Source organism: Thermobia domestica, chromosome 6 (assembly GCF_964235325.1).
Source record: "Thermobia domestica chromosome 6, izTheDome1.hap1.1, whole genome shotgun sequence".
NCBI classification, from domain to species: Eukaryota; Metazoa; Arthropoda; class Insecta; order Zygentoma; family Lepismatidae; genus Thermobia; species Thermobia domestica.
In genome coordinates this window covers 138,687,810-138,759,898 of record NC_137459.1, presented here as the reverse complement: position 1 = coordinate 138,759,898, position 72,089 = coordinate 138,687,810, and the positions used below count along the sequence as shown (strand labels likewise).

At 36.4% G+C, this 72,089-nt stretch overlaps 3 protein-coding genes across 3 annotated transcripts; all 3 read left to right on the top strand.

Annotated features, from left to right (window-relative positions):
• Positions 1 to 20,460: 20,460 nt before the first annotated feature.
• Positions 20,461 to 22,347, top strand: LOC145687317 (uncharacterized). Its single transcript, XM_081760778.1, has one exon. It carries the CDS (start codon positions 20,461 to 20,463, stop codon positions 22,345 to 22,347), a length of 1,887 nt encoding a protein of 628 aa, XP_081616904.1.
• Positions 22,348 to 22,621: 274 nt separating this feature from the next.
• LOC145687315 (uncharacterized) lies at positions 22,622 to 23,893 on the top strand. Its single transcript, XM_081760777.1, has one exon. It carries the CDS (start codon positions 22,622 to 22,624, stop codon positions 23,891 to 23,893), a length of 1,272 nt encoding a protein of 423 aa, XP_081616903.1.
• Positions 23,894 to 24,709: 816 nt separating this feature from the next.
• Positions 24,710 to 25,666, top strand: LOC145687314 (uncharacterized). The gene has a single exon (XM_081760776.1). It carries the CDS (start codon positions 24,710 to 24,712, stop codon positions 25,664 to 25,666), a length of 957 nt encoding a protein of 318 aa, XP_081616902.1.
• Positions 25,667 to 72,089: the final 46,423 nt, after the last annotated feature.

Below are 72,089 nucleotides of genomic sequence, written 5' to 3'. Positions count from 1 at the left end.
CATTATTTTCTTGTCATCCGTCTTGCTTTTACGAGACATTTGGTGGACGTTTATTGGTTTGTAACCGAGACGCAATAGTTCTTCCTTCAGATCGTCTATGTCGGTGTCTATAGGTAGTTTTCGGATAACTACCTTAATAGGCCTTTCATTTTTCGCCACGCCTGTAGCATACTCAGTTTTTGTTTGTTCGCAATAAGCCTTGATAGAATTGTAGTCATCTTTGTTTTTCGCTTGAATCCGAATGCGCTCCTTATTGGGCTGAGCTAGAGGGGGCTCCTTCAATGCTCGTGACAAGGTCTTGATAAAGGTATATGTGTTTGTAATTCCATATATGAAAATTGGAGGGGGCTTGAAACTGGAGGACTTGTTATTCGGCGCAGTGTTGCTACTGGCACTCTTATTGTCTGTTTGTTCGGATGATAAAACAGCGAACTTATTACTAGTGGGAAGAGGTGGATATTCTTGAGTGCTATTAAATAGTTTTTCAGCGTTGTTGAGATTTTCCAAGGAAGACCTACGCCGCTTAAGTGTTCCCACTACTGTGAAATCCATGTCTTCTGTGTTATTCGACGTTGATGGCTGCGAATTACTTGTCTGTTTAACTGTAGGAATTTTCAATTGAGACTTCGCTGGAGCGGTCGTTTGCTTGTTTTTACCTAAAGGCACAAGGAAGTCTTCTGGTTTATATGTTGATCTTATTATTTTGCCCCTGGTATTGGGAATCTTAGATGATCGGGCCTTTTTCTCAGATTTCACTGGTGTCTTCTGAGAGACCATCTTTATACTTAAAGTAGGAGATGGCGCCAGCTTACCACAAAAGGGGTAACAGTGTACCTTTGAAATGGTTTGTTCTTAGAGCAATGCTCTAAGTTTGTAGGTTGTTAATCTGCTTCCTCCGAAGAGGAAGCGCAAAACAATAATCGGTAACCAGCAGAAATGCCTAAGTCGTCAACTAATTTCGCTTGTCTCTTCCTCCGAAGAGGAGAGTATCAAAATAAATCGTTAAGCCGGGAGGAATAGCTAGGTCGTCAACAGAAAAGATCAGTTTGGTGCGTTAACCTCCGTGGAGGTATTAAATATAATTCGACGGTTGTTTCCTCAGCCTCAAAGAGGCAAGTACTTCAACCGTATATACGAAGATCGCGACTAAAATAAACCAATGGGGATGGAGCGCGTAAGTGACTAGTTTATTTTTCTCCGCCAGCAACGGATACCCTATTTTTTTACCTGGTTAGAGATTCCAGGTGGCCAGTTCAACTGCAGCTTAGCTTAGCTTAGCTTGAAAGTGTGGTTTTGTGTCGAGTATCGGACAAAAGTCCCTGACTCGATGACAGCTATAGAAAAGAAAATGATTAGACCTGTGGGGGTGAGTTAGAATATGAGATACGACGACGTCATGTGACCTTCAGCAGCAACTGTCGCAGTGAGGGGGAACTGTGGGTAAATAGTTATGCTACAACCGTGGCGTCCTGTAAGTTCGTCGGTGTGTATGCGCTGTGCCAATGGCTGCTATAGCGGGGTTGACGTGGCGGGGGAGGTTGGCCCAAAAACGAGTATGGTGTTGATGTAACACGTCCCGGATTGCATATATGTTTAAGTCCTCTAAAAGTTGACGATTGCGCGTATATCGGTCATGGCCTGTTATGATACGAGCTGCCCTGGTTTGCACACTCTCGACCGTGCGCAAGTGACTGAGTGCCGCATGTTGCCATGCTGGACATGCGTAGGTGATTGTGGACAAAATTACCATTTTAAAGACGTGGAGTCTTGTTTCATGACTTAAGGCACTGCAACGCAGAATAGTATACAGGGCAGACAATTTTCGAAGGGCTCGGTGTTTAATGTCCCTGATATGAAGACCAAAAGTAAGGCCTCGATCTAATATAACTCCCAAGTATTTAGCATGCAGACGGTGCGGAACTTCAATGTTGTCATAGTATAAACGATGGATGGCTCTGCTGCGTCTTTTGCTATAGCAGACTGCAACACTCTTATCCGCGTTGATTTTTAGGCGCCAGATGGTAGCCCAACGTTGAAAGACATTGAGTTGGCGCTGCATGTAGTGGTAGGAAAGACGAAGATTGCTGCTGTTCGTAAAGAAAGCAGTGTCATCGGCGTATGTTGCAGGAAAACAGTGTGGCACAATGGGTAAGTCTGCGGTGTATAAGGTGTAAAGCAGAGGCGAAAGAACCGCGCCTTGAGGCACACCAGCTTGAATTGGTTTGGGAGCAGACTTGGTCTGTCCCACAGAGACATGGAAAAAGCGATGAAAGAGATATGAAGTGAGGAGTTTGAGATAAGGTAAAGAGAAACCTTGTAAGCGAAGTTTATAAATGAGGCCTGGTAACCACACTTTATCAAACGCCTTCGAGATATCAAGGTATACACCCACAACATATTGTCGTCGATTAAAAGAGGTAGTCACGTGGTCGACTACCCTCACTAATTGGCTTGTTGTGCTGTGGTTAGCACGAAAACCAAATTGATGGTGGGGGAGTATATCGAGAGTGGTGACGTGCTCGTGAAGTCGGGCGAGAAGCACTCGTTCGAAGAGTTTGCTCACATGAGATAATAGGCTAATTGGTCTATAGTTTTCTGGGAGACTCGGATTTTTACCTGGTTTAGGGAGAAGAATGACTTTCGCTTCTTTCCAAGCACGGGGAAAATAGCAAACCTGAAGGATGCCTGTAAATAAAGCAGCAAGATAGAGGAGTAGCTTCCGTGTCCCATGTTTCAGTAGTTCTGGGCGGATCTGATCAACTCCAGGCGCTTTTTTGTTGGGCAAGTGACAAATTTGACGCTCAACTTCCCTTGGTGTTACGACCTCAGGCAGGGGAAGTATTGGTTGAAAATGGAGCATGCGCATAGTGGCCCGAACGTCCTGCTGAATGTGGGGAACGACAGGAGTCGCATTAGGTGTAAACTGGCGCTCTAGAGATGCAGCAAATAGGTCTGCTTGCCCTTGGTCGTCATGTATGACCCCATGCGGACCTTGCAGTATTTGAGTTTGACGAGAAGTCTCTCGGCGCTGGAAAAGGCGGGAATACTGCCAGATTTTAGTGTCATTAAGTGTGACCCCACGAAAAAGTGTCTCCCAGTACTGCTCGGTTTGTCGTCTAGTGATGGTCTTGATTTTGCGGCTTAAGGTGTTCCAAAGTGTTTTGTAGAGTGGATGTCTGGTGCGCTGCCAAGTACTTCGAGCCCAGCGTTTGAGATGGATATAAAGACGAAGTAATGGAGAGTCACATTGTGGATCGGACTGCAAGTCAGGAATTATTGATGTGCTGAGGGAGTCAGCCGTACGTAGAGCAAGTGTGAGATGGGCGACCGCCTGATCAATTTCCGCAGGAGAATTTGGACGAGCGGCTATGTCGAGCAAAGAGTTTAATTCCTGCTTATAGACATCCCAGTTCGTAGTTCGGGAGATATGAGCGGGTGCAGGACGGGAGATATGACGATGCGAAATTTTGAAAAGGACCGGATCATGATCTGAGTCCAGTGCTGAGATCACGTAAGGACGTGTAGCTAAGATGGTATCTTTGCTTAGAACTATGTCCAACACATCCGGTTCTCCGCCTGCTTTAGGATGGTGAGTTGGATCAGGTGGCCCATAGGCAATGAATGGAGATGTGTGCAGATACCGGTGTAATATTCGTCCGTTTTCGTTGGAACGTCTGGAGTGCCATTCCCCATGTTTTGCATTGAAGTCCCCTGCCAATATGATTTTGGGGCCCAAAGTCGAGATGGCGTCGAAATCATTGGGATCTAAGTCATGTGCTGGAGAACGGTAGCCCGTGACCAAGATGAGAGGAATCCCGGGGAGGAAGACTTCTATAGCAAGAGCTTCTAGTGTGTGTAACTGGGGTAAAAGGAGTTGTCTAGCCTTGAAACTTCGTTTCAGGGCAATCAGTAATCCTCCTTTCCGTCCTTGAACTCGATCGAGACGAAATAATTGGTAGTTGGGCAGTCTCCAGTGTGTAACCTGGGCAGTGAAGTGAGTTTCCTGTATGAGTATGATATCGACCTGATGTTCTGCTAGAAAACGAATTAGGAGACGCTTCTGGTCGGTAAGACCATCTGCATTCCAGGTGACAACAGTTATGGTGTGATGAATGAGTGGTTGGTTAGAAGCAGCCATCAGCAATCATGTCAGCGAATGTCTCTATGACGACAGCAGCCTTAGACGCAGGATCCGTGGCTTCCCGAAGTCTAGTAAATCCCTTCTTGAGATGAGAGATAATGCGGCCAAAGTTGAAGGTTTTGATGTAAGTGAGGAGTGAGTGGAGATTAAAGTCATTAACGGATGGTGTAGACGCACTATCTGGTGTGCTGGACGTAGAGGGAGCATCCTGATTTGGTGGTGGAGGACGGTCGCTGCGAGGTGCCTTATCATCCAGTGAAGTTGATGCAGTAGGACCGGAGCTGCGGCTAGAAGGAGTTGATTTCTTGAGAGCATCTGAGTAGGAGCGAAAGACGGGACAACCGCGATAATTGGCTGGATGGTCCCCTCCGCAGTTTGCACAGGTTGCTGGCGTGGATGCATCTGGTTTGGCACAGGCTTTTGTAAAATGACTTTGCCCACACTTGACACATTTAGGTTGAGCTTTGCAAGTGTCCTGTGAATGACCAAGGCGTTGGCACCGGTAACACTGCAGAACGCTCGGCGGTCGATACGGCTCAAATGTAACTTTATAATGAAGCAAAGCTGATACGTTATAGATCTCTTGTATATTTGGAGTTTTCTCGAGGGAGATGAGAAAAAGGGGCATGAGAACCCTATCTCCACCAGTGGGGCCCCGACGAGACATTTGATGAATCGTGAGTGGCTTAAAGCCTAAGGTGAATAGTTCAGACTGAAGGTCGGCGACGTCTGTATCAATGGGCAATTTGCGAACGACAACCTTTAGGGGTCGGTCACTTTTGGCGATGCCAGTAGCGTATTCAGTTTTCGTCTGTTCGCAGTAGTTTTTTATGGTTGTGAAGTCGTCCCTAGAAGATACCTGAATCACGATGCGTTCTTTGTTATGCCGAACCTGACGCGATTCTCTGAGGGTCTTGGAAAGGCTTTTGGTGAAGTTGTATGTGTTTTTGATGCCGTAAATGTAAATAGGTGGTGGTTTAATCTCTTTGGTGCTTTTGGGCCGTGGCTCTATCACAGGAGACTCGTCAGCTGTGAGAGTAGAGAGAGGCTCAAATCGGTTGCTCATCGGTAAAACAGGGAAGTCTGATGAATATTGTTGGCTCAATGTGGACTCCAAGGACGAGCGACGTCGCTTGGGTGTAGTAACCAGGGTAAAGTCCATGGCATTGTCGTCCTGCGGTGGAGCAAGGGATGGAACGTCAGTCGTTGACCGGTTAGTCGAGGATGATCGTGACTTGGCAGTAGCGCCGGAGGTGGTGGGCCGCCCCAGCGGGATAAGGAAGTCCTCAGGCCGGTATTGAGATCGGCTGACTATTTTCGTTGGGATTTTGGTCTTCTTTTTCGAGATGACTGGCTTGGACGTAGCCATCATAGGAGCTCGGATGATGAATGAAGCTGATGTCAAAAGTATAAGCTACCCTCCGAAGAGGAGAGTAACTTAATTAATCGTTTAGCCAAGAGGAATAGCTAGGTCGTCAACAGAAATAATCAATTTGATGTGTTAACCTCCGTGGAGGTATTAAATATAATTCGACGGTTGTTTCCTCAGCCTCAAAGAGGCAAGTAATCCAACCGTATATACGAAGATCGCGACTAAAATAAACCAATGGGGATAAATACCTAAGTGACTTGGTTATTTTTCTCCGCCAGCAACGGATACCCTATTTTTTTACCTGGTTAGAGATTCCAGGTGGCCAGTTCTCTCAACTGCAAAGACATCACCTTCGAAGTATATAACAAGTAACTAATAATTGTCAGTGAGAATTTTAGTTTTGGAGTTATTATTTGCAACGAGCAAAGCTTTAGGTAGTATCTTTGACATGTTTGCCAAGTAACAAATAACGCAACATATTCTGCTGTAATAGGTCAAGAAAATAATTTTGTAAAGCTATGAACTGTCTGACAGTAGTTACATCAGTACAATGCTGCCACCTGTTGATCTTGTGTCCTAGTTCAGTGGACATTATGGAGTTTTTACGATCATTCAGCTGTTATTCGTCGAAAAGTCTCTATAACACCGCCTGGAGAAAAAACGACCCCTACCAAAAATGGAGGTTACTTTCTGTTGATGAGAATGAGAGTAAAAGAATGAAAGTAAAACTATACGCTTGCACGGTATTATGGACGTCTCATACACACGTGTAGTAGCCGTGCAAATACCCATGTGCACACAACGGCTTAAGCACCGGTAATTTAAATGTGCTTCATCCACGCAAATGCACATGTGTACATGCACGGCTCAAGCATGGGTTATGTACATGCGCTGCATCCACGCAAAAGCACATGTGTACATAACGGCTACAGCACGGGTTATATAAATGTGTGCTTCATCCATGCAAATGCATATGTGCACATACCGGCTAAGGTACGGGTTCTGTACGTGCGCTGCATCCATGCGAATGCATATGTGTACATAACGGCTTAAGCACGGGTTATATAAATGTGTTCTTCATCCATGCAAATGCACATGCGCACATAACGGCTAAGGTACGGGTTCTGTACGTGCGCTGCATCCACGCAAATGCACATGTGTACCTAACGGCTTAGCACGGGTTACGTGCGTGCGCTGCATCCACACAAATGCACATGTGTATATAACGGCTACAGCACGGGTTATGTAAATGTGTACTTTATCCATGCAAATGCACATGTGCACATGCACGACTTAGTCACTGGTTATGTACGTGTGCATTACCCACGTAAATGCACATGTGCACATACACGGGTTATGTATGTGTTCATTATCCACACAAATGCACATGTGCAAATGTACGGCTTATGCATGGATAGTGCACATGTGTCGTACACGTACGTGTTGTCTGGGTATTGTTATTATTAGTTCTTGCGTCCTTCCAGGAAGACATGTTTAAAATTTCCGTCCTCAAACAGTGGCATATGCCTTTCAGAGACACAGTTTTGATTGTTTTCTATATTTGAAGCAATAAATAAATAAATAAATAAATAAAATAAAATAAACATAAATAACTATGGTCACCTTAAATACACAACCTGTTTTTATTTTTCTTAACAATTATTTAGAACTTAACTGAATAAGTTTGAACATTTTACTTCCTCTCTCGTTCTCTTTCTTTTATCATAACAGTTGGAAGAACATCCGAAGTGTGATTTCTTAAACACTAGAAAACACCAGTGGTGGTTATTATGTACAAATATTAAAGTTTGATTTCTCTAACAAAAACGTGAGACCTATTACTATCGTTATTTCAATTTTCTGTTGAAAAATACTATTGACAAATATATTATCTTTCACATCTTCAAAACATATGTCAGTCTATAATGTATATCATAGAATAGTGTTACATAAGATGTTATTAAACGCATATTACTTATTGCAGCTCCTAACATGATCCAAAACTATTTCATAAACACATAAAAATGCCAACAATCTTGACAATCATGGCATAAACACAGAACTTTATATATATATATATATATATATATATATATATATATATATATATATATATATATATATATATATATATATATATATATATATATATATATATATGAATCGCTTTGTTTTGAAAGGGCATCAGTCAAGGTTTTACCGCAATTTAGTTTTGTGCAAATTCAAAATCATCGACTATATGTCCATATATTGGTGTTACAGAGGCATAAATCTGATGGATGGAAATGGTCAAAAGCAAGCCGGGAGAAAGCGAAGTTGTGTTGGAGGGGCATCAGTCATTGACTGACACCGTTTCAGCACAAAAGTTGGTATCGCCTTCAGAAGCGTAAATTAATTGATGAATACATTTTTATTGCTTTCTTTGCCAGTATCATGTATTATTAGCGTAAGTATGATACTGTGCTGATGGAACTTGAATCGAACGAGATATTGTGTCTGAAAAAAAAAGGCCATTTCCAGTTGGTAATACGGAAAAATGAAGACACAAAATTTGGAAACTGATGAAAAACCGGAAGTTGTTAGTAGCTTGGAATTGTGATTCACATTAGATTCACTGAAGTATATCTAACGAAAAGGTTCTTTTCATGTGTGTAGCGACGGAAGATAATCTCGAAGAGAGTAGGAGGAGAGTAACAAATGCATGAAAACGTAAAAGGAATTCGTGACTTAAAATTAGTGAGAAAATAGCCAGAAGAACGAAGAGGGAGAAGTGTGTTTAATGCCATTCCACGTGCCATGGAGCTGATGATTCGCAGCCATTTTGAATAATGTCCGGTGAAGGAGTCACACTGTTCAGGAAAAAATATATGCTACTTAAATACAGATAAACCTGACAGGTTTACAGTTAAGGAAGCTTGTGACATCTACAACTATAAGCAGTGGTGGATGGATTACTGCAAGAAGATACCTACTTCCATTGAAAGTGAACAAACCCATGGACTGAACGAGTGTCATTTTCTATATCAACTCTGTTTCACTTCGTTTTAGAGAAGTAAAGAGAAGGTTGTTACAGGCTACACAACAATCAATGGTCTCATTCGTCATATCTATATTTCAAATGACACTTCCTGCGACATCACGTGCTTCAACCTGCACACGAGAAGGTTTATCATACAGGGAAAGTTCCCTTTAAATAACGCAAAATGAAAGACATGTTCCTGCGGAGAAGACGTAGCTTTATTGTGAACTTCTGCGCTAGTGACTGACATCAGAAACTGACAATGATAACTATGTATGCTGAATTTAGATAATACATTTTGTTCAACAAATCACTTTATGTGACTTCTGAACTGTGTTTTATTAGGGATGGGCACAAAACCAGATTTCCACTTTTTCAATATACAGGGTATTTTAAATAACACCGACAACGCTTCGGAGGTGATTCCTGACACCAAGACAAGACGAAAAGTATAGACCAACCTGGGTGCACAAATGCCTCATTTCGGAGTTATAGGCTGCCGAAAACATGAAAAAAAAATAAAGTCTAAAGGTCCATAGCTCCAAAACTATGGGACCTACAGTAGTCGGACCAAGACTTCACTTAGGAATATGTGCCCTAAAACTGTTTTGCCCATGGCCTAGTCTTTGCAGATATGAACATTTTCTTTAATAAATAGTATACCTATTTTGTAGCAAGTAATATGTGTAGTATAGTAATAAAACAAGTTTGTCAAGTTTTAACATAATTTGCGTCTTTAGTGTTGAAAGGGCAGCATTTTGCAAAATTTACATCATCACAGCATAGCATACACCATGTATGCAAAGTTAATAATCATATTAAAATGCTTAATAAATTATAACAAATCACCAGCCCAAACCATTGGAGGCTACGAAATCTCTACTTTCATTGGACAGTTTTTTGCTGTTTTCCTAAATTTTATATTCGCTGACTGATGCCCTTTCAAAAAAAATCATATATATATATATATATATATATATATATATAGTCCTTTAATGGTGAACAACCAGTGCTAGGCTACTTTGGATACATTGCCAGACAACTTTACAGGATATTTCGCTGGTAATTTGCAGACGCAACTATTAATTGCTGCACCTTTGATCAGTTTGATGGAGCTAACAAAAATAGAACATGCCACATTATTATCGCATATTACTGGTCTTTTCTTTTTAAACCGAAGTATTCGAAAAATGTCAATATTAAGAGATGAATGGATTACATGTATTGAAATGCCAACCAAACACTTTATTTCAAAATATACAGTAGGTAAATGCATGCTAGTGGAATAAATCAGATGATAGGGGAATATCGTTGTTTTGATAACATTTAGAGTTAAACAAATACATGTGTTTAAATAAAAAAAAATAGTTTTACCTTGCATATTGAACCTGCGAGGATTTTTTTTTTTTTTTTTTTTTTTGCAAGTGCCCTTTTGATTCCTCTCTTAAAACATGTTCTTAAACTAATACATTTGAGAAAAAAATAATGGTTAGTGTTCAGTCCACCAAAAATTGAAAGGTCAAGTGAATTAATGCTACGTTCAATACAACCGCCTTTCACTTATGTATTTAAAATTTCCACGAGAGCCTACAGACATGTGTTTTAATGAGATCTTAGTAGGGTCCGATCATTTTTATCTGAATATGTGGTCATATGAGAGCAGCAACCAGACACAGGACAAAGTAAATATAAGAGCTCATCTCTTGTAAAAACATGAAGAAACGCATTTCTGTTGTTCTTGGAGAGGAACCTCCGAAACTGATTCAATTTGCTCTCTCTCTCTCTCTCTCTATCTCTATCTCTCTGTCTCTCCGTATATATATATATATAGTATGCCCACCACCCGCAAAGTGAGAGAGATGAAAAACACCGGGATGTTTTTTTTCCTTTTTGTTTCTTCTTTCCTCAATTTATATTTAGTATTGATGAGAAGCAAAGCTTTTGCGAAACAAAAGGGAGAAAAGTTATGAAATCGTCTCTATTTTGTGACGAATGCAATTGAATGTCACGTGTATTTCCATCCATTTCGACGTTCGAAGTTGAGCCGCCCGTCACTGTTATGCTCGGAAGTGGATTACACAGGCAGGATGTGTCAGGAATATTAATCGCTTTTACGCTGTGTGGTGTTAAAATAAATAAACCAACCTGTGCGCACTGCAATAACAAAAAAAAAAAATACTAATATCCATGATGTTTTCATTATTGTCCCAAGTGTAGAGGCGTTGATAAAGCTTTCCTCTCGTCCCTGTTATCTCTCACTCCCTGGAATACCTTTAAAAAAAGCAATGTCATGTGCAATTCTAATTGCAGTCCAAATCGAGAAAACGGATTAATTTAGAAACCAGTACTGTTTAGATCCAACATACTCGTTGCATTGACCAAGTATCGAGAAAATGTCAAATCGAAAACAGGGTTATTATTATTATTATTATTATTATTATTATTATTATTATTAGGTAGTAGTAGTAGGAGGAGGAGGAGGAGGAGGAGGAGGAAGAAGAGGGGAGAAATAATAATAATAATAATAATAATAATAATAATAATAATAATAATAATAACAAAAGTAGTAGTAGTAGCAGCAGTATTTCGTTCTTTATTCGTTTTATATGCATGCAAGATTTGACCAAATATATCCTTTTCGTAGTCTGGGCTCGCTCGGGGTCGCCAGGGTTCAGACTGACAAGAGAAGTTCGGGAGAAAGCTTTCGCCTGCAGAGAAACTAAGCATGCCACTTGAAAGATCAATTCATGCTGGTTACAAAAAGCTAATAAAATGTTGTATGGTTGGGAACTTTCTGAAAGATTCAACGTTAAATGCATGGTGAGGAAAGAGGGAAGCCAGAAGTATATAACCGAAGTATTCTGTCCGATGGCAAAACTTGGTGGTTTGAACTTGCTATTACTTGATCACTCAGGTCCATTCACAAAAAGTTGCCCATTGCAAGTTGGATGACGGATGGCAAAGGGGTAATAGTTGAGAATATACCAAAGAACTGCACACAGTTCGTGAAATCATTTGATGTGTTTAGATTCCGAACAACCGAAGTTAGGAGGCTTGTACAGCTACCAGCAAAACTATATCTCCCTATGGGCATTAATTTCATGTCTTGGAGTCCAGTCCTTTGCAGTTCGTAAAACACCTGTACAGATGCAACTCAACTTGCACGTAACTTTTCTCGCCACTGACAGCAGTAGGTAGCCCTGATCCAGGTGTTCATGCGGATAAAATTGTAAAGTAGGTGGCTAACGAAACAGTTCTGCATTACAAGATGAATCTCTATGGTACGGATCGTGTTTTCCAATGAACATCATATATTATTCTCAATATTGTTGTGTATGTAATGTATCATTTCTTTAGAGGAATAAAAATACTGACCACGCATAAATCTGAAAACGCTTGGAAGTAGGTGAACATATCAAACCTAGAACCCAACTCGCTTCGATCCCAGCTCGCGCCAAGTGAACTTTGTGGTGGACAAACACTGTGTACGTGGGTTTTCTCGGGATTCTCCTGTTTCCTCCTACTTTATACAATCCACCATTTATTCATTATTTCACCATCACTGTCTCATTTAGCCTAACCGGCATAACCGCGGGACGTAAAACTCAAAGATTTCATTTCAAAAACATGTTATATAGACCTTGGTCAATGAGGTACATATCACAAAACTTTCTTCAAGCTAAGGCTACCTCATCGTTTTTAACGATGGTCCCGATTTGCATTACTATTCTTCCTCACTCTAACTTCTAATTTCCAAATAATAAAATACTTCAGCCATTATTTTCTCATACTCTGAATTGTATTAACACATGCAGAAATAGTAAGTTATATTTGAATCTTCCGTAACTGCTAGCGTATTTTCTAATCTTTGAATGAGGAATTTGTGACAAATTACTGATAATTAAGAGTGGAATCCCATTGGGATTCGAATCACTCTGAAGAGCAAGATAGGAATTTTAACTTTCCTCAATATTTCTGAGTTTGTTTCCCTGTCGTGTTTGAAATAAGTCGAAAGCCACTAGCGAACAATACCACGTTTTGCGCTAATTTATAAAAGAAATGAAAAAAAAAATGAAACTCGTATGGCAGAGACATGGATTCGAATCCCATCGTGGCAGTTATTTTCTCTTTATTGGAAGGTATTGTTTAAGTAATTTGTATCGTAATTCTGTAATTTATTCCTATTACTATTATTGGAAAGTCGAGACTTTGCTACATATTTTATATGTTTATGAAGTCTTTGATTATTCAAGTTCAATTGCTTTTGTTGATACGGAACACACCTGAAATGGGGAATAGCTTAAGACTTTAATATTTCTAGCAGCAGTAGTAGTAAAATAATTAGTAGAAACATAGGCAATTGCAAGAAAACAATAACCTTCGTTTTTGATCTGACATATTTTTTACCCGTACTAATTATATGTCTTACGTATTCATCAATTGCTCGCTAAACAATTCCAGATAGTGCGAATCAAGATTGATACGACTTACGTCATCTTGGTCGTGTCTCGTAGGTCACTTTTATATTGTGAGTGCACTGAAGAATGTCTTCTCAACACTAACACCGAGAGAAATTGAATATTTTTCATGTTATCTTAATTGAAACTATCACTATTACAAATTATAAAAAAAAAATAATTATCCATCGGAAATCGAACCAATCACCACCAGCATGTGAAACCAACACGTATCCCACTACTCTAAGACATCGCTCTTAATTAACGGGGGGAAATCTTGGTGTGAAGCGTCTACAGCAAATTGCACACTCCTACCATTTCAGTGTTGTAAAACTCTTGTTTCGGACATAATAAAATAAAATGTACTATATAGAAAGAATAGTCAAGAGCACTCAAATCTAAATTGTCAAAGTAAATTGTTGAAAATGAGTGAAAGAAGTGGTTGTGAAGTATTAGTGAATGTTGTTGCAGCATTTAGAAATGAGGAACATCGCTTTATTGAACATCGAGGTTAATGTTATGTGACACTAGAGTTTAAATATATATCTTAGGCTATTTCTTTATAATTATATTCTTTCACGAGCCATTGCAGATTCTCGAGTTCAACATTTTATCCACTCTACTCATATAGGAGTAACACAAATCTCTAACAGTTGGCCTGGGAAGACGGGATGAGTGCCCCGCGCACTCAATCTTACTTTTTTATATATGGTTTCTAGTTGTTACGTTATTTTGTATGGAAGTTTTGTTTTTTTTGTGAGAGATAGAAAGAAGTCTTATAATGTAAACCACCAGAAACACAAACTATCCCATACCGAAAGCGTCGGTGTACTAATGATGGGCAATTAGAGACCTCTCGGCAAAAAATTTGATGCTCCGCAGCGACGATTCAATTAACGTTAGGAATCCCTTACCTAAAGCGAGACCATATTCATTACATTTTTGTTTTACGCACACACATACACACACTCATATATATATATATATATATATATATATATATATATATATATATATATATATATATATATATATATATATATATATATATTAGACCAACCTGGGTGCAAAAATGCTTCCTTTCGGAGCTATAGAGTGCCGAAAACGCTGTAAACATACTCAAATGAACTTTAAAGTTTCATAGCTCCGAAACTATGAGACCTACCGTAGCCGGGTCAAGACATCACATAGGAACAAATATGAGGGCTATCCAAAAATACATGTTTCAGAATCCTAAGGTATTCTCGCAACATTTTTTTAAAGAGTGAGTTTGGCTACGGGCATGTAATTTGAAGCACTCACCAACTACATCTATAAAAATTGTTGCGGAAGTACTGCAGGATTCTGAAACATGGATGTTTGGATAGGGCACATACGAGTTTCCAGGTGAAGTCCTGGCCCGAGTACGATAGGTCCCACGGTTTTGGAGCTGTGGACCTTTAAGTTTTTTTTTTTTTATTTTCTCAGCAGCTTATAACTCTCAAAATAAGCATTTGTGCACCCAGGTTGGTCAATAGTTTTTGTCTTATCTTGGTATCAGGAATCGACTCCTTAACGTTGTCGGTATTGTTTTTAAATACTCTTCATGTGTATATGTATATAGGCACGGATCCAGGGTATGGTCAAGACTAGTTGACCTGGACGGTTAGAGGAATCGTTAACCGTAGCTTCGGTTCGTAATATAAACTGGTTTCAAACGGTTTACCGAAACCAAACCTATCCGAGAATTAGTTCTATTTTCCATTTATCATTAACGTGATATTTCAAAATAAGTTATTAACAGACAGACATGGGGAATAGTAATTTCGTTCAAAAAATGAAATAGCATATCCACAATTACTTAACCCTTATCCGGGCAAGACATTTTTGTAACGTAAACGGGCAACCGGGACCTGTGAGGCCCAGTATATATTTTAAGTGCAGAATACTCAAAATCAATGCCTATTGTCACTTACTGTTTAGACTAGTCTAGAATGTAGTCTAGAATGTACCGGTATATATTTTGGTCAAGTAGCGAAACTTCGTGTCACGCTTTTGTAAGCCAAGCAGAATAGCAAATCCGGTCCAGACATTTTTGTAACGTAAACGGGCAACCGGGGTCTGTCCGGCCCAGTATATATTTTAAGTGCAGAACACTTAAAATTCAATGTCTGTTGCCGCATACTGTTCCGACTAAAGGTTACAATAGTCACGTGTTCAATATATAATTATGTGACAATTTGATCTAATATTTGACAGGAATTTCACTAAAGTTATACGGGGCCTCCTAGGCCTCGGCTGCCCGGTTACGTCAGGAAAAGATTTTCAAATTAAAAAAAAAAAAAAAAAACATTAGCTTTACCAACTCGATATGTTCATGATTTTAACTTCGACGAAAGATAGAAGAATTCAGTATTTTATGTCTTCGAAATATGTATGGTTATTGAGAAATTTTAGAAAAAATGAAGCTACTGGGCCTGGGAGGCCCCGGTTGCCCGGATAAGGGTTAATCAAAGTAGAAATCGTTACATATAGTTCGGGTTTTGTTTCAAAATATATAAGGATATTCTCAAAGAAATTCCAATCCGGTGTATGTTTCGAACCGAACAGAACCAATTATGGTTTGATTTCTGAAATATACTGATACATTTGGTTTGAAACTTAAACCGTACGCAAAGCGATTAAGCGCTAAACCAATATTTTGGAACATTTCTAGTGGATATTCCGTAGTTAGAATTTTTATTGTCTGTTGTTTGAACCCATCGAGCCACTTGAGCAGTTGGTTATAAAGTTGCGGGTTTTATCTTATGCCAAACGGTTATCGTCGAATATACACGGTTAAATATGTACTCCCATTAATTAAATTAAAATGACCTCAACGATTTATTCCTACACATGCGCAGTTTTCTTCATCCCCTCCGTGGTGAATTCGGAAGAGGAGGTGTCTACGAATCATAAGGTTGGTGATTCGCACTCACCCTGATGTACTCATTTTAGTGTTTTTAATCTTATTTTAATGTAAGAAAATCACTCATATAGGCGATTTAGCATTTTTTGGGGGAGGGAATAATTTTGTGTTTCATTGGCGTTCCGCCGCGTTTCATCGCTTTGGTGTAGCACTGGCGGCATAATTCACAAAACAGAAGTGACACCACGATCATTAGTATATTGTTTATAGTCTTACATGCAACAATTTGAACTAGCTAATAGTTTGAGTTGAAGCTGCAGTGACGTGGTAGATAGTTTAAGCTCTATTTTGTTTTCTTTAGTTATAGACCCTCTTCTCCATCGTTTGGCGCTAGTGTCTCCCCCAGGCCCTACCCTCTTTACTTGTCAAAACATCTATTGTTTCGCTGATGATCTGACTATCACAGGGGTCGACGCAGTTGCTCTTCAGGGTGTCTTTCCGGTTCTCAAACGATTCTCGCGTTGCTCTGGCCTTCAGTTTAATGAAAAGAAAACTCAAGTGTTACAATTTCACGGCTTTCAGTTACCCTCTCCTACCCCAGGTACGCAGCCTATACCGCATGTGACATCCTTAACAATTTTAGGCATTCCATTCACGTCCCTTCCCACTCCCCATTATGAAAAAGTTTGGCAACCTCTCCTTACGCAAATTCGAGGGTTGTTCTTCACCCTCCGCTTTCGTCGACTTCATTTATGGCATCGCATTCAATTTATCAATATCTACGTGGCAACTAAATTGTGGTATAGGGCTCGGGTATTTCCCCTCCCTGAGATTTACGAAAAAAGATTTGAATCTCTGTTCCTTTGGCACATATGGCGGGGTTACTATTTTCGCATCCCTAGAACTGCCATTTATCTCTCACGTTCCTGCGGTGGTCTCGGTTTAGTTCATATTCGTCTCAAATGTCAAACTCTCTTCATGGCAGATTCCTACGTGGGTCTTTCATCCGTCGATTCTATTACAAACCATTGGTTTAGTTGTTTTTGGCCGGAGTACGCTCACCCTGTCAATCCCCCTTTTATTCAATTTGCCGATCAGTGTCCGAAATATGTTTTGATCTTTATTCGATATTGGATTTATGCCGGGGTGCCTTTGGTCCCTCAGCAGCACAATGCTCGCTCATTATATTCTGTTCTCTCCACATTGTCCTCTCAGCCGACTCAGTTACGAGTAGTACAACAGGTTCCACATATAGAGTGGCAGCAAGTCTGGGCTAACATTTGGAACCCAATCTTACCTTCCTATATGCAAGTGTTATGGTTTCAAGTAGTCCATCAACTTATCCCAACACGTGCGCGGCTTTATGCTATACAAAGAGCACCTGATGCTTTGTGTACTATATGTCGTTCTGAGGACACTTTGGCTCATCGGTTTACAACATATGAGGGAGCGCCAGTGATATGGAACGCCTTGCAGATGATGGTGGGTCGTATCACTCGTCGTCCGAGTGCACAGTTTCACATTGATCATCTGCTCCTGCCGGACTTTCATTTTTTCCCCCACTAAGCATCGTACAGTGCTTTTCCTGCTAGCCAGCACTTTACTATATTTCCAGCGGCATATCACGTTACTGGATGCACGCACTTACTTTGATTTTCTTCAACGTACACGCCGGAAATGTTATTCTCCGCAGCAGGAAAGGATTTCTTTTAGTAGGTTTTTAGAAGTGCTTTTGTCATGAACTAAAGTTCCTCTCTCGTGTTTTTTATCATTATTATTATTATTATTATTATTATTATTATTATTATTATTATTATTATTATTATTATTATTATTATTATTATTATTCTTTAATTTTGCATTTCTTTATTTCTAGTTCTCTGCATTTATAGTTGTAGACCCAGAATTGGTGATTTTTATATTTATGTCTAGTGCTTTTATTGTTTAGACTCAGCTAGTTGAGTCCATTTTGTATTTTTCAAGAAGGTAATCATAAAACTAGTAGGTAAGTGGTTAGCGCATTGTACTTTTATTCGGCGGGCCTGGGTTCAAATCTCGGCCAGGATCAGAGTTTTTTTTTAATGTTTCAATTTCAATTTCAATACATACTTAGTGTGACAAGCAAGAGCTTCTCTAAAAAAAATGTAGGAATGAGGAGAATTGAAGAAGTTCTCTTAATGGAGGCAATGATTTACGAACTTATTTCAATCAGTTGTTCTAGATTTGATATTTTCACGTACTTTCAAACATTTTCTGATTCATGTGTGGTCAGTATTTTTATTTCTTTAAACATACAGTATATAAAGAAATAATGCATTACATACACAGCAATATTGAGAATAATATATGGTGTTCATTGGAAAACACGATCCGTACCATACAAATTCATCTTGTAATGGAGAACTGTTTGATTAGTCACCTGCTTCACAATTTTGTCCGCATGAACACCTGGATCAGGGCTACATACTGCTGTCAGTGCCGAAAAAAGTTACGTGCAAGTTGAGTTGCATCTGTCCAGGCATTCTGATAACTGCAAATTACCTGGACCCCAAGTAATGGAATTAGAGCACTTATGGGGGAGATACTTTTGCTGGTGGCTGTACATAATGTGGAACTTCTTCATCCGGAGGTTACGATTCGCCAACGAAACAATTAAATAAATTTCGTGACCATGATAAGGAATCAGTTCTGATCACCACGATACACTAGATTGGTTCAGTTTGAGTTCCAGAAGGCAGGTTATCGAACAAATTATATACTTTTAGAATCACCCATCGACTTTGCTTCTCGCTTTGGCTATGCGAACTGTTCCCTTGCAATTCTATGCAACGCAATTGCACATATAAAATGTTCATGGTGAATGGAAGTCATTTGCCTGTGTGATTTCTTCATAGAATAGAAGAACAACAGTGATCAATTTCCATATCTAACATATCATTATTGTGAACAGTGTAATATTTAATTTTAACTAACAAACCCATTAGTCATTGCAAAACCGTTTTCCTTTCTGCTACCTCCGATAGATTCCAATTAGTATGTCAATATTCGTTGCTAGTAACGTACTTAACGCATATATATAAACTTCCAATTCGAATCTTTCGAAAAATTGTCAAGCGTACAGGAATTTTATTAGATTGTAGTAATCAGCTTGAATTGGTCCTTCAAGTGGCATGGTTAGTTTATCTGCAGTCGAGAGCTTTCTCCCAAACTGCTCTTGTCAGTATTCTTACTTGGGATTACGCTTACTGATGTGAATGATATTTACGCTAGCTTAGACTGACTATTCTCAATAGTCGTCACCTTATTTATCACGACGAGGCTCATCCTAGGTCATTGTCGCTCTCATTAACTTCTCTGACTTGCACTCCGTAAGGGGTCGGCCTATTATCCTTAATGGAACTTGCACTCGTAATTCTCATTGGAGATTATACTAGCTGTTTGAAATCCACTAATATAGTATATACTCGCAAATACTCACACCCATTTGTTGGGTTGTGCGAGACCTTAAGTAAGGTCAACAGGAAACGACATGAATGTTTCACATCAAAATATAATATAGTAATAGAATATCAGAATATTGTGCAATGCTCTCATAACATTACAGAGAAAAAGTAAACATTTGTATACCCTTCAAAACATAATTTATTAAACTTTCATTGAGTGAGTGAGTGAGTAATAATTTTCGATACTATCCATCCTAATACATATTTAATTATTTATTTGTTTTATAATTTTTCCCTGTAGTTTGTTTACTGATATACTGAACATGATGTAATTCGTTTTGCTCTCACTTTAATAATACAATGTAAATTCGAGTGTAGACTAAACATCAACAACATTAAAATAGCAAAATGGAAACTTACAATAACAACAAACAGTAATAGAAGCAAAAACAAACCACGGTAGTTGTAGCTGCATAATTTTTCATATAATTTGAAAGTGCTATATGGGAAAGAACATTTATACAGTGTTGGAAGAGATCAACCGTTTCATTGATAACTTCAGAGTTCTAATAATATTTAAATTTAAATAGTTTAAATAATATTTTTTTTAATGTGTGAAGCTACAGAAGAGTGTCTAAATGCTTACTGTTCAGAACTAACGTTCTTCTCAATAAAAACTAACGCCAGTAAGTAAATGAAGAGGCAGCAACATAAAAACTAATACTTTTTCTTCCCAGCAGGGGTGATAGTGTGTGTGTAAAAACGTGACACCAAGAAAGCAACGGTAGCTACGTGTATTGTGTTAATATCGCATTAATCTACATATAATAATGTTCATCTAGCAACTTTGTTTGTATTTTTTGAATTCATATAATCTTGTGTGTTATGAAATACAAATATATTGAACAGTCTCAAAGCAACGTCGAAGAATTATTAAGAAACTAGCGCCTACACAAGGATTACAACGACCAAATGGTCCATCCACGCCGGATCAGGATTCTACAGTGCAGTTAACAAGGTAGGTAGTGAGTGCATATTTCAATATAATATTATCCTTGTATCACTTATACAAAATAAGCCTGTAAAAGCAAAGCCTCATTTAGAACGTAAGTGTTAAAAGTGTATTTAATTTGAGTGAAGCATGACGGACAGAATGAAAGAATTAGTCTTCAAGAGAGGTCAAATTAAGGCCAAACTCACTCGTTTTAAACCTTTTGTAGATAGCTTTACAGAAGATCAGAATATTACGCAGTTAGTGTTACGTTACGTGAAAATAAAACAGTGCTATGATGAATTTGATGCAATACAATCCGAAATAGAAATGTTACAGGGTTCATCAGAAATTGATCAGGAAACGCAAGAAAGAGAGCAATTCGAGAGTACTTATTTTGATTTAGCAGCTAAGACGGAAGTGTTCATAAATCAACACACCTCCAGTGCAAAGAAAAATGAAAACAATGAAGCAAGCAATTCTAATCCATCAGTTAGGTTGCCGGTGATAAACCTTCCGACCTTTTCTGGAAGCTACGTTGAGTGGTTGTCGTTCTATGACACGTTTCAGGCATTAATACATAACAATAGCACATTGCAGCCAGTCCAAAGGTTTCATTATTTGCGTTCATCTCTACGTGGGGAGGCTCTTGAAGTAATACAAGCCTTGGAAATTTCTTCTGAAAACTATGACGTAGCATGGACTTTACTCAAAGAACGTTTTGAAAACAAAAAGTATATTGTTAACAAACACGTCAAAGCTTTATTTGAAATGCCAATGGTGGAACGTGAGTCGGCTGTTTCGCTTAAATCTCTTTTAGACAGCACGGTAAAGCATTTGAGGGCTTTAAAATCATTAGGTAAACCGACAGAAAGCTGGGATGCATTACTTATTTATTTGATTGCGACCAAACTAGACAATACAACACATAAGGAGTGGGAGAAAACACAATCAACGAATGAATTACCGAGCATGTCACAGCTGACACAATTTTTACAACAGCGTTGCCAAGTTTTAGACGCAGTTGATAATAAGCGTAGACCTAAAGATACACCCTCAGTTCCAAGTAACAAATATCAACAAACAAATAAGGCAGGCAAAAAGAGTTCTTACTCAACGACAGCACACGTAACGTATTCCGACAACAATGTATGTCCCAGCTGTAAAGGCTCACACAAATTATTTCAATGCCAGTCATTGTTGAGAAAATATATAGGAGATAGAATTAAAGAAGTTAAACGTCTTTCTTTGTGTATAAATTGTCTCAAACGAGCGCATAAGGCAAATGAGTGCTTATCAGGTAATTGTAAAATATGCAATAAAAAGCATAACACATTACTGCACTACTCGCGTTGTCCATCGCCCACTAGAGCGAATGAACCACAAGATGAAAGGGAAATAGGTCAAGGTCAAAACACGCTCGCTGCAACATCACTCGAGGAGGAATGTGAAGGTAATAATATTCGTTCTACAAACAGCGTACCGCAGAATCTTAGGAGACCACCAAGCATTATGCTATCCACAGCTGTAGTATATGTTAAAGATAAACAGGGTAATTTTCAAATGTGTCGAACACTTCTCGATTGTGCTTCTCAGTCCAACTTCCTAACAAATAGAATGGTGCAATTATTGGGACTAACAAAGAGTAATAGCGTTGTACACATAAATGGTATAGGTAATGCTAATACAATGTCATGCCATAGCGTTCAGGCTACAATTAAGTCAAGACATAACAATTATTCAGTCACATTAGACTTCATCATATTGCCGCAAATATCACAAGACTTGCCTATGGTTCGTGTAGACACGTCATCGTGGGAAATACCTTCCAACATTGAATTAGCAGATCCTAGCTTCAACATACCACAGCGTATTGACATGTTATTGGGGGCGGAAGTATTCTTTGATCTACTTTGTGAAGGGCAAATAAAACTCAAGGCAGGGTATCCAACCTTGCACAAAACATTGTTTGGCTGGATTGTAGCTGGAAAAATAGACAATCAACCACACATTTCGACAAATGTGTGTCACCTCTGACAACAGAAAAAAATACACGAGCAATTACAAAAATTCTGGATGATAGAAGAATGTTCAATGAAACATCCATTAAGTCAAGAGCAGGCAGAATGTGAAAGACACTTCAAAGAAACACACCGGAGAGACGAGACTGGGAGATTCATCGTCAGACTTCCCTTTAAAGAAAATGTGGGGAATCTTGGTAACTCCAAGGAGATTGCAACGAGAAGACTTTATTCAATGGAAAAAAGGCTTATGAAGGATCCTGAGAAAAAAAAGGGCATATATAGCGTTCATGAAAGAGTACGAAGATTTGAGCCATATGGAAGAAATAACTAGAGCAGAGAGCGATACAATGATGCCAGACTACTATCTTCCCCATCATTGCGTTATGAAGGAGACCAGTCCTACTACCAAACTCAGGGTTGTATTTCATGCATCGTGCAAAACAACTTCTGGACTTTCATTAAATGACACGATGAGGGTCGGGCCTACAATCCAAGAAGAATTATTTTCCATAACAGCAAGATTCAGGCAACATCAATACGTCATGACAGCTGATATAGAGAAGATGTATCGCAACATTAGGGTACATGATTCAGATGCACACTACCAGAAAATACTGTGGAGAGAAAACCCTCAAGAAGCAATAAAGATATATCGACTCAAAACTGTAGCATATGGTACTGCAGCAGCTCCTTTCCTAGCCACTAGATGTCTTCAGCAACTAGCCATAGAAGAGAAGAAGAATTTCCCTAAGGCAGCAGAAGTTGTAATGAGGGATTTCTATATTGATGATCTTCAAACAGGGACAAACACGAAGAAGGAACTACATGCATTACAAGGTCAACTCACAACTCTTTTGCAAAGAGGTGTTTTTTGTTTGAGAAAATGGTGTAACAACGACACTTCACTGCTTTCAAAAATACCCAGTGAACTTCAAGAATCAAATTTCACCATTCAACCAAATGATGATTGCATCACAAGAAGTTTAGGATTGTTGTGGAATCCCATTAAAGACACATTTTCTTTCTCTGTCAAACCAAGAAACAACCCTCAACAAATCACGAAGAGGACTATTCTTGCTACAGTAGCGAGCATATTTCATCCCTTAGGATTAATAGGACCAGTTATTCTTAAGGCAAAAATATTTCTGCAACGTTTGTGGGAATTAAAATTGAATTGGGATGAAAAGGTTCCAGCCCCATTGCATTCAGAGTGGGAAACATTTGAGCAGCAACTTCAGGAGTTGGAATCACTACATGTTCAGCGAAAGGTTATTCAAGAGACACAATCGCAGGTAGAAATTCACGGATTTTGCGACGGATCTCAGAGTGGATATGGAGCTTGTATATATGTAACATATAGCACAAAAAATGGGAAATTCACAGCAAACTTACTATGTTCAAAATCTCGAGTAGCACCTTTGAAGAAGACAACTATTCCTCGCCTAGAACTTTGTGCAGCTTTGTTACTTGCACAGCTAACTCAGAAAGTAATACAAGTATTACACTGCAAGATCGATAAGGTTGTTTTATGGTCAGATTCCACCATTGTATTAGCATAGATAAGAGGACCTTGTTCTCAATGGAAGGCGTATGTTGCAAATCGTGTAGCGGAAATTCAACAATTGACTTTTAACTATGAATGGAGACACATCAGAACAGAGGAGAATCCAGCAGATCATATATCGAGAGGATTAACACCGTCAGAAATTCTTGATAATGAATTATGGTGGCATGGGCCTTCCTGGTTACCTGAGAAATTAGACTTACAGACGAGGGAAGATGTTTGTGACCTAAGCGATGCCCGAGCGACGAAAAATACAGCAGTAATGGTTTCTACAACACCGTGTCAACTCTTAGACAGATATTCATCGCTAAGAAGATTGCAACGTGTAACTGCTTATTGCCTACGATTTGCGCACAACATGAGAAAATCTAATTGTGACAGACAGCATGGACATCTTATAGTAAGTGAATTACATGAAGCACTCGAATGTCTTATTAAACTATCACAGCAACAAGCATTTCACAAGGAATTAAATGTATGGAGATCAGGAAAGGAAGTCGACAACCAAGGTCAACTGAGAAATTTGAACCCATAATTGGATGAGAGGCAAATCATCAGAGTCGGAGGAAGATTAAATGCAGCAGATCTTACTGAAGGACAGAAACATCCTATTGTACTTCCAGCTAACTGCAACTTGACAAAGTTAATTGCCCAAGAAGAACATAAGAAGCTATTGCATGCCGGGCCTCAATTATTGTTATCATCCTTGCGACAACCATATTGGCCAATACGTGGACGAAACTTGGTTCGTCAAGTTGTGCATCAGTGTGTCACATGTTTCAGAAACAATCCTAAAGATGGTAAACAGATGATGGGAAATCTACCAGCTGACAGAGTTCAACCAACAAGACCATTTCTTCACAGCGGCGTTGACTACTGTGGGCCCATTTACCTTAAATCGAGTAACCGAAGGGGAGCCAAACTCCATAAGGCATATATAGCACTTTTCGTGTGTTTTGCGACTAAGGCGGTTCACATTGAACTTGTTAGTGATCTAACTACAGAGGCGTTTATTGGAGCATTAAAGCGATTCATGGCTCGTCGAGGAAAATGTGCTAAACTGTATTCTGACAATGCAAGTAATTTCGTTGGTGCAAAAAGGGAACTACAAGAATTGAAGACTTTATTTGAATCAGAACACCATAAAGAAAAATTACATAATTTTCTAGCAGCTGATAACATCACGCGGGTTTTTATTCCAGCAAGATCACCAAACTTTGGAGGCTTATGGGAATCATCAATTAAATCTCTCAAATATCATTTAAAGAGAGTCGTGGGAAATGCTTCACTCACCTACGAACAGATGAACACTATTTTGACACTGATTGCGGCTTGCTTAAACTCTAGACCCCTAACACCATTATCAAATGATCCAAACGACCTACGTCCTTTAACACCTGGTCATTTCCTAATAGGCGATGCACTCACTACCATGTCAGAACCTAACTTGAAAAATATTCCTGTCAACAGACTTTCGAGATGGCAATACATACAACAACTTCATCACCAGTTCTGGTCCAGATGGTCAAAGGAGTATCTATCAAGTCTTCTAGAACGATCCAAGTGGAGAAGAAAATTCCCCAACCTTCTGGAAGGTGATTTGGTGTTCATCAAAGAAGCTAATATTCAACCTCTAAAATGGAAAACTGGACGTATTGTGCAATTGTTTCCTGGGAAGGACGGAATAGTACGAGTGGCGACAGTGAAAACTACCAGAGGTACAACAAGATCTATTCGTCAATTGTGCCCGCTTCCTAAGGAGGATTAATGTGTTGGTGTTATTCATAGTGTGTACATTGTGTGATTCATAGTGTGTTGTGTTCTGTGTGCATTATTCTGTTTATGTTTATATCATTCATTCATAACTTGTGTTACCTATTGTTGTGTATATTAAGTTCATGAACCAAATTAATCATTCATAGATTTGTTGAAGGAATTCCTTCAAGGCGGGCGGTATGTTCAGAACTAACGTTCTTCTCAATAAAAACTAACGCCAGTAAGTAAATGAAGAGGCAGCAACATAAAAACTAATACTTTTTCTCCCCAGCAGGGGTGATAGTGTGTGTGTAAAAAAGTGACACCAAGAAAGCAACGGTAGCTACGTGTATTGTGTTAATATCGCATTAATCTACATATAATAATGTTCATCTAGCAACTTTGTTTGTATTTTTTGAATTCATATAATCTTGTGTGTTATGAAATACAAATATATTGAACAGTCTCAAAGCAACGTCGAAGAATTATTAAGAAACCAGCGCCTACACAAGGATTACAACGACCACTTACTTCGAACACTTCAATTCTAAATTAATGGGAAAACATTTTTTAAAGATATTTGAACTAAAAACTAATGCCAGTATATTGTTTGATGGTTCTAGGGATATATAAGTTTTGCTGATGTTTGGCGCTGATATCATCCTGGTCGCATAGCTAACGCTTGTGTTTTATGTACGTGTAATCCTAGGTTCAACTTCTAATGATGCATTTGCCTCCGATATAAAATCAAGTTGTGATTCGAAACAACATCAAACCGTAGGTTCAGATTAATATATCCTTTGTTGCTGAAAAATAATGCACTCAACTCTGACAAATTGATTAAATTCATATTGTTATCCATATAATGCAAATATCTAAATAAAATGCAACTTTCCTTCTTAATACGGCATGGGGCCTGCGTTGGCCTGCAGAATATTTTTGATACGTGGCGAACTGGAGGCTACGTATATATACCAAACCAGCTTATTCGAACTAGTTACATGTATTATGTTGCTACGAGTAACAGTGATGGCTAATTGCAGTAAAGTAAACGATACGCGATAACATTTGCCAAAATTAATATTTAATTTTATTATACTCCTCCAAAAGTTAGGTCTACTTAAACTTTGACAGAATATAGTATTGTTCGTAACATCAATTACCCAATATGTTATTTCCTTAACATTAAATGCAGTAAGCCCTAATTACATTAACAATGAACAAATCAACCATAAAGTCAACATTTTTTTTTTCATAGTATATTCCAAATCATAACAACTCTCACATATCACAGTATATGTTGCATTGCTGTCCAACACTCTTCCTCTTTACAAGATGAACGACATATACAAAATAAATTAAGCAGTTACAAGCTTATGCAAGAATTGAATGTTTTTCGTACTTGAATCATCATATCATCCCATTGTTCTTTATCTTATTCTGCTGAATGCCTAGTTGTTGCTGGGGATCACAAACCTGGTGCTTTAACTTGTCATGGTTTCAAATGAAAGTAGCGATAACATATTCTATGTCATTTTTTCCCACAAAGCTGGAAATGTCTTCACTTCTAGAAATGTTTTCCTCATTGCTGATTTGCATGAATATAGTTTCGAAAATGTTACGGGAACAATTACTATGTAAGGATTGTTAAGCATGTATACTAATTTATGCAAAGAAAAATCAAAATTTCTGTCCAAAATAGAGTGCTACATACATTTCTGAATTTAGGAAAGTGAAATTTGGCATACACATTTTTATAAGCGGATACAGGACCCTGCATTTAAGAAAAAGTCCGTTTTAAGAGGAAAATTGTATTTTATATTTTGTCTCCGTATTGAACTTACGTTTGCTGCATGTTGTTGCATCACGGGAAAATAGCTGGCAACTCGAAATCAATTTTCGATAGTGCTTAATATCTAACTCCAGCTAAATTTATATCACCACTTTGATTAAAAGGCGTGTCCTAAAGAAATACAGAGTTCAACATTAAAACCCACAAACGCCCCTTGTGCCACCAGTGACCCACTTTATTTTTCACTACGTTACATGAGCTTTATCATTCATTTAGCCAAACCCCCGTTGTTCCACTTTAGGCACACTACCCGTTCTCTTGTTGTACGAATTTCGTTTAGTTTTCTTCTCAGGTTTTTCGATGTAACACGGTATTGTTCAATGCAGTTGCTAACGAATAAAACTGGTCTGGGGCGTTTGTGGGTTAATGCGTAAAATAGAATATTCTATGAGTCCCTTAACTCAGAAAGATGAGCATTTTTGTATATAAACTCCCCATTACAAATAAGTAGACTCGTGACCCAACATTTTCCAAAATTCCTGTTTCAGGAGAGGAAGAACCAATTTCTGTATTTTTCGCTACACTTCATGTTGTTTGCTATCGTCTCATGGGAAATGACTTATCCTCTTGAAATGAATCTTAGTACATAGTTTTTATTTCAAACCTTTTATATTATCAGTTTGATTAACAGCAGCATCCTAAGGGATAGGAGTATTCAAGATTTATGTAAAAGTAGAGTATCTAATGGGATTCCATATATAAACTTTCACTAGTATGTGTATATTGCAATAATAATAATAATAATAATAATAATAATAATAATAATAATAATAATAATAATAATAATAATAATAATAATAATAATAATAATAATAATAATAATAATAACATTGAACTAACTACTTTTTGATATACCTTTTGTATGAGCAATTTAAGTAGTTCTCAATTATGAATTATAGCTGCAGTAGTGTAGTCGGCAATTTGTCTTCATATAAATCAGATGACTCGAGTTATGTCCCAGCTGGGGATATAATATGTCATATTTTTGTTTCAAAATCTGTCACTGGTTCAGCTAGTCATTGTAAAGTGTATACCTCTGAAGATAGAGGTGGCCCATAGCCTGGTGCTAACTGCATCACCTTCTTCGCATGCTGAAATCAAGATCTTATTGAGCCTTGCTTTCATGTTACCCCTTGGTTCTGCAGCTTGATCGTAATAACTTTTACCGTTTGAATTATGAATTAACGTGATTGGTGTACTATGATGCTCTATCAAATATTCGCTCCTCCGTGGCTAAGCAGTTAGCGTACGCGCCTTTGGCGTGGGAGACCCGGGTTCGATTCCCGGCCAGAGCTCATGTGGTTCGGATTCCACGTTAATCAGTAGGTTCACGTCTCATATAGCCTCGCTGCTGAAAGGGATGCTAAACTGAAAATCAAAAATCAATCTATCAAATATTCACCATTGTATGCTTGTCTGTAATTTATCGCCTCTGTTCAATGTATAAACTTATGTCATATGCCGATCTGTATCTTAAAACGGAATTCTAGATAAAGTTTGCACATTAACAAAAACAACTCTTTTTCCTGGAAGGGCAAAATATAATGGCAGCACTTTTTCAAGAAACAAGTAGGACAGTACTGGCTTTGTTTCCGATTGAAATTTAAAATGTCTTAGTCTTTATAATATCTACATTATTAGGCCCTTTGGTAGTCTGCGCATGACCGTTAATCTCCATTCGAGAGTTTTACGGCTAATAAGAAAAGTTGATTAATTTAGAATCCAACTGTACGTGTGCCACTGTACGGAATCTAACGTGGATATCTACATTAAAGATGAAATGGTTAATCATTTACTGAAAAGACGTTCTCAAACATCCATGAATAAATGTCCATATCATTGAGACAGATCACTTCACTGCACTTCAGAGCAAAATATTAATTATCAATATATTTTCGAGCTACTTAAACTGTGAATAAATATATTGAAAAATGATCATACTAGGTGTATTCAATGTTGATATCTCTCAAGTGTAGAAACTTTAATAGTTTATGGAATACACCATGTGAACTCAGGTTACAAATTGAATAAGAATATTTCCCACTATTTCTGTCGCTTCACTTCGAAAGCCAAATCTTCGTTTTACCTCAAAAGTTTTCTATATCATTTTCCTTATCATCTCACACCACATAACACCAGTGGCAAAGAGTAATCCCACAAGTAGGATAGCCCCGACAAACTAGTAACACAAATAAATTTTAATTTATCATAAAATGTTTAAAATTATAGTCAGAATGCTATTTCCTTTATTCAGTTAAAACCACTACCAAATCTATTTGTTTTAAATAACTTTATTAGCTGTATTTCTAACACTGTTTAGAGTTGAATTTATGTGCATATATCCATAATACTTTTGTTGTTGTAGTTGTTTAAAAAGAATCAATGAATATATTCGTAAAAGTAGACGGAAAGTGGTCTGTTATTATTATTATTATTATTATTATTATTATTATTATTATTATTATTATTATTATTATTATTATTATTATTATTATTATTATTATTATTATTCAGCAGATATTTACATGAGGAAAACACGCAATATGTTTTAATGGAATATTTCCATTTAGCTCCACTACAAACAGTTTGACGTCCAGCTCATATTTTCTTCTGTCTGGGATTTGCAGGAGGGATCCTCATAACTTGTTGCATTAATTTCCTGCATATTTGAAAATGGAGGGTGTGAAAAAAGAAAGTACATTCTTACATTGTTGTAGCTGTCACATTTCTTGGATAAACGTTTTTAACTTGCATCCTTCAATTTAAAGTAAATACAGTACTGCATTTAATTAATGCATCACCTGATAATGTCTTCACTAGAAATGCTAATGCTTACAAGGAACGGACATGAACCTGTCATCCGGACATACAAATCAAACCTAGTCCACTGGATAAATATGACAAAGATATGTTCATGCACAAAAAAGTGCCATGGACAAAGGAGTAGGTCCATGGGGCCCATTAACCCTTTTAGTATAAATAAAATTGTAGACTCACAGTGAAATAGCGTTTACATCAACACTGTTCATTAGAAAGTCATTGTTTATAATTAATTCTCTTCAGCATGAAATAAGCTTTCTAGGGGTGCTATGCATTTGGGCCATTAACGTACCCGAACACGTAAAATTGGGAGAATGTCGGGAATATTCGCTCCAGAAATCCCTCCAATCAACTTTGGACACCCGTGGAATGGCCCCGGGTATAATAACACAATCCAAATGTATCTCTATAAATACTATAGGAGATATGAAATGTATATACCAAGTTTTGTATTGCTAGACAAAACAGGTATGAAGGAAAAGTGTGTATTGTTATACAAGCTTTTCCCTCATATTTATATTGCCTGTCAAGACAAAACTTTGTATTCACATTTCTTGTCCCTTATAGTATTTATATCTGGATTGCGTTCTTTAACCCAAGGTCACTCCAGAGGGGTCCAAAGTTGGTGGGAGGGATTTCTGGAGGGAGTGTTCCCGCCAGTCTCCCAATTTCTTCCTGTTCAGGTACGTTATGGGCCCATTTACATAGCACCTCTGGAAAGCTTCTTTATGCTGAAGAGAATGAACTATAAACCATGATTTTAAAATGAATAATATTGATGTAATACCTGTTTCACTGTGAGTCTACGATTTTATTTATACTAACAGGGTTAATGGGCCACAGGGACTTACTCCAATATTTGGCACCCAATCTTTTGTGTATGAACATATCTTTGTCATGTTTATCCAATGGACTCATTCTGATTTGGATGTCCGGATGAGAAGTTCATGTCCTTTCTTTGTCAGAAGGAACTTTATTTGAACTGACACATAATATTTAATATTGTATTTTATGAAGCGTAATTTTATGGAGTGTAATTTATTGTATTTTAAGGTGGTGGCTTCCGGGCTTAAGCACTCACCGAAATTTTATCGCAACGTTTTATTGTTTTATATATATTACAGAATTTTCACATTTCGAGGAATGAAGTTAGCAAATCCCCTCCCGAAACAAGCAAAGTCCCCCGAAACAAAATCGTAAATACCCCAGTGATTCTATGAAATGGAAAACTCAACTAAAATTAGATACAAATATAATTATTATATCATGTACTGTAGCGTTTGCTAAATTTATGCATATGTTTAATGTATTAGATATATTCTACAAGCTATTATTGCCCAGGTCCCATGTAGGGGGAAATAACAGTTACTCTTAAAACTCCTAAGAGTATATACCTAAATTAAACAAGTTATCACTAATAAAAATACATAATTCTACACGGAAAATTCTTACTCTGTTTTAAGGAAATCATTTTATAACATACTGACATTGGAAGATGCATTTTAACACTAAAACTAAACTACCAGAGGCGAGTCTTTGCACCTTCCTAAAAATGCGTGTAATCCCCAGCGATAATAGCTTCGCTCTTTGAATAGCATAGCCCGTAAACCTGTCTAAAGAGCTGGTGAGGCACAGAACGAAGGACTCCGAGTGTTTCTAATGTATTATTTTGTTACCAAAAAAAAAAAAAAAACGAAATGTTGAAATATTGACTTTATTTTAAAAGAAAAGAAGGTAGGTCCGGCCTCAGAGCCCCAAAGTACGCTTCGCCACTTCATAATTAAGATAAATTGTCTAAATTTCCGTTTGTATTTTAAGATATATCCCTTTGGGGATCCTATGGTAAAATTAGTACCATACAGGTGTTTCATGGTACATTGCGTTATAACTCTCCTATTTGAGCTTTTTCGTCCGTTTTTCTTTCTTTTTCTTTTTATTTTTCCTTTTTTTTGTTCTTCAAGTCCAGAGGCATTGTGGAAGACCTTACGTATGGTTTCACACCTTCCTGCGTCGAGACATAGGACGTGATGACGTCATAATTCTAAAATACATATTTTCTTTTATTAAGCCTATGTTTATTATTTTTAGCGGGCTTATTTTTGCACGTAGAAGTTTGAAATTTTGCACAATCATTCCGTCTAGCGAGTAGTATTTCCCAGATTTTTTCCCCAGATTTCTGTGTTTAAACAACGGGGGATCCAGAAGGGCAAAAATTTGAAGAAAGGGATATTTTTACCAAAAAATCCCTTTCTTCGGGATTTTCCCGCCTTAGATGGAGACACGTGAGTCATACCGTCTAAAAGGCAGTTCTATTCTGAAGAGAATGATTGTCGGATTATAGTCCTAGGGTTGTAACCGCCTGAAGTTCTGGTCGCTGTTCGTGGCTCGTGATCCTATCAATAAGTATTCTCCTGAGACTGGAACTTACCTGGATAGGACGATGAAGGACCTCTCCAAGAAAAGGTTACAAACTGTTTCCAAATCGCTCGTCGGTCTCAATAATGAGATGAGCATTAGGCGCCGAGAGGTTCAGGTGTCTCGTCTAGAAAATATCACGGACGATCAGACGGTCATCCAGACCATAACGCACACAAACATCCCTCATACAAACAACGAAAACACACTTGGTTAAATAACACTATACTTATTTATTAGAACACTATTGTATAAAAAAATAAAGAAGAGAAATGGACACAACACTGAACACTAAATATATATAATAATTTTCGTCGCTGAAATCACACTTTGCCCTTTTCAGGCAATATAGCCCTTTATATATATATATGATTATAATTCAGATATCACTACAAATGCTTCTCTCACACCATTGACACACTTGGGGGATTAGCACTGGGGAAAAGTTGTCTGGATCGTCCCACGATGAATCCAATTGCTGTGCCGACGATCCCGCGGCGTAAATATGAATCTTCAGAAATTAAACAAGAAATTCTCCAAAGTAGAATGCTGATGTTGAAGGGCGCGTGTATAACTTACGTGTACGCACAAGGTCTGCGGACCTGGGACTTCACTAGTTGGGGCTAGCCGTAAGAAAACGTATTTCACCGGCTAAATAGCTTGTGTCCCTTAACAAAAAGTTACATTTGAGGCTCGACGCGATATGCGTGGTTACGGCTTCCAGACCTGAAGTCAAACTGCCTGAGCACCCAAGCTCAAGGAACGGGTTGCAATGGTTAACTGAAAGTGTTGGCAGTTCATTTCAAAAATCACTCAGTTAACTCACCTGTATGCACATACAAACAGAATACGGAAAATAATTTATTTTAATTTTAGTCAACTGCCTATAATGCACTAGACACGGCGATAACTCTGGAGTGAGAAAGTACAGATAAGGGACTGCAAAACAACGCAGTTGGTGCCACTTTGGCTGCTGAACATCTGGTTAGCCCGTACTTCTCTAATCTATTATAATGTTTCCATAAGCGATTAAAGAAAGCACTTAATTCAGTTCCCAATAACTATAGAATATATGCACTGTGTATATAATGAGTCAGGGAGAAACACTGAAATGGTTCGTCACTAACTGAAATGTTCTCACTAAAAGCAATGTTTTAAATATATATATGAGAACACGATGAAAGACTTCTTTGTCCAATTGTGGGCCGCGGTGGCTCAGTGGTAGAGCGTTCACCTCTGGTGCTAGGGGTCTCGGGTTCAAACCCTGCTCCCGCCAAGTGAACTTTGTGGTGGACAAACACCGTGTGCGTGGGTTTTCTCGGGGTTCTCCCGTTTCCTCCCACTTTCTTCATTCCACCATTTCATTCATTACTCATCATCACCGTCTCCTTTAGCCTAACCGGCATAACCGTGGGACGTAAAACTCAACAATTTCATTTCATTTTTCTTTGTCCAATTGTGTGGGAAAGCAGCAATTCCCACCAAAGAAAGAACTTACATGCGTTGCAGATAGGGATGCGCTCGAGTCGAGACATGTCTCGAATCTCGACTCGACTCGACTCGAATTCGAGTCGAGATTCGAGTCGAGACACACTTTGTAAAATTCGAGACGAGTCGAGACAAACGTATTTCTCGACTCGAATTTTCGAGTCGAGACACGAGTCGAGTCGAGACGGCTCTTAAAAATCTCGACTCGACTCGAATGTCTCGAAAATTTTTCTATAATTTTTAATATTATTTTGAAGAAAGTATTCACTCAGAAACAGCCTTGAAACCAATTCCAGCTTTTATTCCTTCAGAAAGGTACAGAACGCATAAAATTAATAGTTAATCTTTAAAGATCAAGATTTAATTTTCAGCTCAATTCAGTTAATTAGAACTAATAGTTAATGTTGTTGTATTTGGTTGTACTGCAAATATAATGATAATAATAATAATTGATTATCTAGTTTGTATAAAACTATTATCCGTAGTTTAAATCTAGTTTGTATAAAACTATTGCGATAAAGTGAGCTTCATAAATTCTCTGAATGAGCAGTTGATAGTCTATAGTAATTTAGCATAGTTATAATTATTGTTTTTGTTCCCATGAACGCAATAGGGTTACGTAACTTCTGGATTATTCGCTTGCCCAACTATTTTGAGGCTTTAATATGTTGCAGCATATCAAGAGCTACGGATAATATATAATGAAACATTTGTTGTACATCACATATTGTGATACGAGACTATTTTACATAGTATATCTTATCTAATATAAATAAAATAAAGAGTTTGTTTGTGAGTTTGTCTGTCTGTTTGTGTGCGACCTGGGGACCAGACGAGTGGACCGAGAGTTCCCAAAATTTGGTCACAGGTACCTTGGTCCAGGCCCCAGATCAAGACGAAGCGTTTATTTTTAAATTTCGAACTAGGGGGGTTTCGGAGGGGACGTTTACTGGGACCGACCTGAGGACCAGACAAGTTGACCGAGAGTTACCAAATTTTGGTCACGGATACCTTGGTCCAGGTCCCAGTCTAAGGCAAAGCGTTTTTGTCAAAATTGTAACCAGGGGGGTCTCAGGGGGGCGTTTACCGAGACATGTAGTAAAAGTAATCCAAATTGATCGACATTAGTGTCAAATCCATAGTTTTCACGGTCGCTGAGATCAATGGTGACACTTCCATCAGCGATGACTTGCAAATTCAGCTACCACTGTACGCGGCCGGGTGTCAGCGGGTGAGGAATACCGAGACATGTATAAATAGCCCATATTGATTGATACTAGTGTCAAATCCATAGTTTTCGCGGTCGCTGAAATGAATGGTGATACTTCCACAGGTGTTGACTTCCAAATACAGCCCCCATGCGAAGAATGGGTATATTAAGCTAGTATTACAATAAATGGACTGCTTGGATGCCAAGAACTAGTACAGATAAGTACCTTTCACTTCTCTGAATAGGTATTTTTTTAAAGGATTTTTGTAAACACTAAATTATAAAACAATGAACTACATACAGTAGTTATGGTTTTGGTTCCCAACATAAAAGAAATATGAATCGTTCATGAGATATTGAACTTTAACTTTCACTCCTGGAAAATTTCAATTTTGGAGTTAGGCCACTTGGCATCGAAGCAGTTCACTGTAAGATAAATACATTCCGCACATTAGTAACATAGTTGTTCAGGAGCCTTCGATTTCCATCCTCTCAAATGAAAGCTGAACGATTGCTTGGTACATGCTGACTATATAGGAGAAATAGTGTATTAAGTTTTCGAGCTTTGGTGCATATCCGTATTTACACTCTGATATAACTTTAAGTTCACACTCAAATCGAGCTAATTGTTTAATACATTTCGAAAGCTTTTGTTTATATGCAGCTCATTAAGGAAAATCTATTTCATAATCGTAACATTTATGTACTAAGAAACTATGAACGTAAAGTGGACTCGACCTAGCCTCGTGGCTGCTGTGACTCAGTGGCACAGCTTTCACCCTTGGTGTGTGAGGACTCTGATTCTGTGTGTGTGTGTGTGTGAACTCCGTGGCTAGTGTACACGTCTTTGTCGTGGAAGACTCGGGTTCAATTCCCGGCGCGAGCTCATGTAGTTCGGATTCCACGTTAATCAGTAGGTCTACACTTCATATATTCTCGCTGCTGAAAGAGACGGTAAAGTCAAAATCAACTCAACAATATATATGTGTGTGTGCTTATGTGAATTTCCTCGTGGCTGTATGGTTAACACATACACCTTGATCGCGGGAGACTCTGGTTCGATTTACGGTGGAAGCTCATGAAGTTGTTACCGGTATTCCACTTTAAACTGTAGATCCATGCCTCATATAACCATACATATAATATATATGCCTTTGATACACTTATTTTCCGACTAGGAAGCCATCGAAAATTTCCGGACACAGAGTCCCGTAGACCGAAAATGAGAAACATGGCTACAGAGTAAAACTGCCATAAAAATTTAAGCTTTTTAGGCTAACTTAATCCTTATATATAATGCAACTAGCTTGGCCAAGCTATAATGAAGGAAATGGTATCATTTGCAACACTCTGAGAATAGAAAATGTTCGCCAGGTATTACTATCCTCCCCTCTCCTGCAGAATGAAAACCCTGACTAAAACTCAATATTATATATATATATATATATATATATATATCTATATCTATATCTATCTATCTATCTATCTATCTATCTATCTATCTATCTATCTATATATATATATATATATATATATATATATATATATATATATATAGTGGTGGATCTAAGGGGGGCTATAGGGGCTATAGCCCCCCCTTGACGCTCTGGTATACACTGGATAAAATGGACTTCAATCCTGCTTTACACTGGATAAAACGGAAAAATATGGTTTAGCCCCTCCCTTGATCATATCCTGGATCCGCCCCTGTATATATATAACTATTTTGTGTAATGTAACAAACAGTGGCGGATAGTATTCATGTTTTCTTGCAGAGGTCCTTACGAGGGTTCGCTTCCATCTTCCTCTCCCCAAGAACTAATAAATTAAAAAATTGCGATTACTTGTTAATCTTGTAAAATTGCGATTACTTGTCAATCTTGTACAAAGGACGCAATTAAAGTCCCAGTGTAACACCCCTTCACATTTAGATTTTTGCCCTGGAAGAAAACCAGTTATTATTGTTTCTTGATTTCTCAGTCTCACCTACATAAACATACGAATAGAATTAAAGGATAGGACATGTTTAGAGTGCTTGCACGTGACATCTAACTATATTTCTCATCAAATGTGTCACAGGTGAAAATGTCCGTTTGTACTGCCTCTATTTTTTGGTACACATGTTTCATTTATGTTATGTTGCTAAAATTCGTTAGGAAACAAGTACAGACTGCGCCTGTGTGCCTGACAAAACGTAAATGTACTGGATAATTATTTCTTCACTTTCTTAAAAAAAAAAAGTAACACATCTCATGTCGGCTAACAAAAGGAGGTAGCGGACCAAAGATAGCCGTTGTTTACCTAAGGTCGTTACACAGCAGGGGTTTCACTCAGTCAGAGAGAGAGAAAAAAATAATTTAAAGTTTCTACATTTGTTTTGAACTGCAATATACTTCTTCCTTTTATTTTAAGAACCATTTCCTTGTTATTTGTCTGCATCAGAAAAAAATGCAAAAAAATCACTAGAATGTGCCTATTTACCCAAAGTACGTACTAGATCACTAGTTCAATAGTAAAATCACTAAATCTAGTATTATACGAAATCATAAATGTGGCATCCCTGGGTTGGAGCGAAAGTAATGGTTGAAGTAAAAACTAGTCCGTATTTCTACTGCGTTCTGTTGTTGAATTCACAGAAATGTTCAAAAATAAATTCAAGAAGTAAAACACGATCCTACAAAAGACTGTTTACTTGCTCACTGGTTTTAGTATTGTGAACTGAAACTCAAGTCGCAGTCATGTTGAATACTTCTGTCCCTTTCTAGTAGTTTCTACTTTACAACTTGAGGTAGGATGAGGGTCGAGTCGGAAGCGGTATGTATTGTTTATACTACTTACAATGTTACCCCCCCCATAAAATATAAATTCACCCTTTCTCCCTTCCCTTTTTCTAATACAATGAACCGACTCTTTTGCTGAAGAAAGATGCTAAGAGAAAATTGAAACATCTGTGTCTAAACTTTCTTTGAAGCGCATTCTTTTGTATTTGTAGGGTTTTGCGAGTGTTTTCACGTCAATATGAAGAGATAGTTAGCCAAATCTTTTACCATGGACTCCTGCTGCGAACTGACCGTGAGTAAACATAAACACCCGATCTCGCTGTGCTCAATTTCTCTCGCACACGTGAAATGGGTGTTGTTGTTTCCAAAACAAATAGGAAGTTATCTTGTGCTTTTGCATTTCTGCACGCACACAGGTACCATTGCTATATTTTAATGATCAGAAGAAATATCAAAACCATCCAATATATATGATACGAAACAGCTAACAGAGGGAGGCAAAGATTATAGTATACCAAGTTTTCCGCGTGGTACCATTATGGAGAATAAATATTTGATAAAGTCACGTAGATGCGCTTAAACCTATTCCATCTGTCCTTATAATTTTTCTGGTCTCATCAATTTCTCAGGAAAATACGTACAACATATGTCCAAATTCCATATATACTATTTCTAAACTAATGAGTAAACTCATTAAGAACACCAACTGATATCAATAAACAGGAAAGAAAACAATACTTTATACTTCTATCATTTGGTACACATCTCTATGAAGCACAGCTTGTTTCTTTTCGAAATAGCTCCTTCGTGTCACAGCTGTTTTTTTTTTTTTTTTTGTGTGTGTGTTAGGATGAAAGAGAGAAATGCAACATTTGCTTCGCGGTGAAGTTATATATATTATTAAGATGAGCGGTGATAAGCGAGGTTTAACAAAGAGTGCCTTTCGGATGCACAATTTAACGGGTAGTTGCAGTCCATGTTGAGAATTGAACCAAAGCTATGTAAGACATGTCAATATTGAGCTCTTTTGTGGTAAAAGTGAACTTCAGAAACACACAAAAGACTTGAAACATCAAACTAATGTAAAGCAATTGAAAAATAGCCTACCTATCGCTGCATCTTTTCTGTGGCTAGGAACATGCAGTGTGTAGCAACAAGAATCGTGTTAAGGACTTTTTTTTTCGAACATAACATTCCCTTCCACACCATAAAAGACAATATAATGTTTGTTAAAAGAAAGTGCACATAATATTTTTAAATTTTGTTTGTGATCCTATCATGCATAATTATAAATAATGCCTTTCATACTACGAGAATGAGTTCAACTATACGTCATGGCCCCTCTAAAGCGGGGCCGCGGTGGCTCAGTGGTAGATCGTTCACCTCTGGTGCTTGGGGACCCTGGTTCGATCCCAGCTCGCACCAAGTGAACTTTGTGGTGGACAAACACCGTGTGCATGGGTTTCCTCGGGGTTCTTCCGTTCCTCCCACTTTCTTCATTCCACGATTTCACTAATTTCTCATCATCACCCCTCTCCTTTAGCCTAACCGGCATAACCGTGGGACGTAAAACTCAAAGATTTCACTTCATTTTTTCCCTCGAAAGCGATATCTTTCAAAATTATTTATTGTTAGATATTGTAAATTTACGGTATCTATTTTAGTGGACGGGAAATTTTGCATCTAATCGGATAATTTCATGGCTTCTAACAGGAATTCGCAGTTACGAAATTTGCATCACTGTCTTTTGAAAGGATGCCTAGAAAAAATACTACTAGAAAATAATTGAAAACACAAAATGGATTTGATAGCCAAATTCACGTCATCTTGGTTCGTCATCATTTTTCTTTAAATATTTGTATTTAGTATTAGATTAGAGTTTAGTGTCCCTTTCAGCATCAAGGCTATATGAGACGTGAACTTACAAATTAACGTGGGTTCAGAACCATAGGAGTTCCCATCGGAAATCGAACCTAGGTCTCCCGCACCAAAGACGCGTACGCTAATCATATGGACAAGGGTGTTCGATATTTAGTAATGTGTACATAAAGTTGTGAAATTGCGCTTGTATAATGGAATGCAATTCCTTCTACTGACATAAACCTTCACAATACTTAGCTGGAGAAAGTATCTTTAAAAAGAAAATGTCACTCTTTATGTTTCAGTTCCTGGTTCGACTGAAGGATGGAACAAATTGCAATGAGCGTTTTTGGATCCTACGTTGTGTAGTTGATTCATCATAAACTTGGTATTTGATACGGATATGAACTATTACACTTATTTGGTGTTTATTTCTAAATAAGTCCTAATACAATTTCATAAAGTTGTAATTCTTCTTTAGTTTGTATCACTTTACACAATGACAAATCCAAAAGGTGTGTTGTATCGGTGCAGTACCAGTTTTTCACGTTTTTCAAAATGTTCCAAAACCCAAAGAATAATCTTTAATTTCTGATATTTTAGTCGTCACAAATTACAATTTTATAATGTAGTCAATGTAACGTCCCGTTCAGCAGCGAGGCTATGTGAGACGTGGACCTACTGATTAACGTGGAATCCGAACCACATGAACTCCCACCGGGAATCAAGCCCAGGTTTCCCACGCCAAAGGCAAGTATACTAACCGTTAGCCACGAAGGAGCTCCACCATAATTTTAGTGGGCGATAAGAAATATTTCGCCAGTGTTTTTACAATAAATAAAATTTTATAAGTATTAAAGAATAGTGGTAAGAGATTTTATAATAGCTCTTTTATTTATGAGATATGAGTATTTAAAAAAAAAAAACAACTAAAGAATAGGTTGGCGGAACCACAAAAGACTCGTAAAATAAACTTTCTTATAAATACATACGCACCTTACTCGCCTTTTATAATTGCTATGCTTACGTTCTCCATAAAAACAGAAATTCTCTTTTAATGATACTTTACACAAGATCATGAAGTGGGTTCAAATTTAATTAAAGGCAAAATACAATACAATAATCCACAAATATTGCCTCAAGTGAGTTTAAAGATTTCTAAACACTAGTGCGAAACCGGGCTCTGCCGTTGCGATCGATTTACAGGTCTTGAGACGAAAGTAAGAAGGGACTTACGCACACAGTAAGTAAAAACAATTAATATGCCTGTAACTTTCCCCCAAATGGGTGCATCTTAAAACTAACCTCACCATTATTTTTCTAATTAAATTCTAGCCCGAAATTATGTATCATATTACCCTATTCCCATTTTGAAAACTTGACCTTAATTCAAAATGGCGAATTTCAAGATGGCTGCCATCAAGGTCATATCTACCATACGACTTTCCCCCAGGACTTATATGTATCCACATGGTTTTTCTTCACTTTTATTCATTAACGCTCCGTTTACAAAGGGTAGTAAGGGACTTCTGTAGTAATCTCTAATAACCACATCACAACTCTTAAAAGTTATTTAAAAAAAATAGAAAACATGCACCATGGCAAAAATTTGTCATCACAAGTAATGATGCATACATGCCTTCTATCAGGAAAAAAAGTTTCATTGAAATTGGAGCCGTACATTTGAATGATGTCCCTTGTGGGATGTGATTGAACGTGACGTCAGAACACATCGCCCCCCTTCCCGGAATTTACGGGAATTAGGTGACCTGAGTGAGCACATGTGTTGCCAGCTCTCTCCAGCGACCTATCAAGGATCATTGCGTGTATGCCAAGACGTGTCTCCGTTTTTATCCATGCCAAAAGTCGACATACTGACAATTAGGTAGGTAGTCATGATGGTCTGGCTGATGTGTGCGTATATTTTAACTCGTACATTTTGTCTCGACTCGAATTTCGAGACGTCTCGACTCGAATTCGAGTCGAGTCGAGACAGAGACTGTCGAGTCGAGACACGAGTCGAAACAGAAACATATTTTCGAGTCGAGACACGAGTCGAGACAACATTTTCTCGAGACGAGTCGAGACAGGCTTAAATCTCGACTCGACTCGACTCGAATGCATCCCTAGTTGCAGAATAAAGTACAAATCGAAAATAATAATCACAGTCTTTACGGAATATACAGAGTGTCCACAAAATATCCTTCTATAACCTGGTAGCGGTTATAGGGTAATTATGGATGTGTTAAGGAATTTTTATCAAAATATACTTCTGTATAAGGGAATATGGGACATTGTCGATATATATATTTTGGCGGGCTTATTTTTGCACCTAGAAGATTGAAATCGTGCACAAACATTCAGTCCACCGAGTAGTATTTAATTTTTTTTTTCAGATTTATGTGTTAAAACAGGGGTCCAGAGGGGCTAACATTTGAAAAAAGGGATATTTAGACCAAAAAAATCTATTATTTCGGGATTTTCCCCCCTTAGATACATGATGGAGACATATGAATGGTACCGAGTGAAAGGCAGTTCTATTCTGAAGAGAATTATTGGCGGATTATAGTCCTAAGGTAAATAGAGATGTCCTAGAAAATGTTTTACCTGAGATCATGGTGTTTTGCGGTAATTTTGGGCATTGTGGGAATTTTTGATAAAATTTCTCTCGCCCTTAGCATTCAAGATAGGAACTTGAAATTTGGCACACACATTCAGTATACCAAGTACTATTTTTTCAGATTTTTGGAGATCTCTACGTTCACACAGGGCTGTTCCAGAGGGGCCCAAAATGTGAAAAAAATCCACGAAATGTTCCTTTTGACATATTTTTCCCTCTTCAGGTATATGGTATGAGCATATAAGTGATACCGTTTGAAAGCCAGCTCCATTCTGAAGAGAATGAGGTATGAACCATGATCCTAGGATAAATAGTGACAATGCAGTAGCTGCTTGACTGAAAGTCTAAAAAATCCCGGATATAAATGGTAAAATACATTCTACCCCGGATCCCTTAAGAGATATAAATGGTAAAATACACTTTTTGACTACAATTGTCAGGTGGAATGAAATCAAACAACTGCTATATAACTTTAAGAGATACAAACTTGTAACGACAGATTAGCAAAGAAAACCGGACGGTACGCACAATGTAAGCAGAAGAACACAACACAAGCACATTTAAAATCTAGTTTTACTTTGAAACAAAACTACCAATATTTCTACTTTGTTGTGTTTAATCCAGCTTACTCTTAGCAGAAAAGGCAGACGTACACATATTACTGCTAGCGCTTTTAATTAAAATAAACAAATTTTCATTACTTTTGGTTTAGTCCATACAAGAAGAAACCTGACACACAATATTACAATCATAAGATATTTTTTCTACAGGATGTGTTAAGGAAAGCACGGAAGCCACAACATAAATGTGCTGAAGAAAGAGACATTGCATCGAAAAAAAATGCATTGAATCAAAGCCACAATGCATGGACAGCAGTGCTCTCATCTTTTCGTTTTCTTTAGATGTTATTCTTATGTCCTAGCACATAAGAACGACAGATGACACACGACTGCTATTCATGTAACTGTTGTCAGACTATTCGCAAGTTTAAGAACTAATATTGTGACACATTACGTAGAACATAGAACGTTATTTGTTACTTGGTGTAAATGTCAAATATACTGCGAAAAGCTTTGAAATGCTACTTACTGGCTGTGAGCAATGCAAATACTCAAATCCATTAATTAATTATATCTTATATACTCGGAAGGTGATATCGCTCGTATTGAATAAAAACACAAGTAACACGCTGAAGATGTAGTCATTTAGTGGTGGGTCACCTCCGTAACCACCTGAGAGTTTAACATTAACCACATTTTGTGTTAATTCCCGTAACCGTGAATATGACTTTGATTTTTTCAACCCATTATTTCGTCATGTTTTAACTCTCCCGTGGTAATTTTTTACCTCATTGTGGTGTTATTTGCACTCCTCCCCTTCTCCAAGCCACCCCACAATGTGGTAATTTCTTACCCCACGCTTGTTCACTTTTAACTACACGCTTGGTCAAACGCATAGCCGGGTTAATGGAGTTAGCACTTTATTGGGTCATGTTGTACATCAAGTTGGATTAAAAATATTAACCGGTTATGCGATTTCACACCAATTGGGTCGGGTTGGATTCCTCTATTTAACTACACGTTGGGTTGAACATATTTCAACCCAATTTAACTAAACACTTTGACCCTATTTGGGTCGGAACACTTTTAGCCACCTGGTTGGGTTAAAATATGAACCAATAGGGTCAATTCCAATCAAATCATTTTCTCAGTGTGCATGTATAAAAACCTGCAATTACTTAGTGCATTAAAATTGTGGCATTGTATTGTGATATGAAAACCAAGAAATAATACGATATAACTATCAGGCCCTCCTCACCAAAAATTCATCAAATCTCTGATTTTTGTTATTATATATTTTAAAAACAGTTATATAATATTTTAATTGTGCAGAATATTATTTTAGGAATTCAAAAGAAGTACTGATGAATGATTCTAGATTTGGAGGGTTAAAACTAACTAATACAAATACTAAATACAAAGCTGTGCATCTAATGTGTGCGTATAAATTGTTTCATCTCGATGAAACGCAAGCAAGTTAATTAACGTGTTGCTGGATGTAACAAATGCCTATTCAAGCTCCACCAAACTATGGAAATTGTCTTTAAGAGGAGTTGTTAGTTTTGGACAAATAGTATGTTTCCGTGCAATGTTTATACCACTTTATGGCTATCTTTCAAAATTCCGACAAACTGCTCTTCCCGATCCCTGCGACTTTTTTCTCCACAGAGAATGACTCTCTTGTCTCAAAATAGCCACTTTAACACATATTCGACATTTAGTTAATAGTTTCCCTCCCGCATTTTATAGTATTTGGATGTTCTTCATACTATTCAATTAACTTACGCGAATGAGAACAGTGAGATCGCATGTTACATATTTGCATTCAATTTTGCCCATGCTACGACACGATTGAATAGTGCAGACATAACCGTTCGTTGAAGTAAAGATACAATTAGTCATGCATGTTCACACACATACCACTAGGTGTCGTTGAAACGATGCATCATCAAACAAAGCGTGACATGGATTGACTGTTCATTAGTTATCTGTTTATTGCCAAGCACTTTTCCTCAATAAAGTTGTCTCAATTTAAACAAGACAATGAATGCTCGTATTCTTATGTGGTCAATGTCATTGATGTTCAGAAACGAGTGATGATTTCGTGTGGATATTGTATCGTTTATTTGGGAAATGCTTAAAAGAAAAACAATAGTGTGTTCAAACTTTTGACGTTAATTGTATATACAACTTATATTGATAACCCTAAAATGCATGTTGATGCCAACTGGCATCATAGTGAGCCTATAACAATAACGATAATCATGATATTCTTAAAATGTGTATATTAGCGAGTAACGCACGCCAATGCCATGTGGCACAGCATAGGTCGGAGAGAGAGTGTCAGAACAAAAAGAAAACGTCAGAGACCACATAGAAAGCACAAAATGTGCACATTTGTTACTTGCAATTTTTAACGCATTTTTTTTTTGTTCTCTTAACATTAAAAAAAATCACTGTTTCACAATCTTCCATACCACATGGTTTCTGCTGATATTGACACTAAACTCTGTTTTCACTAGTGTAATACAACCATGACATGTATCCAGTAACTTGATACTCCAGAAGTAAAAACATTTAAAAAGTCATATTATTTTATACTATTTACATTTATTTACGTAATACGTAAAGCAAGAAATAAGATAAAAGTAATTTCTATACGACCAAAATTAATTCGTGCAATAAAGGGTTAAGTTAGTTTATTTAAGTTTAGTGCCCCTCTCAGTAGTGATACTATGAAATGTTAACCTACTGCTCAATGAGGAATTTGAACCGCATATTTTTTACCGGGAATCTAATCTATGTCTCCCGCGCGAATGATATGTATAGGAGCCATAAAGCTACCAATGAGTTAGTCTTGCATCCTAGAATGAAATTAAGTGCAACACGCACAAATGACACTCGAGCTGGATATTGACTTAAGCATAATATGGTAAGTACTAAACTTAGCAGATGTCGTGCTATGAATTCTCGACTCCAAAGAGAATTGTGTCAATAGCTTTCAGTACCATTGCGTTTTGCAGTTGAATTTTGAAAATAGCCTATCCCCATTGAAACGCATTGTTTAAGCAACCATGTATGTCGACAGTATGCACTATGAATGCATTTGTTGGCTTTTGCGTTATGTATGTATTTTGATCGTTGAGAGATGATCACTGCTGTGAGGAAAAACAAAACTTATTCCTATTTTTTTTTTCCTTAAAAAAAAGTTTTCATTGTATTTTTAATTACTTTGTACTGATTACGTTTGCTTTTTCCCTATTATTCTAGCAATAAAATACGTTCCCATAAATTCAAAATTAATGCAACAGTATATTCATATGAATCCATGTATATATGTGTATTACTGAAGGGAGCATTTTTGTTTCTCAATTCGGTTTCAACTTTCACATACACATATGCAATTAACAACTGAAAAGAGTACAGTGTAATTTAAAGGATTGCAATGACATTTTGAATATAGGAGTCCTCTCATCAAGCGCACATAGTTCACCAGAAAGTCCCTGGAGGCTCTGTGATTCATCCATGCAGGCGTCACGTAGAATTCCGCAAGGATCTGATTAACAAACGGAACGCTCCTCGCAAAGCTCCCTCAATTTCTGTTTTTTTTTTCGTTCTTTTTTTATAACAAATGTATTTTATTATATTTTTCATGTCTCTCATTCACATTATTTTTTAATCTTTTTTCTTTCAAGTGAAATGTTACATCAGAGTATATACTTGTAACTAAAAAAGTGTCATGCATTATAATAAAGAGACACACCAAAGGCTTTCTATACAATTGCACTCTTTGTTAGTGTTTTTTTTTTTTTAGCAAAACTTGTCATATTCACTTTTTTCCTTATGTCTTGTTACAAAATATTCATTTTTATCACAATTTTATTTACCAGAAACAAAAACAGTGACCCTCAATATTAAATTTTCTAATATATGAAATTATATTCTGAATTAGAGCACACTTTAGATATATAGTAAAACCTCTACTAACGGACACCTATATAAAGCCGACACCTCCCGTAACGGACATGTTTTTTTTTATTCCGCAAACACTGTAATAGAAAACAAAAACATGTTGGCAAACCTCTCGAAAGCGGACACTCTCTACTACGGATGTGGATAGTTTTCACTGTCTTTTATAGGCATTATTTACGTCCGTATTGCTGACACTTTCTCTAGAAACAAGTTGAAAAATACAGTAAAAGTACATTTTCAGTAATTCATACAGGTATCAACAAAGAAACATTGTGATAACTTTTTTCCTCCTCAGCAGCCCAGATGAATTGTTTCTGTTTAACGGGTCTAGGAGGATTCGGTGTAGGAAATTTCGGTGTAAGAAGATTCGGTGTAAGAAAACTCAAAGTAGAAAAATTCGGCGTATCGAAAACTAGGTGTGGAAAAGTTAGGTGTAAGGTGAATTCCGTGTAATACATTTCACATATTACCACTTACAATAGCTTAAAAACTTCATATTGTGAAAATGAAAACACCATTAAATGCACTGAATAAAATACTATTACGTATTTCGAGAAAACAAAATATCCTTTTTGCATTTGATCCAATATCTCTTACATGTCTTTTGTGAGGAATTACTATAATTGAATCGTTGAGTTCGAAAACTGGTCATCTCCATCGAAGCTAATTTCAGAGGAGTAACACACTAACCTAAATTAATCAATATGTATCTGACATACAGGGTTATTTTCCCTTTGGAAAGTAGAAACATGTCAGTTCTATGGTCCTAAAATGAAAGCAGCTACCTATACCAGATGCATATTGCCGAATTTAGTTTTGTTTACCACTCCTCTCAAATTAGCTTCGATGGAGATAACCTGTTTTCGAACTCGACGATTCAATTTGTTTTCGTCACACAATCAATCTGACACTTTTATCAGAAAAAAAAATAATAACTATAAGTTCAGACAATAGTTGTAAAGCATAATTTACAGGAACAACTAAAACCACCTTCCATATAGTACACAATAGAACATTTATACATATGCAAGATGCAAGAGTACCTTGATCATGAAAGTCTTATTGGGATGGACAATTTAATTTGGGGTAGTTTTATATGATAGTAATTGCAGAAATAGTGTTGAGACAATAATAGGAACAAAGGTTAAAATAATAAACACCAATAACAAGTTCAGTAAAATATTTACTATCTCCTAAAAACACCTATAATATGCACTATGGATGATATATACATAACAAACGCGAGATTCGGAACAATTTGTCAAAATGGCATCGTCATTTTTCTCAAATATTGGCCAACATTCCCATTTTCAAAAGTGGTTTGAACCGACTAAAATCTGGAAATGATGCATTTGTATTTCTTCTTACTATTATGGGAGTGACTTTCATGTAACCGTTCAATTTGGAAGATCGCTAATGCCTGTCCCCTTTCCAGAACATCCAGCAATATCCATATTGATGGATGACAGCCACCATTGTAAGAGTCGAAATTTCGATGCGAAAACTCAACATCATTGTTTGTTTTTTTGGAAATTTTCTCATGGCAGACTCATACTGATTCCAAATGTGCACAGGAAACCTGGGAAGTACGACATATACTGGGAATTACGAAATGGAGAACGAGTGATGAAAACTCTAACGTATTTGCACTCAATCAACTCAAAAACTTACAAACTTAGTTAATGAGTTTCTGTAAAATACTTGAAAAACATTATTTTAAGTAAGAGCGAAATGAAAACTTTGAGGCGAAACCCATCAAGTACAAAAACTGAAAGTGTAAAGTAGATAGCTTCACTAGAGTTTCTCTTCATCCGATTTTCTTCAAACTTTGTACATGTATACTACACCAAAAACAAATCGACACACAATGAAGATTAAATATCAATTAAAAGCAATAAGCATGCCTAATAACTAAACTTAAGTATGCTACTTGATAAGCACAAAATAAAATAAAATTTCTATATTTAGCTAGTACTGCGAATTTGCATTTTATTTCAATTACAAAATAATAATAATAATTACAATAATAATAATAATAATAATAATAATAATAATAATAATAATAATAATAATAATAATAATAATAATAATAATAATAATAATAATAATAATAAATGTTACAAAATAAATTATAGGAATTATCCTACAGGAAATTTGTTTAAATATTGATATATCAAGGAAAAAACTTGTAAATGGCACTTATTTTGAATGCAATATAGTAGTCATGATGCTGGTTTGTTCGGGAGAAATAACCCGTTAGCGATGGCAACAATACACATTGTTAGGGTGACTAATATATTTTAAACAAATAGTTAAAAAAAATAGTTCAAATTTGCATATACGATAGCGTGTTCATTCTTAAACTTTTCAACTTGTTAGCCACAAAATAACATTAAAAATTACATTAAAAACACTGCATTAGCCGGTCAATAATCATAAAATAGTTTTAGTGTAACAACACTGTTAGCCAAGAATAAGATGATACAGTTACAAAACAAACAAACAAACAAACAAAACGTTTCATATTCTGTGAATAGTGAGCCAAAGAGTAGGTGATTTTAAGCTTCACATATACGGTCTTGTGTTTTGCTGGCTGACTGATTTTCTTTATTATTTTATCTGTTAAATTTTTTTTGTACTATGATAGAAAAAAAATGTTTTTCGAGACTCAATATTTAAATATGGTAATGCCAATGCGGAAACAAATAAATAAGCTTTTCATCTTTTTCCTAGAGATTAACTACTGCAATTTTGCAATACGTGTGAGAGTAGAAAGCAGTGCACACGCACAATATATATATATATATATATATATATATATATATATATGTGTGTGTGTGTGTGTGTGTGTGTGTGTGTTATGGAACAGTTTTCTTCTGTATGGTCATTTGTTCACTCTAGCTTTAGAGTGTGTTTTGTCTACAGAGTAGTAAGATCGTATAATTAAATTGACGATTGATTCGCATCAATAAATGCTCATTCTTCTCTCTGTTTTTATGTCCAACATCCTTTCCTAATACGTCACAGTACTTAATCTTTGAAAAAAAAATAAACACAAATCGTAGAATGCAGTGACATTTTCTCTCGCAAAGTTAAATCTACCTTCACTGTGTTGGGAACACTGATGAAAATTTGTCGCTAGTCAATCTCGAAGTTTTTTTTTTTTTTTTTTTTTTTTCACATCAATGTTTTCTTCTCTTTCCAGAAATTAATCGTTCTCTCCAAAGAATGGAATTAACGATTTTCCAAACTCTCAACGCAGCACCGCACATCAATAAACACGCTTCCATTATTTGCCAACTGATTCAGCATCTCCTGGTCTGCAGAGTCCACAGTCGACACAGGCCTGATCCACGGCTTCCACTTGTTATACCTTTCTACAGCAACTTCTGCGAAAACTTAGATCGGCTTGTCTCCTAGTAATTTACTGTTGCTGTAAAGGCTTCTTCCCACGTTCATGATTTACAAGCTACGCTCTCGTTAGTTGTTACAGAAACAAGATAACTTTATATTTCGAAGGGGGAGTTTATAAGTAATGGAATACGATATTGTTCATATTAAGTTTTCAATTTTGGAGATGCTTCATCTCTCTAACGCTAATAATGCATATCGGATATACATATTTTAGTGTGCGAATTAATAGCTGCATGCACCCATAAAATGTTTTGGATAAAATTTATGTATGGTTGTAATCTATCACCACACATTTAATATCAAGCAATTAATGAACAGTGGTAAAAACGGTAATAGCAGAGGGGAAATAGGCAAAAGCAAAAATACAGAACTTCGATAAAAAATATTCGAACCAGCAGGATTATTCTATAGATACCTTTATTTTGGTGTTACGACCATATCACGAAAAATACCCTTGATTTTATCAGTGAAATATTTTTAAAGGGAATAAATGACATAGTTTTCTTTTAATTGCCTCGAAAATTATCATTTTTTTTCGAAGACAATAATTAGTAAGAAAATTATAGTTTATAGAATTCTACACAAAACAGTTCTTAGACTTTGTTTTGGTAATCAAATGTTTTAAATATACAGTATATACTGGATAATGTCTGAACAGAAATAAGGTAACGGTTTTACTTGAGACTACAAAATATCTGGGTAAATAAGCTTGTGATGGAACATATGTTCAAAATTAAGTCAAAATGCGTTGGAGAGAGAAGGTCACTGAAATGGGAGTTTTCCACTTTTACACTTTGAAAGAAAAATCCTTACATGAACATAAGAAAATAAACTAGTAGTTATAGAAGATAAATATAGAACTTTTTATTTCAACACTTGTGGATAGAATTAAAAAGACGCGAATTTAATTTCTGCTATCTTTTCTTCTTTGAATCTTAGAAGTTAAGGTGAGGAAGAATAGTAATGGAAATCGGGATCATTGCACAAAATGGTGACGTAGCCTCAACTTGAAGAACGTTTCGTGATATTTTCCTCACTGACGAAAATTTGTATCACTTGTTTTTCAGTCAAACAAGAAATCTTGATTAAGTCATTGTGAAACTCACATAAATAACGTCTCCTTATACGTGTATTAGTATCTTGTCTATGTCTTCCACGAAACGACTTTAACTAGTTATTAGTTTGTGTGGAAGCTGAAGCGACGCTGTAGGTAAGTTGTTAGCGCATTGAACTTCCGTTCGGTAGACCCGGGTTCTAAACTCCGCGACGCTCAAACTTTTTCAAATGTTTAAACTTCAATTCCAATCCATACTTAGTGTGACAAGCAAGATCTTCTTCTCTCCATGAAAAAAAAATGTTAGAATGGGGAGAATTAGAGATGTTCTGCCAATGGAAACAATGATCTACAAACTTATTTGCAGCGGTTGCTCTAGAGTTGATATTTTCATCTACTTTCATGCATTTTCTGATTCATGAGTGGACAGTGTTTTTACTTCTTTGAATATACAGTATATAATGAAATAATATGTTACATGCACAGCTATATTGAGATTAATATATGGTGTTCATTGTAAAACACGCTCTCAACCAGAGATTCATCTCAGAATGAAGAAATGTTTCGTGCATCTTCTACTCACAATTTTACTTGCATAAAATTCTGACTCAGTGCTACCAACTGCTGTCAGTGCCGAGGAAAAGTTACGCGTAAGTTGGGTTGCATCTGTCCAGAAGTTCTACAAAATGTAAATTATCTGGTGCCCAAGTAATGTAATTAAATCACTCAGGGAGGATACTATTGCTAGTGGCTGTACATTGGATGTTTGTTGTCCAGCCATAACACTTGGGTAATCGTTGTTAGAGAGGACTATATAATGTGGTTGTTTATTGATGTTTTCAATATTGAAGCATTCTTGCTAAGCAACACACTGTAATAAATGTGAAACTCTAAGTTCTCGTTTCACATGTATATTTAAAATACAATAATAACCTGCCATAGCGTCATTTGAAAGAAATACGGCTTTCTGATAGGTTAACAATGTTGTTAACCTTCGCAGGGCCAAGTTGGGTACCTAGGGTCCGCCAGATTATTATTTTTTTAAAAAAAAAATATTTTGTGTGTTATTTTCTTAGCGTATTGTTTCTTTAGCTATGTTAATATTTTTGAAGTATGCATATGTTCATGTAATGGTCATTCCCATGAAACTCCTGGTTAATTTGTTATAAGCGTTGGGGGACCTAAGGTCCTCCACTGTGTACCTTTACGTCGTCTAAAATTTTGTCTTCACTTTTGATTATAGTGGGGGACCCTAGGTACCCCATGAATATTAATTATATTTATGAAGACTTATTAACTTGCTGATAAAAGGAATTATTTACATTACGAAGTTTCTTGATTGGAGTCAGTTTCACAGTTCCCGTCGGAAGGTTTTCATTAAGGAAATTTGCAACGAATTAGCTATTCCACATGTTGTTTACCGATTGCATGTCACTCCAAATTTATTAAGGTAAGGTTTTATATGCTTTTATTACAAGTTTACTTTTTAAGTCATGTAAATATTACAATAATTTTTTGAGGAAAAAATACTGACGTTTCTATATAATCAGTAGGAAGTGCTTGAACGTGCCTGTTGCATAATCGGTGAGTTCAAGGTTCGAATTCCGGGCTCGGCAATCATTAGTGAGACTTTCCTTCCTGTCTTCAGTCTCATACAATAAATGCCAAGAAGGTATCTTACATTAGAATTAGCACTATATCTTTATACCCACAAAAATGACTAAACAGTGGTGACTGATTATACCTGTACGACAGATATACACAAACGGGTAGATAGTTACACTAATCAAACCTCGTGCACAACAGCCCTAAAGGATTAAGGCCTGCCACGCGGCTTTCAGTGGGTGGCACGTGCTCAGTGTACCGCTATTCCCAGCTGCTTTATGAGTACCTGCTTGGCTTCAGGGTTGTCCTCGGTACTCATTTCTGGGGGATTCTTCTATTCATCTGACGGGAAACAAACCCAGGTCGCTGGATGGACAGTCAGACGCTCTACCGATTTCACTATAGGTCAACCCAGATAGATATATAAAGAGATGGATAGATGGATTGACGGAAGAACGTATAAATAGATAGGAAGATAGATCGATGAATGCAAATCATGAATTGCTTTCATATAATATATAAACATGGAGTAATATAAGAATAGTCTGCTACAATATATATATATATATATATATATATATATATATAAAATCAAAAGAGGCATAGAAATGCCTTTTCTGATGCTTTGATAATAATTTTTATTGAAGCACGCATTAAATGTGTGTCTGATGATGAAATTGAAACAAAAACACAGAAGGAAGTGAAACGTGGAAACTGATTCATGTGCGATAGAAAACAGGATACAAAGTCAAAGGTGGGATCCGAAACCTGTAAACGATGGACATTTGGAGGCACAGAAAGACTGTAACAGTTGTGAAGTGTAATAACTGTGCATACAATCTGAACGAAAAAGGGATCAATTGCGAAGAAGGTATGTAGTGAGACATACAATATAGATAGGAACACAAAAAATGTGTTACTAAAACTTTGTTATGAAGGCAATGTTTGGAGTTGCATGTAAATTTTAACAGTATGTTATCAAGTGAAAACAAACATATAGATGCTGCAACAGGAGTTGAGTAAAGAAAAAATAAGGCAATAAGAACAAATTTAATACAATTTCTAGTGGGGGTCACTTAGGTCCCCCACTTCATCGTTTATGTCATTATTTTGAGCTTGGCTGTGCGAGGGTTAATCTGATGGGTTTGAAAAGCATGTTAGATAGTGCTCCCTTCCCGATGTTTGCATTGAACGAAATTTCATTTTTTTTTGTTCTATTAATTTAAAAAGTCATAAGAAGGTATAAACATAAATGGTCCACTCTACATATATATATATATATATATATATATATATATATATATATATATATATATATATATATATATATATATATAGATATAGATATAGATAGATAGATAGATAGATAGATAGATAGATAGATAGATAGATAGATAGATAGATAGATAGATATACACTGTATTTCAATAAATTTATATTATCACTTGGTATCCATTATGTAATATTTTAATTTAAATTTATTCTTTCGCTGTTGACAAACGCGTTATCATGCTGTTACTTATTTTTATGTTCATCTTTAATGAACTACGCAACTTCTTGTTATATACTTTGCAAGTATTTTAACACTATCATCATCTCTTTATATGATGAAATATTGCTCTGAATTTTATGTATAGTGGAGTTCTCCTTCATTATTTTCTCATCATCTGCAGCTGGAGAGGATTTTAAGGTTGATTACGGTCTTCGTATTCTGTGGCACGCTTCCTACAACAGGCTTTCTGAGTAAAATTAGACAAATACTACGTGATTGAGAGTGTAATGAAAGATAGTTCGAAGCTTGTTATTTTGTAAAATATTATGGTATATACGTGAATAATAATATGCTATCAGTAAAGTCTTGCAATTTCGTGAATCACAAAGAAACTTTCTCTACTTCTATTGTTAAATCTTAAGAAACATAATAACACTTTTGAATTTAATTGGGATTCATGAGAACAAGTTCTATACACTATCACCTGATGAGGCTTGTGTTTAGCAACTATTTCTGAGCACTGAAGTTGTAAATTTCATTTTCCTATTTTCGGACTTCGACATTCTTCCTATCGCTGCAGGTATATATATTTTTTTTTTTTGGTCGAATGAAGTAGTTACTATACAAAAAATGTATGTTATTGTTCATATTGGTTTATTTATTTTTTATTATTTATTTATTTATCTAACGGGATATTAATACTTTCTGAGAAATCTTTGCATTACCTACCTACTATCTCAAGTGGCAAAGTTTTAGTGTCTTTGTGCACTAAATAGTAATGACTATGTATTCGTTATTTGTCCTTTCACATTACAAATTGTAGGAACTACTGCAAATAGTTTGTATTGGTTTCCATAAGTTACAGCAACTCAACAACGAGATATGAAAATTTAAGAAAGCTACACTCGTATTATTCTTAATGAATTAGAAATATTCATCGTTTTCTTAAAGATCTTTACTTGCATTTGTACGGAATTTTATTATATTTTATTTTTATTATTTATTTATTTATTTTTTTTTGTTGTTGTTTGTTTACAGGAAATATCCTACTCTATATGTTTGAGTAAGTATCAAAAGGACATATTCACACCTACATTTCCATTCATTTTTTTTCTTTGTTCCTGCGTACGAGAACAATTGACGTTTTTAGGTGTTTTTATTTGTAGCCAGTATAGGCCATACAATTTTGCTGATTTCATATTCCTGAGTATACAGGAGGCACCTAGCATAGTTTGATTACTTTTTGCAAGTCGTGTGCCGAACTTTAATTTGAGGTCCCAATGCATTTTTACCATTAATGAGATCGAAGATGTACATTACTCTAAAGGTTCTGATATATTTTCGTAAGTTATGTGACAATATTCAGTATGAGGTTTGACCGTTGTTTCACTTTTGTTGTTGAGTATTACGTAATTAATTTGTCTTCCGGCTCTTAGTGTTTCCAAATAGTAAATAAATAAAGAAATGCATATGCATAATTAATGTTATGATTACACCGTTATTTTCTACGACATATATAACGATTTTATATATGGTAGTTAAGCAGAAATCAAGGAATACGTAGTCCTGTATGAATTGTAAAAGTTGATTGAGACGTCTTCAACTCAAGACCTTGAAGGTAAATAGTTATCATTTGCGAGTCTGAAACAACGACTCAACCATTTCAGCAGTGCTCCAAGCAATAAAGCTAAGTGGTGATGTAACAGGTGTTGAGTATATTTGGACATGGTTCTTGAGTGCATTTTGAAGTGTGTCACATGCATAACGAATAATGACAATTAATTATTGTTATTACAAAATAAACAAAGTGAAGATGCAATTCGTAAATGCAATTAAATATTCTTAATTAATTGAATATTTTGCCATATATCAAACGTATCACATGTGTTTCCATTTACTCAGATAAAATACAAAATTTAATTTAATTTATTTCAGTTTTCTACCCATTCGTTACGGAAATGATCACATTGAGATGCTATTTCCCCTCTTTCCAGTATGCATCTCTATTAATTAGTGCGAACGCCCGTGAAGATATCATGTCCTCGTTGCCACAAGTTTGTGGTTTTGACGTCAGTCGTTCGCTAACCGACTACTGGCGTTTTCTCAAATGAGGTAATGTTCAGTAGCGATAAGTGGGCTAGATAGAGATACATCATATAGATTGACAATAATAGTCGAGTTCGTAATTTATTTTCTCACATCTTAAAGCTTATTATCGGTCAAACTTTCTACAATGATGGACAAGTAAGCTATCGCCAGTTAAGAACCTTCCATGTATCTTGACCCTTACCGAACTTTGTTTTCATGTAAAAATGAAATTATATATGTTTAAGATATACGTTCAATGATTATGCTCTGTAAGCTAAAATAAACTGATTGTTAATTCAAATGAATGTTCATGAACAAAAATTTGCCGAATGTGCATGTTGAAAGAAATGGAAGAACCTCGAGAAATCTCACGAACACAATGGTGCCTACTACGTTTTCATATGTTCTCGTATCGAACCAAAAGCACCTATCAGAGGGGAGCACTTTATGACTGAAGGACAGTGATCCTCCTTCTTGGTGAAAGAGTAGTTATTTATTATTATCCATTCATGAATTATCGTATTATCTTTTTTTCACTTTTCAGTAAGAGTGCCCTAATTATATTATTATTATTAGCAGCAGTATTAGTATTAGTATTAGCAGTAGTAACAGTAATAATAATAATAATAATAATAATAATAATAATAATAATAATAATAATAATAATAATAATAATACAGTGAAAACTGTCTTTAGCGGAATCGAGCGGGACTTGCAAAAATTTCCGTTAAAGTCAGTTTTCCGCTTAGTGGAGGTAGACCTGACCTTTCTCTCTTTCTTTTTTTTAAATGCATGCTTATAAAGGGGCATACTGAGAAAATATATTGCTGTACGTACATTGTTCGATTACAGTACTTCTTTCTTCTACGAATAAATACACAAAATAAATAAATAAATAAAATGAATACAAGATATACTATGCACACGTTTTCATTATTTTTCTAATAGCCAAACAGTGTTTTCTGTGTAGATTGCTGCTTGACTTTCCGCATACACTTTACCCTAAGAAATTATACTAAGCGAATCAGAATCATTTTTCCGTAAGGGAAATTTTTGCAGTTCCTTTAAACTTCTGAGAGCATCTTGATATGTATTTATTCTACACTCTTCTTCGAACTGGGTATCGTATTCCTCTTCTTCCCCTATCTCGTTTTCTTCTTTCCGACATTCCGTATGATTCTTGATTAAGTTGCGGAGATTAAGGACAATTTGTGGGGGTGAATATGAGTAGTGGTTGGGGAAGGTAAACACTGTCCAGAAATATTTAACAAAAGAACGAATATTTTATCGCAGACAGTGTAATTTATATGTCTCACAAAATGTCTAAACATGTTCTAAACGATGTAGTCCGGAACTCAGAATTTTCCGTTAAATGTTTATTTTTCTTTCCGTTGTCCGCGTAACACAGTTTCCGCTTAGTGAAGGGACTTTTTACACGTTTTGTTCTCCAAAATTCATGGGACCGTGAAATATTTCCGATTAAGACAGTTTTCCGTTTAATAAAGGGTCCGTTGAAGACAGGTTTTACTGTAATACGAGGAGGAGTAATAATAGTAGTAGTAGTCAGGGTAGGATCCAGGATTTTCTGACTGGGGTGCACCAAATAACAGCCAGTACATTTGAATTAAATCTGAGTTTTTTAAATGTCTTTAGGCATCTGTAGTGTGAATTAGGAATTGACCTGGAAACGCGCAGTGTCTGCTCTCGATGAATCCTCTTCCTTCAAACTTCAGAAAATTAACATAAACTATTGATTTTTCAAAACTCACTGCTAGCTTTTCAGTTTAGATAGTGTATATTTACAACGAAAGGGTTGCACGTGCACATTTGCACCCCCCTAAATCCGAACCAAGTACTAGTACTAATAGTAGTAGTAGTAGCAGAACCAGCAGCAATAGTAGTAGTAGTGGTAGTAGTAGTAGTAGTAGTAGTAGTAGTAGTAGTAATAGTAGTAGTAGTAATATTTTAATTAAAACTTGCATATAAAAGAGGAAAAGTTACAGTGATGTGTGTCATTCTCTCAAAAAAAGAAAAAAAAATGATAATAAAGACTTACAAGTAACACTTCCTAAGTTTAACACTCCGATTTTGATAAAAATATTTGGCAGATTTTAATTTTAATTTTCTACGGAAAAAACAGTTTTAGGGACAAAAACCCCCAACCAAAATTTTGAAACTTTACGCCAGAAAGTCAGCCCTCGAAACCATTGATCACGAAATATCAAAAGTGCTAATAACAGTATGTCAGGTGTGTCTAAAGGACATGAACAATTGCAACGAAATTAAGTGTAGGGACAATAGGCAAATAAATAAATAAATAAATAAATAAAATAAACGAATACGTTTTTTTATTTTCAGTGGAAAACGATTTTAGGAGGCAAAAGCCTCCACCCAAAATTTTCAAAGTTGACTCCCGAAAGGCAGGAAGAAGTGGACCGAAGTGAACGAAATTGCACACATATATTATAGACGCAAAATGAGGAAATGTGTATTTCGTATTGTGTATTTCTTTAAAAAAATCGGTTAGGTGGGGCAAGAAACCCTCCAAACCTTTGATCACGAAATATCAAAAGTCCTAATAACAGTATGTCAGATATGTGTAAAGAACATGAACAATTGCAACGAAAGTTTGTGTAGATACAATACGCATAAAGATAAGCAAATACTTTTTATATATATTTTTTTTTTCTGCGGAAAATGGTGTGTATATATTGTATATGTAAAATAAGGCATTCCGTGTTTCACAAGTGTCCTCACCCGATTTCTTCAAATTTGGCAGACCGACAATAAGCGCAAACAGTATAGCATATTTTATACTATTTCAGGAGGCGCCTTTAACAATTACAACGTTTTCCGCATAAACAAAAACACGTGTCGACAGAGCCGGATTAAGGGAGCTATAGCCCCGTGTCTCCAGGTAGAGAGGGGCTTCCACTCTGATCAAAACCTCAATTATCTATCTAAAAAAGAATCATGAAGACACAATCACCATCATAAGATAAAACATATTTCCTTAACTTTACTGTTGTACTTTCACAGAAATATATTAGGTGAAGTCAGCAGGTGCCACAATTTTTTTTTCTCGTCCTGGACCTCCAGATGGTTTAATTCTGCCCTGCATGTCGATTAATTTCCTGTTTGCTGTTGATTTGCCAAATTTGAAGCAAATCGGATAGGGACACTTGAGAAACAGGAAAGGCCTTATTTCACATATGAAACATCTAAACACAATTTCATTTGCTTCGGTCTAGTCCTTCCTGTGCTATTGCAATAATATTTGCTTTTTTTTCGGAGGGGCCCTTCGCCCCAACACTGTTCCCTGCACAAATTAAATCACGTTTTATTTATTTATTTATTTTTATTTATTTATTTATTTATTTATTTATTTATTTATTTATTTATTTTTGCAAATTGTCCCTACACTAAGTTTCGCTGCAATTCTTCATGTCATTTACACACGTCTGACATACTGTTATTAGCACTTTTGATATTTCATGATCAAAGGTTTGGAGGGGTCTGTGATCCACCTAACCAGTTTTTGCAGGAAAATACGAAATACGGATTCCTTCCTTTTACGTCTACAATATATGTGCACAATTTTGTTCACTTCGGTCCACTTTTTTCCCCTTTCGAACGTCAACTTCCAAAATCTTGGTGGGGGCTTTTGCCCCGTAAAACAGTTTTCCAGCAGAAAAAAAAAACACGTATTCGCTTATTTTATGTGTAGTATCTACCTGCCAAATTTTATCAAAATCGGAGTGTTACACTTTGAAAGTGTTGTTAGATACATACGCCATCCAGATAAGTCGATATGATTACATAAAACGTAAGTCCGAACTTCATTCACCTTCCAATATATAACAATGGAATTTCTAGTAATAAAGGAGACAACTGTTTTTCTGTTTTTCCTAAATTAATTAACATAGCATTCTCGTTAATTTGCGACAGAAAATGTGAGTTTTACCACTTAAACCCTTTGTATGATGACTATTATCGGTTCAGTTATATATATATATATATATATATATATATATATATATATATATATATATATATATATATATATGTGTGTGTGTGTGTGTGTGTGTGTGTATGTATACATAGATATATAGGTAGATATATAGATATAGATATAGATAGATGCGAGTAATTATGTTTTATAAGAAAATGCAATTTGAACACAAAGATCAGATAGAAGTAAAACTTTGAGAAAGGTAAGTTTCATTGCAGTTCCGATCATTTTCTTTCCATTTTCCTCAGAACTTTTTTTTTTCTACAATTTCATTCTTTTCGAATCGATTGAACCTTTTTTTTCTTATCTAGGCGTATATATTAATATTTCGAACTCATCTCTCTGTATTTCGTTGGTCTTTCGCTGTATTCTCATTAATTAAATACGCACTACAATACACAATACGAAATAATTGATTGGGACGCAGTGGCTTAGTGGTAGAATATTTATGTATGATGCGTGGGTCACGGTTCGTTTCCAGCCCGCGCCAAGTGGGTTCTATGGTGGACAAATATCATGTACTCAGTTTTCTCTGTGTTCTCCCAATTCCTCCTACTTCCTTCATTCCAACATCATAATACAATTCATCATCACCGTCTCCCTTAGCCTTGGTGGATAATCATGTAAGTTAAACTATATATAAAAAGTAAGATTCGTTTCACAGTGTGAAGCTACGGTAAACTACCAAGATATGGGAATACAATACAAAAACATGAAGTAGTAGTGTATAACTACTGGTTGCAATACCTTAATAAGATCAAACTTCTTCGTCGAAATAGAGTCATTTACCAAGTGTCTATTTCCTCAAGTCACTAAGCCAGAGTCATTTCCTACAGTGGTTAAATTGTTTCTTAATCTGATGATCATCAACCGAAACAGAAGAGACACCTGCTGCATTCTTAGCAAATATCAGAAAGGGAATGGATGGTATTTCGCTGCAATCTATTCTGAAATATCTCCGATAGACAGGGTTGCAGAGTGTCAGATAAAATTGTGTTGTTTTTAAAGATATGGTAAACTACGCATGGTTGTTTCAGTGTTTAAAAACAGTGTTATGAGTGAAATAACAACATAGTTTTCCCACTGACATACATATTTACTAATATACAGTGCATTACGGATCTATCCGGAACTCAATTTGGCCCAAACTGACACATAATCCCTTTCAACAATGACTGATTCAATTCTAGAATGCAGTATTAAATTAGCCATGCAGCATATTTGAACATTGAAATAATACATAATATGCATAATTTTTACGTACGCTAAATATTATTTGTATTATATTTCAATTTAGATGTATTAATTGTAACTAACATTTTTTTTTTTTGTAACTTCGGTAAGGTTCATGCTTGCGCTTCGTGCTCGAATGTCTCTAGCGTTCACCCTAGATAAACCAACAGGTGCAGGTTAACAATAACAAAGGAATTTAGTATCATTTTTCGAAATAATTAAGCTTATTTCAAATACTACATCTAGACTGAAACAATACACGGATACAACCCACTCAGAACTGTGTTAGTGCACACATTCATTTATTTCTCAGTAAAGGATTTTTTTTTTCGCTTAATGAGTACAATATATTTTGATTATGCCTAATTATTAACTAGTTGAAAGGAAAAGGAAAGACCATAACTAAGAATTCTGAAGGAGGAAAAGTAGGCTCTTCTCCGGGACTTTACCATAAGCAAAAGAGCAATAGTTTTTGTGTCGCTACATTCATTATGCATTTGTATTATTCAGAAATAGTGATATGCAGTCATGCTCAAGAAACTCAGACAGTCACTTTCGGAAACTCTATGTTGGAGGAATTTCAGAAAGCATAGACACATGTTCTTCATCTTTTTGAAGTTTTTCGTGCATCAGTATCTAAAATGAAATGAAATCTTTAAGTTTAACGTCCGACGGTTATGCCGGTTAGGATAAAGGAGACGGTGATAATGAGAAATGGGTGAAATGGTGGAATGAAGAAAGTGGGAGGAAACGGGAGAACCCCGAGAAAACCAACGAGCACGGTGTTTGTCCACCACAACATCAGTATCTGGCTCAACATTATAGAGTGAGTAAAGAAATTTCTGAAACAAAAAAAGAAAATAATTACTGTACATAATATATGCATGCATTTCTTCCTTGCTTTTTGGTTGAAATTACTTTAGTAACAGTATATCAGGGGCGTAACTAAGGGGGAATGTAACTCATTACATTGAACTTTCATGTATTATTTAAATAGTGTGGATTTCAGATTACTTAAATTTTGGAAAAGTGACAATCTTAATGTCTGGAGGAGGGTTAATTTATAGTGATTGCATTACATCGCTTCCAAACGTTTAGAAAATTTTTAACAGGCTACGGTTTAATACTTATCCAGGGAAACGATATAAAAGGGATATTTTAACCAAACCGTGAAGGAAATGTAGAGACGATTACCTGTAACTGCAGTAGCTGAACAAATGAAAGAATATGTGGGGGAAACACCCAGCTAGTCGAAGTATTACAATTATTAGGATCACGTAGATGTCTAATAAGATTATAATGTTTGTCCGCACATACGTACGTCTGTTAATCCGCACGGTAACGTTTGAACGGATGCGCTTTTTTAATTATGTTTTTTTTTTTCATAGATAGATAGAGTGATTATCTCGAGGGAGTTCGTTGATGGAGGTGATTCGTCCACCGGACGTAGTAGAAATGAGTCTTTTTAGTTAACATATTTATCAATGTAGAGGAAAAACAGCAATAGACAAATATAAACAGTTTCCGGAAATCAATTACACGTTTCAAGGACATCTTTCATCTTCATCCTTAATACTCTAGTATAATCGGAAGTAAACATTAATCACTTCCGGTTATAATGTTGATCATTATAAATTAAAACTGTAATAGAAAGCGAGAAGCGATTTTCTTTAATCAATTAATTGTCCCAAGATTATATTCCATCTCAACACTAATCTATCTACTCAAACAGGAACTGAAAGAACTATACAACTTCCATATTCCATATTAAATGATAAAATATTACGTAACACTTTTTACAATCAAAACATGAAATTTGGTGTTTGAAGTGAAATTCGGTATGCTTGTAGGTGTATGAGATATGAGGTCATAGGCCGAGAAAACACGACAGTTTCTGGGCGAAGTCCCCAGATAATCGAAGACTAGTTATTAAATACGTATTTTATCGTATTCTGATTATACATACAGTAACAGAAGCTTCCGTTCTCCACATGGGAATATAAGGTGTAATGTATATAAAACCTGAAATTTAAATTGCCACACTAGGCACTTTATAAATAAAAGGAAATTTCAATATAATAAATATGTCCTTCCTTGTGCTCTTGAAACACGTGTTCCTTTACTTTTAATTAATAATCTATGTACCGAATTTCACGCCTCCAACTTAAGCGAGTCTTGACATTAGATAGTCTGGGAAAAAAAGGAAGAGAAGTTTTGAATATTGTAGAAATGTCTCTGTTAGAAACGGGAATTTTGAAAGCGCTGAAATACCTATTTCCTTATTTTAAAGAAGAGTTTATATGCTGAGTTTTATCTCTCTAACTTAATGAATGTCTAAAATACTAAATTATTTAAAAAGAAAAAAAAATCTTTAAAAACCTCTTTATTTCCCTTGGAATACACGTTCCAAAAAATCCTTTCTTATTTCTTGCCTCCGAGATGAAAGAAATTGGCCTAGGTCGGGAGCGCACAAACAAGAGCCTAGTGTGATCATGACATAAATAACAAACCTCGAGTGCACAAAATATGATGCGATGATACTCCATTGTGTCAAACAGTTTTTGGCAATAGTGATTTTTTTCTTTTCAAAATCACCATCGAAACGAATATTGCACTATAACTAGGCACAAGATTAGTTAACTTATTTAGTACTGAAGAAAGAAAAAAAACAGAATTTGGAGATAAGGTCAACACATTACATGTTGTGTCCTTATACTTTTATATTATCAGCATATACTTAAAGAAAGCAAACTGCTGTTCTCTATTAACAGAAGGTAATCATTTTCAAAGTAAACAGCAAGGATAATTGTGCATAAATGAAATTCAAAAAAAAAAAAAAAACTGTTTTAAATTTCCTAATACTAGTACACAAACAAACTTAAATCTTCCCCCTGACAAAAGGTACACATTTAGCGGCATTTATACTGTGGTGGTAGCCGGTGATGCTCACTTTTTTCTCTTTTTTTATAGGTGCGAGCTAAATTTGGTAAATGCCAAATAAGACAGATCGTGGATATAAAATTTACTATATAATAATATTACGTACGTATATGCTACAATTATTGCTATTTACCCTTTCATACAAAAACATCTTCCCATATATATTTTTTTTTTTCAAAAACAAAATGTGGCAATTAATCGTGCTATATTTAACGTCTATTACAGAAAGCTGTTTCAGCCTTATGGTAGTGAAGTACAGACCCATGCCCTAGGGCGTAAAATCCCGTTTCCACCAGCGATCATGTTCGATGTGAGAGCCCCGTTGGTGAGCGATTACACGACATCGTAGTTTCTACTGAAAGAGACCTCTATTGAGCACTGCCTGGTCCAATTTCGCCCACTCCTCCTTGCACACTTTCCAAAGGCCACCAAGTGTGGTCGGACGACGCTTATTGATGTTCTTTTTGAGGAGGCCGAAAGCACAGAAGTCCATAGGGGATGCATCTGGCGTTTTGACGGGGATGTATCGAAATTGGATAGACTTTACACATGTCTCCTGTTCCATACGTGCCATGTAGGCCACCGTTCGTTTGGCAATATGGCTGCTGGCCTTGTCCTGGTGGATGAACACACTGTCAGTGTCATTGCCATACAAAGCTGGGGCATGTTGGAGATAGATGTGTTCCAGTACATGTTCGATATAATACGCTGCATTGACCTTGATATTTGATGACATCCGGTGTATCGGAAGCTCTCCTTTTGCACAGAAACCCATAACTACCATAAATCCCTTTGGAAAACTCTCCTTGCAGGAGTAAACCCACTTTACATGATCGGTTCCATCACTGCGGCGGTAGTAAATTGCACGCATCTGCTGGGATCCCGACAAATAGACCCATGCTTCATCTAAGGTGATCACATAACGCCATTTGTCACCTGCCAGGTAACCTTCATACAGCCTTTTGCATGCCACCTGCCGTTCTGCGATGTGCGTTGCCTTCAGCGTTGGACCCGCCGCTTGTGTGAACTTCTGAGTTCCAAATTGGCGTGTATGATTTGGTGTACACTTGCAGTTGACCGTCCAACACGCCTCGCTATGTCATGTTGGGTGGATGGATTCGCCTGGGTCATAAACCGGCGGACCTTGGAAATGACGTCTTGACTGCGTTGTGGAGCCAGTTGCTTCTTTTGCCCCTTTTGACGATGTATGGCAATGGTTTGCTCTGGGTTTGCATTGCGATGGATGGCTGCATTAATTCCCTTATCATACACTGTGAAACTTTTCTTCTTGCACTGTCTTTTTCGGCTATATCTGTAGCCTATATCAGAAAGTGCTACGATGTAGCCCTCCCAAAAAGGGTCGATTTTCGGTGCTCTCTGCTCACACACGTCTCTTCTCTGCACGGCTTGTACACAAGTGTCTGGCTACTTCGTACTGCGTGCGTCACGTTGCTGACGCGAAACTAGCACCTCTGGCGGCGGCTGCAAATTTCTACTATAAGGATGAAACAGCCTTCTGGATATGTCTTGATATTTGCCTCTCTACGTAACAATCTCTTATATAATTTGTAAAACAAATCCAAACATGACAAGGCAGCATCGAATATTATGTGCTCGCGATACCATAAGCACTTTCGTTAGTATCTTTGTGAGCTAGTGGAGTACACCCAAGGAATATTCTGTCCAAATTTCACGTTTAGTTTTGCCTAAAGAAGTATGATATAGGGATGGTGAGCGAATCATTTCCACTCGTTTATATAGATTATGGTATTAGTGTTACCCAACATATTGTCGAAGGAGAATTTTCGAGATGACACCGAACTCTTCCAATAAACACTTGTTTAAAGACAACACTTTCACGCCTCCTTTTCAAGACGAAACCTCTTCCAATAAACACTTTTTCAAGGACAACAATTTCGCGCCTCTTTTTCAAGACCAAACAACCTTAAATATCGTCTCTTGTCTAACAATAATCTTAATCTTTGTTATACTCTACGCATAAAACATTTTGTTTCAATCAGTGGAAAATTTAATATAATTTTCTTCAATACAGCTCATTTGAACTATACTGGCATAACCTAAGAAATTAATGTGATTTATTTAAGAAATCGTACATACGGTGTAAAAGGACAGTTTGTTTTAAACAAATATAATCTGTAATTATTTATTATATTTTTCTTAAGCCTTTTAAGCAATGAAAGAAATCTAGTTCGTACCTTGAATTGCTCAGATACAGTGTCTTGCCTTCGTAATATGAAAATATGATACTGAGAATGCGATAACTGCTAGGATTGGGTCCTAAATTACAAACCATGCTCATACTTCAGGAATATTCAGATCTTCTTTGACGTAAATGATTCATGAAAAACATTCAATCTTATTAATAAAAAAAATCATAGTAAAATTTTTTATCTAACTTGTGGCAAACCTGCGTATATTTTATCATATATGAAAATCTCAACCCCCCCCCCGTTCTGGCCATTAGCCAATATTTTCGCGTCTGTCATAGATTTCCAGTTCATGATCAATAGCAAAACAAGATACTTGAACAAATGTCCGACATTCTAACGGCTAGGCAAAACATACTTGAGTAACTGACCCGATCCCAAATTCATATTATCAAATCATTGTTCGCTATGATTTACTGTTTTTTTGTTCTACAGCGAAAAGAGTTTGAAACCGGAAATTGTTAATTTGAATCATTTTCAGTTTGAATAGAAGGTCAAGGGAGGAGATAGAACCTACTTTTCGGAAGATGAAACGATTTCAAAAATTGTATCTGACATTTCTTACTGTTTTTGCCCTACGAAAATCAGTATTGAATCCTGAAGTAATAATAAATTAAATAACTTGCGATTTTGGAACAATGTTGAAGGTTGTGATGGTATGATCTCTTGACAGCCTGAATCGATTGCAGAAAACAGCTTGTCGATATCTATCTATATATATATCTATCTATTTATCTATCTATTTATCTCTCTCTCTCTCTCTCTCTCTCTCTCTCTATATATATATATATATATATATATATATATATATATATATATATATATATATATATATATATATATATATACATATACGGGTGTGTGTGTGTGTTCTATGATGATAAATGTTGAAATCAAACATGGTTAATTTTAACCACTTCCGGATTCAATTGAGGGCTAAAAGAGGAGATAAATCCTACCTGGAAAAGCTTAATCGATCTTTTAAAAAAATCTCAGTATATTTGACCATTTTCGCTATACAAAAATGAGTATTGAAACAAAAAGTAATTGCAAGTTTCAATCACTCCCAGTTTTGGTAGACTTTTCCGGATAATCATGATAGTTGTCTGAATCGTTTGCATTAAACCGTTTCTGGCTCTCAGTTACTGTTTTCATTCTAAGTTCATAAACGTTGAAACCAGACATGACTAATTTCAATCACTTCTGATTAGAGTTAATGGAAGAGATGAAACCTATTCTTGGGACGCAGAATCACTTCCAGAAAACCATATATCGATTTCTCTTATCGTTCTTGCTTTGTAGAAATCAATATTGAATCTGGAAATAATATATCTGAACCTCTTCCGTCTTTGATAGACTTCTCAGGATAGTCACGGTACGTTGCCCTGAGAAGATGAATAGTTTTTTTTTCTTTTCTTTTTTTTTTTTTGCTATATTTTACCTTTTTTTTGTTTTATGGCGATTAACGTTGAAACCGAAAAAACACTAAATTGAACCACTCCAGTTTGAATAAATAGTTAACGGGGGAGATGGAACCTATCCTTCTGACGCTGAATCAATTGCGAAAATAAATATCAATATACCTTACCGTTTTCGCTCTGATACCAGTCTGAAAAGCCGTTGTGTAAGACTTCCGACGTTTATGCGTAGCATAGTTTTGTAATCCAAAAATTATAGAAATTTTCCCTAACTCTATATTCAACTCAGGTTATAGGAAGGTCAGTTGTCGAGTGCGGACGTGTTTTCTTGAAGCTCATAAGTTCAGTGACCAGAGCAATGGGAATCTCAACCGAGCAGTGGAGAGCTAGAATAGGCCTGTTTTGTAGTGCCACGAGAAAACTTCCGATCTTAAACTTTCCGAAAACGAAAGCATCACGGGCGTTCTTATCTTACGGATTAGTGATACTTGCAGGGTTCAAACCCCACCCAGGTCCCCCGCAATCTCAAAAAGTGGAAAAAGTGAAATTACCGAGAAAAAATAAATTTTGAACAACCTCGCCACCTCTAATGAGGTACTGGTGAAAGAAGTAAATAAAATTAGTGCAACAATGAACTCACTAGTGAACAGATTAAGTAGTGTTGAAAGTGATCTCGAACTTGTGAACCGATAACTAATGTATCTTCAAGATCATACAAGGCACCTATAAGATAAACTTGATGATCTTGAGGGTCGATCGCGACGACAGAACGTAGTACTTTTTGGCATTCCGGAAAAGGGTGGTGAAACTTGGGAGGAAACTGAGAAAAAATCAGGGACACAATAAACGATCGATTAAAAATTTCATTAAGCGATGATAACTTACAACGTGTGCACCGTGTCGGAAGGAAGAGAAATGGCAATGCGCGGCCAATTGTCTGCAAATTCTTCTAGGACAAAAAGAAATAGACTGTCCTAAGAAACAGAAACAAACTTCGAGCCACAAACATATATATTGAAAAGGATTTCTCTTACAAAGTTCGCGAGGAGCGCAAAAGAACTAAATCAGCATATGATTAAGGCAAGAAGGAACGGTAACTTTGCCTATCACCAATATCGATATCTCTACATCGATGGCAAGCGTCACAGTCTGTACGACCTTGAACCAAACACACGAGAGAAAGTGGTCCCCAGAGAAAGAAGAGAATCACCCCCAGAAGCTTCAACCCCAGCGGCGAAGGCAGACCTAAATAATGGACAAAAAGAGGAAAAGAAATATTCAACCTCCATCTCGAATGCAACGGCAGAGAGCGAAAACGCATTTCCACCCCCTCCAGCTCTAAGGTCATCCACCCGTCAAGCGAGTACACAAGAACTCTATGAACAGAAGGACTATCTCCCTCTCAAAATTCCTCCCGTAAGGAATATCTCGCACGGAGACAATGAAATGACTGTGACAAGGCTCCGGTAGAACACCAAAAAAGTGTAAGTATAGAAACATCATTTAATATAAGTGACCCTTCAGTGCATCGTAAACACAAGTGCATAAGTGTATATTATCAAAACACTCGTGGACTGCGAAACAAAACTCAACAACATATATAAAAACATATTAAGTAATAATTATCATATTATAGCACTAAGCGAGACGTGGCTTACAAATACCCACACTGATTCCGAAATTGTAGACGAAAGATATTTAATATTTAGATCTGACCGTAATTTAATTCTGTCTGGCAAAAAAAAAAAAAAAAAAAGTCAGCGGTGTACTTCTAGCAGTAGAAAAGAACTTCCGTACATGCGAAATTCCTTCCCCAGAATTAGGTGTGGACTCTGTTATGACTAAGTTCGCTATTAATAATTGCATGTCACTAACCCTGTGAGGCCACCAAAGCCTCAATGTATTCATCATTCATCAATTTTCTATGTACTAGTGTTAACTCAAATGACAACATTCTCTTTATAGGTGACTGGAACTTACCAGAAATACAAGGCTCGAGCTTTGATTTTGACACTGCTACTGGTACCTACAATGACCTTTATAATAGTATTACCCCAACATGAATAGTATTAATAACATCATCAATTTCTACGGTAAGACATTAGACTTAGTCCTTACCAATATCTTTAATGTCAATATTTGTCACGAACAACCCCTCTTAGTCCCAGAAGACCCCCACCATTCTTTCCTCTTAATAGAATTTAGGCAGGCACAACAGCCCAAATCTTCAACTTCTGAAATAAAACCGCGTTACAATTTTTCCAAAGCAATTTTTTTTTCGACTTGTATAATGAACTTTCGCGTTCTGACTGGAAACGGATAAATGATTGCGCTATTGTTGACCGAGCGGTAGAAGAGTTCTATAACATTTTATACTCTTTGATAAATGTGTTCCATCAAATAGATATTCTCGTAACTATGCCATATGGTTCACTCGAAATATAATTAAACTTAAGAAAAGTAAGAAATACCACCATAAAATGGAAACGTGGAGGATTTTTTTTTCAGAATATCATCACGAAAAATTTTGTAGTATTAGAGCTTCCCTTAACAGAGAAATCAGCGAAGCTCATAAAAAATATGTGCACGACTGTGAACAAACTATACTGCAAAATCCAAAAAACTTTCTGGTCGTATGTAAAACACAAAACTAGAAAATCAGATCATAACACTCTTCGATTTGAAAACAATATTTTAAAAGATAACTTAGAAATTGCAAATGCTTTTAAACAGCACTTTCAAAAAATCGTCATCAACTCGTCACCTACCTATGACATACAAAATACTTCAAATCTTGAAACTTCTTAAATAATTGGCAACCTACATTTTCACCCCATACATCTGATCGAAGTAGAAAATGCTATTAAAAATCTCAAGAATAGAAGCTTCCCTGGCCCGGACGATGTACCTCCATACGTAATAAAAGGATACGCTGAAATCCAAAAATATCCACTACTAGCTATATTTAATAAATCGCTATCGTCATCCCTGTTCCCATCTAAGAGGAAAATTTGTAATATCTTGCCAACACCAAAAAGCAACTGTGACAACCATGACGTTTAAAATTATCGGCCCATTGCCTTAATATCTGCTCCAGCTAAGATATTTGAATCTATCGTTTATCAAATAATTTTTAACCATATTTATCCTTTAATATCTTCATATCAGCATGTCTTTCTGCCGAAGAGATCTACAATAACTAATCTTGTTGAATTCATACACTTCATTGCGGAGCAAATTAACAGTGGAAATCAAGTTGATGCAATATATACGGATTTCAGTAAAGCTTTTGATACACTGGATCATGATATCTTATTGAACAAGCTTATTTCATTCAACTTCACTCTCAAAGCTAGACAATTTCTAATGTCATAT

Bases quoted from the DNA above. Each gene is read 5' to 3' on its own strand.
- LOC145687315 (XM_081760777.1), top strand. From the start codon at position 22,622: ATGAAAGAGTACGAAGATTTGAGCCATATGGAAGAAATAACTAGAGCA.
- LOC145687317 (XM_081760778.1), top strand. From the start codon at position 20,461: ATGACGGACAGAATGAAAGAATTAGTCTTCAAGAGAGGTCAAATTAAG.
- LOC145687314 (XM_081760776.1), top strand. From the start codon at position 24,710: ATGGGAAATCTACCAGCTGACAGAGTTCAACCAACAAGACCATTTCTT.